The following is a 72,089-nucleotide window of genomic DNA, read 5'->3' on the forward strand; positions in this document are numbered from 1 at the left end:
CATAATTAGTTATATCTCAATTATTTATTCATATTCTAATTCATCTATCTGTTCTTTCTCCATCAAAGTTCATCTGCTGATAACACAGTTCCAAAGCCCTCCATTCTATTTTGTAGTAAATTACCTTGATCAACATCTTTTGCTCCATTACTACAAAAGATTGTGCCCTCTGTTCTCCATCCAACTTTAATCGCCCCTTTCACCCTCTGGCTCCTTCCTTGCTTGTTCTTTGGCTCTGTGCTCAGCGGATAAAAGAAAATACTTGCTGAAGGTCTGGGCCTAGTCTTATTGAATTTCGTTATGCCCTGTTTGGTTGATGTCCCTGGGAGGCCTGCCTTTTTCTGAAGGGAAGCCAAGGACGAGTGGGTCTGGGGGAGACAGTGGGTAGGGATCAGAAGTAGGAGGGAAAACTGCTGCAGAGATGTAATGTATGAGAGAAAAATAAGTGAATACATAAAATAAATGAATAAATAACAGGAGCTAGGACCCTATGTTTCGGTCTCTACTTTGAATTTGCGGATGCCTGATTGCCATCCAAAGAAACTAACTTAGTTTGACATGGCTGTCTGAGAACTGGAAGCTGTAAAAGCTTTTTAGGAGATTTTAATGTATAGTTTAAAGCGAGCATCACTGAACTATACAGGACCGCATGACAGTGCTCAGAACAGGTTTGATGGAACTTGTACTCCACAGAATCCGGTGTCCATGGCTGAAGGAGATTAGATGGAGTGCAAACACTGGAAAGGTTTTCTAATCTTAAACTGTGGGAGAGATTACATATTTCTGACACTTGCAACAATACCAGGAAGAATGGGTTCCAGAATCAGAAGTTCTGGTTGTTTTGTCACTCTGGAAATTTTTCAGAAAAACAAACAAACAAACAAACAGATATGTATTTATGAAAATTATTTCCATTTATTACAGAAATAAAAAAAAATTTGCATCTAATTAGTCTTGGGAAGAGATTGAAAGCTATGCTCCAAGGTGAACAGACTGAGCAGCACTGTGCAGCCAGCCCTGTACAAAGCCTGAGTCTCTTACTTTAGGGAGACTGGGGCTGAGTTAAGCCTGTCCACTGTTTGAATTACTCAGAAAAGCATAACTTTTCCCTTTTCTTCTTGTAGATAATTGCTGAAACTTGGGCATACTTTACCAGGTATTCTGGGCTTTCTCTGCGGCTGTCTGCCTTTTGCCACGCCTAACTCAAAAGCTACAGCTTTCTCTCTGTCTGCTCCATCTCCTTCCTCCAGACAGCTGCAGAATTTACTCCTTTCCTGTTCCCCTTTCCCTTTTAAATGCTAATAAACCTGCCCTTGATTTGCGCTTTGAGTTTGTTCTTAAATTCTTTTATTAAAAAAGATTGAGAACCCAAGAGAGGACCCAATTTCCCAGTGGCACCCCAAATAGGAATTCTCAAAATTTCTGGTAACAGCATTTTCTTCTTCCTGGCATACTTTTAAACATACACATAAGATAGTCATTACTTAAATTTTCTTCCAAGAGAAGGAACACAGTGGCCATCAGTTTCAAGGACCAAAAAGATTGCAAAGGGAAAACGTTCTTGGAAAGCATACAGGACCTGGAAGGCAAACTCAATCACTGGAACATTAGTTCAGCCTCACGTACATCCTCTTCGACACTGACACCGTCAAGTTCATTCTTAAAGGTGGACTAACAAAATTTGAAAATTGATCTTGATATCTTTAGAGAGAAATCATATTTTCAAGGCTTTTACTAGGCTAAAATAATTTTTTTCCTATCATCTGTCTGTTCCTTATTTTTATTTTAGCCACTAATTAGATTTCTTTTGAACACTCTGTCTCCAGTCTAGCTGCTGTCTTGATTGCTGGCAGCAGGACTCAGAACATCAGCTGGCAAGTTTAGACTTGTTATTTGGAACGACAATGTAAGAAAAGGTAAGGGAATTTAGGTTCCACATAAGTCCTCTTGCTTTATGGGTCCTCATTGTGGGTGGATGAGTAGGTGATCTGGTTAATATTACACAAAAAAGTTCACAGGTTCCATTAGATACCTTTGTTATTTCAGAATTGTTTCAAACGTTATATGACAAAGCTTTTCCCGGAGAGATGTAGCACACACACCTACTTACCCATGTTAGACCAAAGTACTTATACCACAACATCCAACTTATTGTTGAACCAATAAGTTTTATTGAGTTTATTCACAGCAATACAGATAGATGAGTAGTTACTTGCAGGAGAAGAAATGACTCAAAGATACTGCACCACCAAAGGCCATTCCAGCATGAGTGACAGCTCAGAAGCTGGGAATCTGGAACAACTTGCATGCCCTGCAGGCACCTCAAAAGGTTGGAGAGTATCCAGGTGATTCCATTCAGTCCAGCTGGTTTCTGCTTCTTCCAGGTGGCTGTTGTGGTCTGAGTCTTTGGGGTTTTTCTCTTCTGAGAGTATTTTTTGTAGTTCAGCCTCACTTCATCTAGGAGGGACTCTCAGTTTTAATTGCTTACTCTGGCAAGGAGAGACAAGTGAATATGCTTGGTTTCAGGGACTTCCTGAAGCTGTTTTGAGCTATTTACCTTCCGCTTACGGAGCTTCCTACAAGATGGAATGTTTCAATCTTGGAGCAAACTGTTACACAATACCAAGGATATAGAATTTGCTTTCAACCCTATTCTACTGAAAGAGTGAAATAGACAGAGCAGTGTAAGTCCATTCCTCAAACTAAATTCTATTATTTGTTTGTTTATGCATTAGCTCTATTACTTGTCTCTACTGTATAGTAATTTAAGTATATTCTTTACAATACATTAATTTAATCTTTTGCGGTTCAGCAAACTCAGGGCAATGACAATAACACCTATTATTAGAAGTTTATCTATCAAATGAAAACAGTAAATACGATCTTGAATTACTGTAACTCAAACTCATGAGTGAATTTGCTTGTTGGATACTGATTTGTTGGAAATATTTACTGTGCAAGAGGTTTGGGCAGATCTGTGTGAGCCTCTGTAAAGTGGGAATCTATCCACAGACCCTCATGACTAGGTCCTTAATTCACATAAGTGGCTGTCAGGAGAAGTGAGAAAGAGTCAAAACCACGCAGGTGTCACCTTATCCTCCAGCTTACATACTTGGTCATCCAACAAACACGCCATTTACGTAGTGCCAGACAACAGTTATATAAGGGTTACCACACTGAACACCTTCCATGAACAGAACTTGTCATCTAGTAGAGAAGCCACATATTAAACAAATAATCTCATAAATAAATTTATGTTTAAAATGGATTTGCTCCTGTGAGGAAAAGTTCAGGCTGTTGTGAAGAGAAGAAGCAGATTTGATGAAACTGGGAAGCACTTCAGGAAGGCTGGGCAGGTGTCTTCCCCATGCCCAGATCAGAGAAACTGAAGTCTCAGATACTCTAAGTCTTTGAGCGTGCTGGAGTTTTCATGTGAGCCAAAAGGACAGGTGTGAGATATGTGGGCTCCTGAGGAACTGGAATGACTAACTGGAATGACTGTTCCTGCTATTTCATCTTAGTAAATGTACTGTGATTACGGCTTGGGCTAATGAGATGGCTCAGTGAGAAGGGACTGCTGTCAATCCTGGATATCATGAGTTTGAGATCCAGAACCCACATGGTGGAAGGAGAGAACCAACTCCCACAGTTGTCCTCTGGGGGTTCATGTATGTGCCTTGGTGTATGTGCATGCATGCATATGCATGTGGCCATACATTCACTCCCCCCAACACACACACACACACACACACACACACACACACACACACACACACACTGATTCTTAAAAACATATACTGTGCTTCTGAACGTTGTCACAGTCCTCTAATTAGCCTCTCTTCCTTATTGTCACTATTCTGCTTCTGGTGTTTGCTCATCCTGTTTTCTTCCTACTCTTGCATGTGGCATTTTCTCATCAGCATGCAGCATCACCAGAGAGGACGATCTAGTCATTTGCTAAGTTTCATATCTTCTTGTGGAACCCCTGAGTAGGACTTCTAATTTCAAAAATGCTTCCAAAACTGTGCTGAGGAGAAGAGCACATGCACCGTGTGGCCTGGGCTGATGGGTAAACACATCTGGGGAAGCAGGAGGAAGGCTCTGAAAACAGCTGGCTGCTGTGTATATGCAGTAAGCTTGTGCATGTCTTGGGACGTGGGAGGAGGGAAATGTTTTAAGTATGCTTTAAGTGAGGCGGAACATAATAATAATAGGCAATAGCATAATTTAGAATAATGAAAGAGAAATACAGTGGATAGTACAACACCCATATGTGCCCACACATACTTTGTAGAGTAATTCATTTTTACCAGGAAGTAACATCTAGAAAAATTTGTTTATTAAGCAATGCCATCCTAAGTTGGGCTAATGTCAAAATAGCTTTGTCATCCCTAGTTTTATGGCTAACTTACTTGTGTCTTTATGTTTAGCGTGAGCTATTTTTATAAATGGCTGTATTTTCTTGTGAAACTATTTGACTTTATTAGTTGGTTTGTGTGTGTGTGTGCTCAAGCCTAGGGACTTTGAAGACCCATTTTAGCTCTTCAGTTTCTTATCAGAGAGTTTGAAGTTAGTTATTAAATTTTCAACTAAGACTGTTGACTTGGAAGCTCTGGAGGCTTTCACGCTGGACAAGTGAGAAAGGAGGTTGCCAGGGGAAAGAAACGTAGTGGAATCTTTCTTCTTAGCCATCTGCTTCCATGTTTTCTTACCAATGTTGCCCTAGGTGTTCAGTAGCCTATTTTTTTCTCTACTAATCAAAGTGGATAGGTATAAAACACTTTGCCTTCTACAAAGCTTGTGTGATATAAACTGCATTTTTCTTCTCACAACCACTTAGCATAACACGTAACAGACAGGAACCAGGACTCATCAGGTCCCACATTGCCCCTCGTGTACTTTTCAGCCTTGGGACTCTATCCTTCAGAAATAGTGTTTTGGTTCTGTATCTCAGGCAAGACTTAAACCAGGACTCAAAAAAGTCCAAGCAGTGTATTGCCCAGAAAGGGAAACTTGCAGCCGGAGAATCTGTCCACTAGAGGGCAGAACTATGAGCTGCAGGCTTGATGCAGTGCAGCAAGATGATGCCATATGATCCTTGATATGAGGGTTTGTGCCCAGTCTTATTGTATCTTGTTATTATATCTATGTTGTGTGATGTCATAAGATTCTTGATATGAGGGTTTGTCCTTGGTCTTATTGTATCTTCTTATTATATCTATGTGTGTGATGTCATAAGATCCTTGATATGAGGGTTTGTACTTAGTCTTGTTGTATTGTTATTATATCTATGTTATGTTCAGTGGATATTCGTGGGAGGCCCACTCTTTTCTTAAGGGAAACCGAGGAGTGGTGGATCCGGGGAACAAGGGCGGTGGGAGAAGGGTAGGAGGAGCAGAGGGAAAGGATGTATGGAAAACAAACAAAAAAATATATGAATGAATAAAAACAAAGCAACCAAACAAAAGATTCTGTTCACTGCCTTCCAATGCCAAAGCTGTGGGCATAGAGTGCAGCCAAAGACCTGTTTAATCCCAGATGCACAGAATAAAAGTTTTGCTTTTTCCTTCTTGGCAATGTCTTTCTTCCTTGAGAAGTGCGTAGTAAATCTTGACACTCTTAGAACATGCTGTTCCACCAGCGAAGTCTTTCCTTGTCTCCAATATTAGTTGGAGCAGCAAAGAGAGCGGGAACGTTAGCTCTGTTTCCCAACCTTATTATGTTTGCTGACCTAACGTACTAGAGGTTATGAACCTACCTTGCTAGACTTGATGAAAATTAAAGCATAAAATAACAGTTCAGAGAAACTCTCTAAGGCTCAGAACATCAAACTTGGAAATGATTTTAGGGTGCCCATTCTTCATTTTATAGATAATAAAACCAAGTGTGAGACCACGAACTGACTTTCCATTAAGTACCCAGCTAATCTAGGCCAAAACCAGACCTAGAACCAAATTTCTTGTGTGCGTGGTCCCACCCTGCTCATCAACCTTAGAAGTGTTTGGGTGACCCTGGTCCACAGTCCTGCAGTGTCCTGATGAAGTACATAAAGATACAACTGAATCTTCATTAATAAATACTATGAATGTATCAAATCACTTCATCTTCTGTTAGGTGAAAACCAGTGAAGCTTTTGCATGATGATGATGCTCATTGTAGCCCATTTTAAAGACCATCTTAGAGATGCATTCTTTCTCACTGCTAGGTTTCAGAAGTAGAAAGTCCATAGTTTGGAGCTTGTCTAATCATACTGGTTGATGGATATTGATTAAGCAACCCCATTTTGATTTAGCTGAGGAAGAGATGTTCTCTTAGGGTCTGGAGTTGGGTTTGCCAGTAATAGTTTTATTGACCTTTCTTATCTGTTTATAAGGAAGCACTTATGGGCTATGTGATTCTGCCGAAGTCTAAAACTAGATGTTAGGATAAGAATTACAGCACACAATACAAGCTTCATTCAACTTGCAATGAAATAGCATAGGTAATGACTCCATGATCCAAATGACGCCTTAAGTTTGAGAGCAGGTCATTGTGGTTCTCACTCTGAACTCTCAGGGCAACTAAGCACTTCAAACCTCATTTTAATCCCTCCTCTGACGCAGGCTAAACAGTTCCTTAGTCATTTCCTCTAAACTCCCTCCCTCTAACCCTGTCATGCCCTTTTTCACAAAGATTACCCTTTACTTTCTGGGCATCTCTGGTATTATATGTAGGTAGAGAGACCCTTTCTCGAAGCCAGTTTGAGTCTGCCCCCTCCCTGGATTGAAATTCCTCATCAGCTCATCACTGTCCACACTGGCGTCTGTTCGTGCTGCAGAGGAGAGTTCCATATGTGGAGGCAGTGTGCCTTTCTGCTCTTCTCCTCTTCATTTGCTTCCTCACATGGGGAACTCCCTCTCTGACGTGTCTTCTCTTGCTAAAATTAGTCTTTGGTGGGAGAGACTGGACATTTTTTGGAATGGGCTACATTGCAGCATAAAAGTAGGTAGTTATTTTAAACTTCATGCAGCAAATTTAAATAGTGTAAAATATTCTGCCTCCAGGAAAGACATAATATACATACACAATACATACATACTTCCACACATATACATCCAAACATATATGTGTATATGTATATTAAGCTGAATAGTCAGCAGGCTCCTGATTTGGCTTGGCCCATATTCTGTGCTCCCTGGGGAACAATGGAAGCATTTTGCAACCTTTTCTCACACCTTGGCCTCCCATGACATTTGCCTCCAAACACTTTTATTCCACCTCCTTTTTAAAGGGTGGTAATTTTATACACTACAGCGACTAACATATGTGAGGGAGAAGTGATAGAGGGCCCTATTTAAATGACAAACGCAAGGCTGTTAGTGCAAATGTGTTCTTCATCAATAATGAGCCTTTGCCACGGAAACGTTAAAGCATGAGACATCCAGTAGCAAAGATTGCCTGTAAAGCATTAGAAATCTAGAATTCATCCCACATCAGATACCTCATGAATGACTTCATGAATGACCCTTGTAAGACTCTCCAGTTATATTTTTAGCCCATATTAAATTTGTGCCTCCACTAGCACGTGTTAAGTATGGAGAGGGGAATTTTTCTTAAAGTCCCACCCGAGACAGAACTCTTAAGCAAACCTGGTATATCATTCAACATGAATTCATTCTTTCACTCTAAGGCTCAGGTACCTTAAAATCTTATGAACAGAGGTACACAGATGGCGGAATCATGTCGACTGTCTAATTGCATGAACATTTTCCCAGGAAACTGACTTGGGAGTAGATAGATGTACACATGGATCTGTGTGTTGCTGTAGAAACATCCACATGCAAATGCCCTGGCTGAGGAGAGCAGAAGAAAACTGGGTATATCAGAACGACAATGGATGCTAACTCCCTGGTGAAGATACTACTGGACCTGATAGAGACTCTTTTCATGGGGAAAGCCTAGAATATGAAGTAGTTTAGAGTTACTGAAGTCCAGGGTTCCAGGGAACCCTGCTTTATATAAGAGGGTATTTTGGATCAGGAACTACTGATATACATGACAAATTTGACTGATCAGTTATGCAAAGATGAGCTTTTCTGCTACTGTCTGCATATGCTCTTTTAAATGTTATTTGTGAGAGTCTTTTAATTAAAACATTTATATAATTTTACTTTAATTCTAAATAACTTTGAAGTGCTAGGGGCTCCTTTACTGTTAGGCCAGGTACTATGCCATGGTAAATGTATCCATGATGTGGTTAGAAATGGTAAAACTAAGAGAAGTCTCCCTTGATAATCTTGATGAGATGCTGAATATTTCTTGTGTGATATCAGAAACAAATGAAAGAAGAAATGTAAAGGAAAAGAAAGCCCTGAAGCTTAGATTGATTTGTGTCCACCTTCACCTGCGGTGATGTGCCAAGCCAAAAAAGCTGCTTTGTGGTAGCGAACAATCTCCATCTCAGAATCCCAAGGGCAAGTAGCCAGAAGGTCAGTTCTGGAAGCATGCCAATGCTGAGGCTGCCCAAAGGCTGTGTGCTTCACATCCAAGCAGAGGACGACACACATGCTTTCAGAATTGTGGGAAAATATCACATCTTGAACCCCAATCTGCAAGTTTTCTACCCAGGAAAACAATAGAAATTTGTTTAGATGTCTGTCAAGGGAAATTGTGCTTATAATTTCTTTGGTTTTTTGCTATTTGCTTGACAAAGAGTGTTTACCATCACCTGGAGAGTTACTGTGACATCTAGGAATCACCATGCTTGGCCCTTGACCCAACCAGGTTGTTCAAGTAGACAATTACTATGACTGTAAGAATTGACACTGCTGACTGTCTAGCTTCTGTTTGAAAACATTTTGGGAACCCCAAAAGCATGTTTTCATGCTGGAAATGTTGGCTATGTTTGCTTAAATTTTGACAGATAATTGATTTTATTTTATTTTTTTTGCAAAATTTGCGGAAACAATGCCTGCCCACAGCAGATACGTTGGGCTCTGTGTATGTGGAACACTAAATCAACTCTTCTGTCATTGACTTCCATTTCAGATATCATGCTAGACGATGACCAAATAACAAAGCAGGTCACTTCCAAGTTGACTGAATCTATTTTTGCACGGACAGAAATAATTCTCTTGGCTATGTCATGATTTTGCTATTTCAGTAATCCCTCCAAGAACCCATCAAATCTGTATTTCAATCCAATCGATGCTGCAAGAATCAGTGGTTATTTCAGTTAAAAAATGAATTGAGCGTGACTCAGGATTGTCACTCTCTTCTTGCTGCTCCAGCATAACTAGGCTGCCCTTCTACGGACACCCATGGAATTCAAACGTAGATAAGAATACGTAAGATAACGTGTAAGCAACTTAAATAATGAATTCAATGCAGGTTTAATTGCCTCGAATCACATTGATGCCACTTGGCCCCTGGCTTGTAACTTGCTTCTCTAAGTATTCTGGGAATATCATTCTGAGTGATGGAATCTGGTAAATGCCAAGGAGGTACAGAGTCAGGTGCTCTGTGGGGTCACCTCACACACGCCCCTGACTCAGGCCTTTGAAGAATTTCAGAACCCTCCTGCCAAACTTATCCCTGTGAGCAACTTGGTGGCTGAGCAATGACATTTCTATTCAAACAAACTGTCAACAGAGCTAAAATAATTGAATGACCTTTGCTCTTTGGAATATGTAATGAAAAACAAGCAATCTAGAGATGTTTTCTCTCCCTGCCTTTTAGACTTGTAATTGTGCGGCACTAAGAAAGACATGGATTTGTTATCTCAGATGAGGGACTCCATTAGCATCTGAACTGAATTAATTGAGCAGTATGTTCACACATGCTTAGATACTGCATTCCTCGGAGAGGGCGCAGAAAAGGGAAGCACAGAAAATAACAAAGCAAAAAAGCCCCCAGTACCCCTATGTGTATCATTAGGGTAAGATTCCTACCTGCTTCTCTGTTAACTACCATCCTACGTTGTAATCTAATGACTCATAACTTACTTTCTCTAATTACAACTTGGCTTACTTCTTAACTGCTGACCGAAAGTAAAGAGGACAGGGGCATTGATGAAGATGGTGTCAGGCCATTTTGCTGTACAAATGCAAAGTAACTGCCTTTATAGCATTCTCTAGAGGGTAGTCTGGAAAAGGTAAACGTTTTGTGTTTCTCCATGAAAACAATCACTGCCCCTGGAAAGTAAGTTTGAATCAATGCCATGTCTAGGAAGAACAGGCATGCCTTAGTTGGAGATTGCTTTCACAAGATAGAGCCAAGATTTTCTTTCATGTACAGGATCATTAGTCACACACTCCACATATTGGGGTGCTGACTTACACACATCTTCTCTCAGAGTAGCTCCCTTTGTTCTCATAGAGCTACCCTTAATTTGGAGTCATGTCAACTGAAGTTGAATCTTGACAGGCACTGTGGCCCTACTGAAACTGATATGACTTTCAAATCAAACATATTCTACTGGCCACAAACCATGGCTATCCTGGACAAAGTTGGTATTCTGTATAGGAGTATTCTTGCAATAATTTTTTTGAATCTGAGAGAGTGTAAAGTGAATTTTTCTTGATAGAGTTGCAATGAATAATAAATATCAGAAGTTCTAGTAACCTTTCCTTGCTGGGTTCTATTGTCAGTGATACGATCACTTATCCTATGATTATAGGTTTTACGGTTCTCAAGTATTCTGACTATAGTTGACCTTTCTGATTCAAGCTGATATGTATAGTCTAAATTTGTGTGCATGCTTCTTCATAAATCAGAACATCCTTGTCTTAGGATCTTTGGATTGTTATTATAAAATATCAAAGTCTGGGCACATTATATGAGAAAGAGATTTATTAGTTCAAAATCTGGATATCTAAGAGCCTGAAACCAACGTTATTGTCTGGGGAGTCTCAGTAAGTATCCATGGCAGGAATATGCACAGCATGGAGAGGTCATATGGAGAGAGAGAAAAAACAAGAGACAAGGGAGGGAGCAGGCTCCTTATAACAATTTACTCCCATGTGAACTTATTCACCTCTACAGAACTTAACCAACTATGAAAGACGAGCGTTAATCAGTTCAGAAGATCAGTCCCGACCTAGTCTCTAGGTTCTCTATGTTTTGCAAGTCTTATCATTATAGGTGTATCTGAGTCCAGCAGAAACCCATTGCTATTTCCAGATTATTGCTTCCCAGATGTTGAAATGGATGACGAGTAGATGGACAGGGGTAGAATCAGAGATAATTTCTTGGAAAGGAAAGAAAGGTCTTCCAAGAGAGGAAGGGGCTCAAAGCCGGGAGCAAGTTCGGAAACTCAGCGCCCTGGGTACTCGGACCATTATAGCTCGTTTGTGTAGTGTGCCCTTTTTGGTAGTTCCTCCATTTCATGCTGTCTATTATGGATGCAATTTCTAGGTTTTCTGTTCACCAAATGATTTTCTTCATATACTCATCTGAGCTCATTTTCCAGTATGTTCTTCTACCACACCACCACTTCTGAGAAGCATTATACCAAGGTCCAATTTTCAGCACATGGACATTGAGACAAAGAGCATCAAAATACCAGCATCCATCTCCTGCAGATCATAAGTCCCCTTGGAGCTCTCATCAACTCTTCCTCTTCTTGGGCAGAAAAACCTCCCGACATACACAGTCTCTATAAGTTAATTTTCTTACTGTCCTATTTTATATGCCCTCACTCTGTTTTCTCTAGCGACACACAGAGGAAATGTTTCTCCATTTCTGCCCCCTGCAAATAACTCAATATTTTGCTGCGTAGACTCTGTAGAAAAACAGTTCCTAGATTGTTCTTGGTTATTTTCCTTCTGCTTCCCCTGAACACCGGGTGTTTACAGGAGCAGGGTCTTCCTTCCTTATTTGCTCTGCCTTTGGGATCCTCTCATCATCTGGATAACGGGGCCAATAGTGTCCTGGTTATGCGGCAGCTTGCGCATTCTGCTCTTTGTCTGTCACTTTGCCCCAAAATAAACCACTGTCATTTGAAATTTATGACACTTTTTTATGCCCACTGTCCATCACTCTTTGGATTCTTTATTGAAATTATAATAGGACTTACTATTTCTTCTGAGTCACTCGGCAGGCATTGCCATGCATGAGGGTGACACATACCATTACCCAGCTTCAAAGATATTAGACTTCTTAATGCTAACAACCTTGACTTCATTCTGCCTCAGCCATCTGCTTGTATGGTTGCTGATTCCCTTAGGGAATATTATTAGTGTCTGCTACATCAAATTGTTTAGCTGATCACAGTATAAACTCAGAATTCATAAAGTTAAAGGCTATCTTTATGGACTAGAAAGTGAAAACATTCATATAATCCAACCCAGACATATTTAACAACAAAAATGGCCTTCCAGAAATTTCCATAAGTACAATTCGTCTTAAATTGACACATGCTAAATCTTTAATCTGTCATAGAATTGTCTATATACATCCCTATCTTATTTTATTTAATACAATACTGTGACACATATTAACATATAACAGGTTCATCTTTTCAAATAGTTACCTAACATTCTACTTTATATGTGACTTATGATTTATTTGATTCCTTCATTCATTATTAGAAGACATTTAAATTGTCTTCAGTATTGGAAGATACTCTTGTTCCTCAAACATTTTGTGTTGATTCTCTCCTACTTTCCCCTTATTTACTACAGAATATCTTCCTAGAAGTTAAGGATAGGATCAAAATATGTATGATGTACTAGATTAAATTTTTTGAAAGTTGGAACACTCAGTTCTCTCACAATATGGCCATTTTGCTAGCCACTCCATTACCAATAAAATGCATTTATCATGTCAAATTTAGAAATATGTTGAATAGATCAGAATTCAGTTTTATTTGAATTCATTTAAATGCTGATGAAATTTTAAATATATTTTCACACATAGAGATATTTGAACAAGACATCAATGTTTACCTAAATAATAATGGGAAAATGTTTGAATTTTGTTTCTTCTGCCTCAGGCTTTAGGAATTTAATTTCTTTGGCAGGTAATTCCAGCTGCTAGAAGTTTTAATGCATAAGAAATAATCTGTAGGCTACAATAAAACTGTCATAACTGTTGCTTTTATGACATAGCTGACTCATAAAGACATTTTGGAGCCAAATTTCTCCATATACATTTTACATAAAAATATCTCTATATTGCTTCAAATATACAAGTCTAATAAGTTTCTTTTCACTCTCTGATTCTCTCCAACACTGCACTGAGAATCATACTTTAATTAGACTGAGTCAACATTTAATTTTTGCTTGTTTTCAACTACTGTGTTCAACGAAGCAGAGACTCCATTCTTCTCAAAAACCACAAGGAAATACAAAGACAGCAATACATGTTCCTCAGAAGCTTGTGTGGTTCTCTTGGGATGCACTAGCTTGCAGCCTACAGCACATGGCCTGGACTAGCTGGACCCAGAGAGTCTCGTGAACACCCTACTTTTCTCCATGTACTCTTTCTCTTTTCTTTTTCTCCCCTGATTGCCTACACTGATGTTGTTCATATATACTTCTCTTTCTTGTGAAGCTGCCACTTTGTGTCCTGTTAGTCACAGAGATCATGTGAGGCTTTGGACTTGACAATAGCCCTCTATTTTGAGTCTTTGCTTCCCTCACCTCAATACTCTTCACTTCCCCCCTTTTAATTCTTTACAGATGTGATCTACCCTCTGAATCTCAAAAGCAAACTGCAGGGCTGCCTCCCTTAAATTACCTCCTTTGTTAGGGACATGAATGGGGAAGCCAGACATTCTACAGGGAGAAACATTTGAAAGGGTTGCCCTCCAAAGCTGGCTCATTATCGCCAACTATTGAAGCTCCTGTTTTAATGTCAAGGTCCTTCTTATTTTTTTCTGGGTTAATTTCTATGCTTTTTTCTTAACGTATCTTAGTCACCTTGATTTCTGAGGGTCTCGAGACTACCCAGCTACTTCTGACTTTCACATCACTGTTTCATTTTATGGCCAGGGCTTCTCTCACATCATCCACTTCTCTCCTAACCCTACCGTCTTCTTCAAATATTTTCCACCAATAGTGTTGGGTCAAATTTCATTTTCTCAAATCTCTAAAGAGTGATATCGACTTCTACTTCCCTGGAGACATCTGTACAGTTTATTCACTTAATGACTTCCAGTGACAGGCCACCTGGAGCAGCAAGAGATAATTCAGACCAAATGAACTAGCCAAGAAATAGACTTCTGTATCTTGAGGTATTTATGCCTCTTTACAACAAACACACATCAATAATAATTTTCAATACAGCATGTGCCTGCTTCTAGTTTTCTCATGTGTTGTGATGCCTCAAGGATCTGGAAAGTTCTGTGAGGATTGTTAGTATAATGATTCAATGCTTTGGGGGAAATCCCTTGTGTCTCCTTTCCAAGCATTCCCTGTTTCACTCATCCTTCATAATTGAACCCGACATTTCTGATGTGGTCTAACTGGTTCAGAGCATCATGATGCTGTTACAAAGTTCTGAAATTCTTCTCTTTGTGTAATTGAAGTTGGGTGGAACTTCAGCAATCATTTCATGATCTTGTTTGCTCACTCAATAGATTATACATGTTTGTCACTTCAAATGTTCTCAAATAAATCATTTTCAGTCATGAAGCCCTCTGCCCCGACCCCAGGCAAGCAATGATGAATCTGCTTTATGTCACTATTGATCAACATTCTTTTTATAGTTTTATATCAATGAAATTATGAATGTTTATCGTCTATCACAGGGGTTTTCTCCTTCAGCAGATGTTTGTTTCTTAAAGGAAGCCAGATGACACCAAGACTATGCTTGTACAATTGACTTCTTAAGCCTAAATTTAAGAGATTTGTCCTTTTCAACTCACCTTGTGTTCAGTCCAGTGTTCCTGAGTGCCAGAATGGTTTGCAATCCCGAATCTGACACCCACAGCATGAGTTTGCTGTACTTCAGAGCTGAGAGCTTTCTAAATGTCTGATAAACACATCTCAATGCATTATTTCTGAACATGATGTTATTCTTTTGGTCTCTGGTCCCTTTAAGGGGCAAGCCACGCCCACTCCCAGCGCGACTTCTGACCTCTCGTTGCCATCTTTCCTTCTTTCTGTTTCCTCTCTCGGCGTGTGCATACGTGTTTTTGTCTTTCTCTCTCCCTTTTCCTATTTCTGTCTTTCTTTCTCTTTTTAAGTAATAAATGTTCAGCCTTATGTCTATTTACTATGTCCTGTAAGCCTTTTATCTGCCATCTCCACCCTCCCGCTTGGGTGGCTCATCCCGGACCAGCCTATCCGGGATGAGTCACCGCTCTGCTGCTGGTTGCTGGGAATCTGCACCACCATAGCCGTCTCTGCCTGGACTAGCGGCAGTGGTCACACCAGCATTATTTTTTAAGGAATAAAACATGGAATCATAAAGCATTAAATTTTAAAAGCTTAAGTTGTGGACAAAATAGCTGATTAGAAGAGCCAAGGATGATAACATGTATCAGTGCTGGTGATGTTGGCACAACAGCTAAGAGCCTGCTTTTCCCTCCTCTAAACTGCAGCCCTTTAGCATGCTATGACTAGTTTTATTCCTGGCACTAACTCTTGTATGTCTTCTTGTAGTACCCATATAAATCGATTTTTTTAAATAATTCTTGCACCATTTTTCTCTGGCACCCTCTCTGTGTGTACATACATTATTAATATTTTTTAGATATAATTCACATGGAAAAATGTACACACTGTAAGTAAGATAGGATTGAAAGAATTTAAACTTTGATGTAGTGACTTGCTTGACAGGATGAATACATTCATCGCAATCAGACGTCCTATGTCCTTTTCAGTCAATGCCCCCAGATTCAATTCCCAGGCAGCCATTCATCTACTTGTACTTTCACAATTTAGTATGGATTTTTAGAGTTTTGTATCAACAGAATCACGCAGAATTTATTCTTCACTATTAAATATTTACTTTTAAATATGTCTATGTGTAGGTAAGTGTATGTGAGTGCAGGTGCCCACAAAGGCCAGAGGACTTAGATTTCTCTATAGTTAGAGTTGCAGGTGCCTGTGACCCATGTATTCTTTAATATCTGCTTCCAGAATGCTTTTGAGATGTGTGCCAATGATTCTTTCACTTTTCTTATTCTTTATTACTGATACACTGCATGAATTTAGTTTTCACTTGTTCATGCTGATTTGACTTCTTCCCAGTTCTAAGCACTCGTGAGTCAAGTGTCTCTGAGTATTGTTGTACGTCACAGCCAGATTCTTGAATGATACCCAGAGTTTTATGTATTATAACCTGGTCTCCAGCCTGGGTCACTCTTGTGAGGTTGTGGAATCTTTAGGAGTGAGGTTCTAGTAGAATGAGGTTTGGTTGTTAGAATCTTCTTCATGTCTTTTGCTCTTTAGCTGTAACCTATTGTTCTGTTGTTGGGAAGAGGCATCATGACTGTGACAACTAATAAGAAAAGTCATTCAATTGGACTTACTTACATTTCAGAGGTTTAGTCCATTATCCTCATGGCAGGGAATGTGGTGGCATTCAGACAAACATGGTAGCTGAGAGTTCTACATCCAGATCAGAAGACAGCAGGAAGGGAGAGACACTGGGACTGGCTTGGGCTTTTGAAACCCCAAAGTCTATCCTCAGTGATTCTATCTTACTCCAATAAAAAAAGTTATCATCAAGATATGAGCTGTAAGAAATGCTGGTGAGGATAATAGAGAATCACATTATTGGAAGAGATGTAGCTTAATTCAGTCGCTATCAAAACCAGCATGGAGGTTCCAGTAAAACCAGTAGTAGTCCTATTATAGGATCTAGCTATAGTACTCCTGAACATCCCTCGATGGAGATGAGTAAGCCTACTTCAAAGTCGCCTGTATATTTTTGTATGTTGTGGTACTATTCTTAGTAGCCAGTATATAATTTCAGTGTAAGTGTCCCCTTATGTCAATGAGGCCATACCTACTCCAACAAGGCCACACCTCCTAAACTCTACCAATTAGTGCCACTCCCTAATGATGGAGCATCATTATATATTTGGAGCATCCAAATATATAAGCCCATGGGAGCCATTTGCATTTAAACCAACACATTAGCCTTCACAAAATGAATAGAATTCTGTGCTGTGTGCTTCCACTCAGACCAAAAGCAGCAGGGACAAGAATCAAGGACCAAAGCCTCCAAACTCATGAACTACAACAAGCAACTGCTTCTTACTTATTGATTACCTTATGATTTTGTCACAGTGACAGAATGTTGACTGAAATGGAGCACCTGCTCCATGGATGCAGATTTCTTCTCTTTCAGATATGGACCTGTAGAGGGAGAACCGAGTGATATGTCTTCATTTTTTAACAAGCTCCAAGGGTGTCTTCCTAAGTGATCCTATCATGTTGCCATCCTACCGGAAGTGTGTGATTTCCACATGGCTGTTCTATGGATGCATGGCAGCTCCTGGGAACTCCTTCTTTCTTTCTCCATTTCTCTTTTTATCTTCTCCCAATGGCTTTTCTTTCTCCCTTTTTCCTCTCAATCTTGCTTTTGTGTCTAGAATTCTCTCTCCTGTATCACTTAGCCCCCTCTCTGCAGTCGGAGGCTGCTCGTTCATTTCCCAGTCACCCAGACCCAAAATAATCACACAGAAACTGTATGATTACAACACTGCTTGGCCTAGTAACTCACACTTCTCTTTGTCTACCTCTTATATCTTAAATTAACCCACTCCTATTATTTTATATTTTACCATAAGGCTTGTGGTTTATCAGTACCTGCATGAGTGTCTTTCTCCTCCAGTGGCTACATGGCTTCTCCCTGACTCCACCTAAACTCTCCTCCTCTATCTGCTTGGAATTCTTGCCTTGCCATTTTCTGCACTGCAATGGCCCAATGCGGATTCTTTATTAACCAATAGTATTCACAGCATACAGAGGGAATCCCACACCACTGCCCCTTTTAGTTCATGGAATACTCTGTAGATCCTATCCACTCAGAAAATGTCTTCTCTGGTGGTCTCAGTTAGCTTTTGGAGATAATATTTCTAGTCTAAGGAGTTTTGGATACGTGGTCAAATGTGTTTAGAATTGAGAAAGAAGGCATGCTACCCAAAAATGTGTTGAAAATGCTGTTCAAGTATCTCCATGACACACTCTCTCATGTGGTGCAAAGCAGTGCATTTAATGCTTCACTTTGACATTTTCACACATGGATGGTTATGTACTTTGATGATGGTCACTCTTCCTATCTCCTTTCTTTTCCTAAACTCTTTCCAATCTACTCACATGACTTTAAGAAAAATCTAGATTCTACATATGAGAGCCAACATGTGATATTTGTCTTTTTGAGTCTGGCTTATTTTGTTTAACACGAGGATCTCCAGTTTCTTACATTCTTATGAAAATGACATAAATTTCTTATTCTTTATTGATGTAGGAGGATCTTCCATCTATGTGTTAAATAAAGAGACTGCCTTGGCCTTTTGATAGAACAGAGCTTAGATAGGCAGAGTAGACAGAACAGAATGCAGGGAGAAAGGAGGCAGAGGCAGAGAGCCACCTGCCATGAAGCTGCCAGGTCAGACATGCTGAATCTTTCCCAGTAAGCCATGACCTCGTGGTGACATACAGAGTATTAGAAATGGGTTGGGTCAAGATGTGAGAGTTAGCCAATAAGAGGCTAGAACTAATGGGCCACACAGTGTGTAAATGAATACAATTTGTGTGTTGTTATTTCGGGGTATAAGCTAGCCTGACGGCAGTCTGCACTCCACCACTTCTCATTATATCACTTTATGATTGACTAGAACATCACTGACACACACACACACACACACACACACACACACACACACACAAATATCTCCCATTCTATTTATTAGTATATAAATGAACACTTACGCTGATACCATACCTTGGCTAATGAGAATGGTGCCAGTACATATAAGAATATGCAGGTGACTATGAAGTAGGTTTAATCGTCTCTATTGAGGGATGATCAGGAGTACCATACCAGATCCTATAATAGGTCTACTATTGGCTTTACTGGAACCCCCATGCTGGTTTTGACAGTGGCTGAACTAAGTTATATCTCTTATAGTAGTGTGATCTCTCTATTATCCTCACCAGCATTTGTTGTAACTTGTTATCTTGATGATAACCAGGTTTTACTGGAATGAGACAGAATATCAATGCAGTTTTGATTTACATTTCCCTGATGACAACAGATGCTGAACATTTTAAGAAATCAATTTTTAAGAGACAACAAGAAAAAAAGTCTCTCCTCCATAAATATTCTTGTGTTGAGTCAGAGGAAGTCAACAAAGTTTGGTTTAGAAAAATCTCTCCTGTGGTTTCATGGGTCTGTTGTGTTGAAGTTGCTGATAAAATGCAGTATTCTGTGGAGATATTTTGGCATCTCTTTATGAATCCTAATTTTAGTGAAAGTAGTAATTCATCTTGACAGTAAGGTGTTTAAATATTTCATTTGATCAAATATAAAAATATTAGTTTTTACTGGGAGGTGGTGGCACACACCTTTAATATCAGCACTCAGGAGGCAGAGGCAGGTGAATCTCTGTGAGATCGAGGCCAGCCTGATCTATAAGAGCTAGTTCAAGGACAGGCTCCAAAGCTACAAAGGAACCCTTTCTCAAAAAAACCAAAACAAACAAATAAACAAAAATCTTAGTTCCCTAAACATTTGTTTTACTATTTCAAATATTTGAAATGATTTGAGATTTATCATGTTGTGGGGTGGGGAGTTCAATATTAGAGAAGAGAAGAAAAATGAGAAGACTGAAGAGTCAGGACAATGGAACTGGGTAAGAGCCATGACATCACTTTCCTCATCTAAATGTTAGTGATATCATAGGATTAGAGTATGATCATAACATGCAATGTAACATACCATTATTGCACACTACCTTAGTTTGTAGAAAGCATGGCTTTCACACCTCCAGCCCCCCTCCCTGGCCCATCACCAGTCTGGAGTCCTACACCTTGCCTTAATATTTCACCTTTGCTATTTAGGATCTTTAAAATGTGATTCCCACCCATGACCACCTAATCAATGTTTAAATAACCACATGTTTATTTTGTAAGGGTGATAACTTCATTCAGCATTGATTTTTATTATTCTATTATATATTTCATTATTATATTATTATTATATGTGTAATCATTATTATTATATATCACATTCAGTATTATATAATCTTCATTCAGTAGATTTCATGGGCACTCTGTACACATCATAATCTCAGGCAGTTGGTTCTCATTGGAATTTTAAACATAAACAAATGATGGTCCTTTTAATTCCCTGCATTACTTTATATATCGAGTTTTAGCAGATTTGAAATATGCAAAATCATGAAGACTATTACTAGTAAATATTTCTTCATATATAGGACATGGGAAAAAGAAAGGTCGGTAAATAGATCAGAACTCACTGAAATACATTTGTATTTTTAGATTTTTATAATTTATCTTTCAATATGTCAACTTACTTTGTGCCAACAGGTCTGCTGAACTCTGGCAACTGTGGTGCCCCAGTCTAGGGTGGACCATGCACCATTCCACTGTGAACTTCCTCTAGTGCCATAAAGTGGCCTTTGTACTGGTGAAAAATGGTAATAATAGAAATATTTTAAAAGAAAATCATCTTTACCAGTATCTTCAAATTCTGGTCTGCACAATGATAAATACATTGATAATTACTATTTTGTTTTTAGTTTATGGATGACATAAATCAGTGGTTTCATAAGTTGATTCCATTTCTGAAACTATAGATAAATATGAGGGCTTGGTAATATCCCTAGCTCCTATAATATGATGAGATCACAGCTTCAAAGAAAGGCATTCAAAAACTTTTGACAAACTACTTCTAATTATTACTTTGTTCTCTTTAGTATGTTAGCTTTAGATACACAGCATTTTAAAGAAAGTGACTAGGTTCACGCACAGGATATATTTCTCTTCCTTTGGGTGCCATTTGCCTGTTCTCTAGGATGAGAAATCAAACACTAGCTTGTCACCCAACCCTCTGGGCATGTCTTGTCCAGCTGGGATCTTCACTGCTGTCCTGATTGCAGGGTTGTTTTAGGCTGATACATAAAGCTTTAGTGCATTCTTTCCCTTTATCTGCTATATTTCATTGTATAGTAACACATTTAATTGTGTTCCTGTTGAAAGAAAAGTTGTTCCAAATTTTTACTATTTAATATTTTGTAGGTTGGATAATGCTGGTGTACTCAAGCTTCACATATTTCCCCAGACACCCAGGCTATAAAACCTTTCCATAATAATAGTTACATTTATGTACTTTCAATTTCATAGAACATCATTTTTACCACTCATCTGAAATATTAGCTCCATCTCATATTTGAGTTTCTATTTCATCTGGAATTATCTTTCCTATCATGGGAGACTTGATCCAATCTCATCTTTTCCAAGTACATAAGCATTGTGTCAGCATCATGGATTGAATTAGCTCTCACCTCTGTACTGATTCACAATGTCCATATGTTTCTAAACTGTTAGCTCTTTTTCCTTCATCTATTTTCAATAACTTTCATACTGATGCCAAATTGTTATTATTTAACTAGAATTTCTCTTACTTAATAGATTTATTTGAAAAAAATGTGTTTAAAATATTAAATTTTTCTAGCTTTGAATTTAGCATTTCATTTTTTAAGGTTATTAATTAATTAATTAATCAATCAATTAATTTGTGTGTGTGTGTACCACATGGGTGTGATTATTCAGGAGTCCAGAGAGGACACTGAATACCTTGAAGCTAAAATTATAGGTGTTTGTAAGCCAACCAACATGGGTGCTGGGCACTGAACTCGTGTCCTTTGGAAGGGTAGTAAGTGTTCTTAACTGTTAAGTCGTTTCTCTAGCTCCCAAATTGAACATTAGGAACTTTAACACTGGGATTGGGAATTTTATTAGGTGGTATATGACTTGGGGACATCACTGTCAGTCTGTTGAAAAATTTCATTCAACCTGTATGTATAAGTATACACATATATGTATTATATATAATCTTGGTAAATAAAAAAAACATTATTGCTTTTTTAAGATTTCCTTTCTGTTATTTTACCCTCTTCTGTCCCTCACCTTCTGTGATGACCGCCTTTCCCCCTCTAGTACTGAAGACATCCCTTGAATCACTGTATCCTCCTAGTCCCTTCCGGAATGCCCCCTTCCATGTTCCTTTTTAAATTTTCTGGTTTCTGCAATTGTTTCAGGTTATAATAGTCTTCTCTGGAGACTTGAAGCTGGTGGCCACAGACAAGAGAGAAGCTCTGCTATTTGTCTTTCTGGGTCTGAGTTACCACACACAATAGGATCTTTTCTAGTTCCATCCACATACCTAAAAATTTTATTGTTTTCCTTTTTGTAGTTGAATAGTGTCCCACATTTTCATTGTCTGTTTGTCAACTGAAGGATGTTTAGGCTGTTTTCTTTTTCCAGCTATTGTCAATAGAGTAGCAATGGACTTGCCTGAGAAAATACCTGTGGAGTAGGATGCTGGGCCCCTTGGGGATATGCCAAGGAGTGGTAGAGCTGGGCCATGTGGTAGTTTTGTTTTTGACTTTTTGAGAATTGGCCACACTGATTTTGTGAGTGACTGGACCAATTTGCAGTCTCACCAACAATGAATGAGAATTTGCAGTCCTCACAGTCCTCCCAGCAACTGTTAAACGTTTTGTTGATCTTCACATTCTGCGTATGGTAAGATGAAACCTCAGAATTGTTTGCTTTGCTTTTCCAAAACTGATAAGAATGAACATTCTTTTTGAACTGTATTTCTTCTTTTAGAGAACTTTCTGTTTACAGTTGTAGCCATTTTTGAATAGGTTATTTGTCTTTCTGACTCTTTATATATTAGGGGTATTAATCTTCTGTCAGATGTTTAGCTGGAAAATATTCTCTTCCATTCTTTGGGCTTTCTCCTCATCTGATTGAGTATTAATTTAGTGCAGACACTTTTTAGTTTTATGAGGTTTCACTGGGCAATGATTGACCCTAATTCCTGAGCAAATCAAGTTCTGATCAGAAAGTTCTTTTCTATACCTGTATTGTGGTGGATACCACCTATGTTTTCTTTTTGCAGTCTTAGTGATTCAGATTTTACATAGATGTCTTGGAGAGATTTGTAGTTAGTTTTTGTATAAAATGATAGATAATGAGTCTAATTTCATTCTTCTAGGCGTAGAAATTGGGTTTTCCCAGCACTATTTGTTGAAGATGCTATCTCTTTTCTAGAGTAGGCTTTTAGCATCTTTGTTAGTTATTAGATGACTACAGTTACGTGGACTAATGTTTGGAATTTCTACTTTGTTCAGTTGGTTTATATATACTTTTTAAGTCATTACCACACTGTTTTTATCACTATAGTTCTATACTATATCTTAAGATCTATAATTGTAATCCCGTCGACATTATTCTTTGTGCTCAGCGTCTCTCTTTTTGGCAATCTTATTTTTTATTTGTTTGTTTCATATGAATTTTACGATAGTTTTTTCTATTTCTGCAAAGAATGCGATAGGGATATTTATTCGGATTGTCTTGAATCTGTAAATTATTCTTGGTAAAATGAACATTTTCACAATATTATGATTCATTAATATAGAGTAGCTTCCTATTTTCCAATCTCTTTTCAATCTTTCTCTAGAGATTTGAAGTTTTCATTGTAAAAGTCTTTCATATCCTGCATTAGGTTCATTTCTACATATTCTATTTTTTAAATATTTATTTATTTATTTATTATGTATACAATATTCTATCTGTGTGTATGCCTGCGGGCCAGAAGAGGGCACCAGACCCCATTACAGATTGTTGTGAGCCACCATGTGGTTGCTGGGAATTGAACTTCAGACCTTTGGAAAAGCAGGCAATGCTCTTAACCTCTGAGCCATCTTTCCAGCCCTTAAAATGTGTAGCCCAGGCTGGCCTCGAACTCATGATCCTCCTGCCTCTGCCTCCTTCAGCAAATCCTACCGGCGTGCGCCACCACAACCGGCCATATTTTATTTTCTTAAGGCTATGATAAATGGAAGAGTGTCCACAATATCCCTTCTGGGTATTTGATTTTGGTGTATAGAAAGGCATGGTTTTTGTGAGTTGTTTCTGTATCCCAGTAGTTCCCTATAATTGGTGATTATTTGTAGAAGTTTTCAGGTAGAATTTTGGGGATCTCTTATGTATAATATCATGTTTGACTTTATCTTTCCCTACTAGCATACCTTTAATTTCCTTTACTTACTTTATTGTTACAACTGGTGCTTTGAAAGCAGTATTGAAAGGGAGTAGGGAAAATGGAAGATAAAAATGATAATGTCTAATTTCTGCTATCAGTGATATTGCTTCAAGCTTTTATCCATTTAAGATGATGTTGGCTATGGGTTTGTCATATACAGATTTACCATGATAAGGTATATTTTCTCATGTCTTTCTTTGTCAAGGATTTTTATCAGAAGGACATGTTGGATTTTGTCAAAGACTTCCTCTGCATCTATTGAGATGTTCATGTGATTTTTGTTTGTAAGACAATTTATACAAATTATCATATTTATTAAATTGTACTTGTTGAACCATTCCTGAATGTTTGGAATAAAGATGACTTGCTTATGGTAGGTAATCTTTTAGGTATATTTCTGTATTCTGTTTGAACATGTTTTATTGAGGTTCTTGAATTTATGTTCATTAGGGTTATTGACCTATTGTTTTATTATTGTTGTTGTTGTGTCGTTGCATGTTTTGACTGTTAAAGTAATAATGAATTACTAGAAGGAATGTGAAAGTGTTCCTTCCATTTCTAGCTTTTGAATGTTTTAAGAATGATTGGCTTCCAATCTTTCTTGAAAGTCTGGTAGAATTCTTGTCTGAATCCATCTGGGTCTGGGCTTTTTTTTTTTAATTTTTTTTTTTGAAAGTAATTTTATTAAATTATAAAAGTTTCCATTTACGCCCCTCTTCCAAACACCCTCCCACTCCCCCCCTCCCTCTCCTCCTCCCTCTTTGTCCCTAAGGGCAGTCAGGGTTTCCTGCCCTGTGGGAAGTTCAAGTTCCTCCCCCGTCTCTCCAGGTCCAGGAAGGTGAGTATCCAAACAGACTGGATCCCAAAAATCCAGTATATGCAGAGGAAACTAGTCCCAGTGTCATTGTCAATGGCTTCTCAGAAAGACTCCAGGCCAGCCACATTCAGAGAATCCGGCCACATTCAGAGAATCTGGTTGGATCACGTGCTCGTTCAGTCGCAGTCCAACTGCCCTTGGTAAACTCTCATTAGATCCGACCCCTTGTATCAGTGGGTGATAGCATCCCTCGCAGTCCTTCGTCATTTTCTTCGTCCTTCTGCTCCTCATTTGGATCTTGAGGGGCTCAGTCCGGTGTTCCAATGTGGGTCTCCGTCTGTATCACCATCCAACGCCAGATGAAGGATCTATGGTGATAAGCAAAATATTCATCAGTATGGTTATGGGCCAAGGCCGGTTCAGGCACCCTCTCCTCTGTCCAGAGAACAAACTGGGGATCTCTCCTTGGACCTGGGATCCCATATATAATCAAGTTTCCTGTAAACCCTAAAATGATTTTTTTTTAATACGGAGACTTTTTATTTCTGTTTCAACTTCCTCATATATTATGGGTCACTATTGGTTGTTGATTTTTTGGTTTTGGTTGAATTTTGGTGGTTAGGGGGCAGTCTCTTGTAGATTTTCCAACTTAGTAGAGTAAAATTTTTTAAGTATTCCCTCATGACATTCTGCATTTCTTTGATTTCTGTTGTAATGTTTACCTGTTCATTTCTGATTTTGCTAATTTAAGCATATCTCTCTTTGATTTTGGTAGGTTGGCCATGGGTTTGCTAATCATGCTAATCTCAAAGAGCTAGCTCTTAGATTCATTGTTTTATTATTTTTTTGCTTCTATTTCATTAATTTCTTCTTTTTTATTTTAAGTAATTTTATTAAATTATAAAAGTTTCCATTTACGCCCCTCCTCCCACCACCCTCCCACCCCCCCCCACTCCCTCTCCTCCTCCCTCTCCATCCCTAAGAGCAGTCAGGGTTTCCTGCCCAGTGGGAAGTTCAAGTTCCTCCCGCCTCCCTCCAGGTCCAGGAAGGTGAGTGTCCAGATAGACTGGATCCGCAAAATCCAATATATGCAGAGGAAACAAGTTCCAGTGCCATTGTCAATGGCTTTTCAGAAAGACTCCGGGCCAGCCACATTCAGAGAATCCGGCCACATTCAGAGAATCTGGTTGGATTGTGTCCTCCATTAATTTCTTCTTTAACTTTTATTATTTCCCACTGTCTATTAGATTTGGGTTTGTGTCTATTAGATTTGGGTTTGGTTCATTCTTTTTTTTAATTTTTTTTAACAAGAATTTTAGTATCATTAAGTCAATTTGTTCTTTTTCTGATTTTCTTAACATGGTAACTGAGAACTATAATTTTCTCTTGTAGAACTGCTTTTAATGTGTCCCAGAAGTTTTGATGTATTGTTTTAATTTTAATTTAATTCCAGAAAAAATTTCTGTTTCTTTCTTGATTTATTCTTTGATACATTCATTATTCAATAATGAGATTTAATCTATACAACTTTGTATAATTGCAGAAATTTGTTTGCTTTCCATTTTTGTTTTCTTTCATTATGCATATAGGATGCACAGAGTTATTTAAAACTTTCTTAATCTGTTGATATTTATTTTGTGTCTCAAGAAGTGGTCTGTTTTAGAAAGGCTTCCATGTCTGCAAAATAAAACGTATATTTGTTGGTTTTTTGGGTGATATATTTACTTAATGTATGATAGATATCATTTAACTTTATTTTTGTTCAGATAAATCAATCTATTGGAGAAACTGTGGTATTTAAATCACCTCCTATTAATGGGTTGATGTCAACTTATGATTTTAATTTTAGTAGTGTAGTTTTGACTAAATCTGGTATCCCCAAGTTTATTGCACATATGTTTAGTATAATAATCTTGTTTTCTCATTCTTTTATTCATATTCTTGAGAAAGTTCTCACTGTGTAGTCCTGACTGGTCTTCTAATTCAGAGAAACCCACCTGCCTCTACCTCCCAAGTGCTGGGATTGAATGAGGGTATTCTCCCATGCCTCCAGTAATGTCTTATTGGTTAATTGTTGCCTTGGTTAGAATAAAGTGTCTTTCTTTATCTGTTTTGATTAGTTTTAGTTGAAGTCAGTTTTGTCAGATATTAGAAAAGCTTTACTTTACTTGCTTATTTCCTGGTCCCACTTGATTGGGACCATTTTTATATTAAGAATTTTTTTTAAAATAAAGATTTTTCCCCTCTTGTACCTTTCAATATTTCTATCCTCTTTACACCTAATATTTTAACTATGATGTGCCGTGGGGTGTTTCTTTTCTGGTCTTGTCTAGCTGGACTTTTGTGTGCTTCTTATATCTGTATTGATATATAATTTCTTAGTTTTGGGAAGTTTTCTTCTATGATCTTACAGTCTCAACATAAAATATTTCTTACCAGCATAGAGGTGTGGAAATATTAAAGATAAAATTCACATGACAGTATCGGGAAGGAGTTTCAGAGATCATTCAAATCTTGAAATCACCCTCGTTTATTTTGCAAACAGCTTTTATATCAATGGAAACTGATGGAGAAGGTAACAAAAGCTTCATTTGCATTCTGTTTCCTAGGTAGCGGGAATGACTTCAGTCATGTAGTGCTTATTCCATTTATCACCTAGGTTGAAATACCTCTTCCCCAGGTGACCTCATGTTTACCACAGAAAGAGCAGAACGACATTAGCATATCCTGACCACTTTCAGGATGGCGCTGGCTTTGCTTTACTATCAAAGGAGCTAGGCAACCACCTCCTGTGCCAGAAGGAGCTAGATACACCAGTTATCTCACAGCTACTCCGACCATCAGACAAATGTGGGAAATGGCCTGCATTCTTGATTCCCACACTGGTCTACATCATTCATATGTTTTTTTTTCTTCCCTTGTCCTATGTTTGGTCTTTTTATGGTGTCCCACATTTTATGCATGTTCATTTTGTACAGTTTTATTTTATTTTTATTTATTTATTTTTTGTTCTTTGCTTGTTTGGTAAAGTTGCCCTACCTTATCTTTGAGTCTGGTATTTTATCTTCTTTTTCATCTATTCTATTTGTAAGGTTTTCTCTAGAGTTTTAAAGTTGGGTTGTTGAGTTTTTCAATTCTTCTTGATGTTTTATCTCCTTATTAATTTTTGTTTTCAACTCATGGATTTGTCTTTGCTATTTTACTTTTGTCCCTTAAGGTTGGATATGTTTTAGATAAAAAGAAGCTAAGTGGTCACAGGAAGCTAGAAAAACATGCAGAATGTCAATCCTGGTCCAAGCCTGGAGTTTGGGAGTAGTGTCATCAGGGTTATCCAGACCTGGCTGGGTCACAGGATGTGAGACATGAGGTAGATATGGTGTTTGTGTAGGATGCACAAATGGGATGATAGGGTAGACTCACCCAGATAGACTGTGGAGCGAGAAGAGTAGGACCAGACAGTACAGACTGTTTTGATTCAGCATGTCAGGGACCTATATGGTGTAGGGATGTGGGAAGAGTCCAGGCAGGAGCCAGATTGGGTATAGAAAAGGGAGTTCTGACTAGATTAGGGCAGGGCACTAGATACGGAGCTAGAGCTAGATCTGCAGAGGGTTTGGAGATTGCATGAAGGGGAAGATCAGGTGAGCTCACTGTGCTTGACCCTGGCATAAGATGGCCAAGATGTGGCTGTGATGAGGTTGGACGTTATATAGGTTACATATGGTTGTATAGGTCTAGGAGGTTGAGGCAGATCTATGTTGGGAGTCTGTATATGAGGCCCATTCTAGATGGGAGGATTGGAGAAGGTACATGAAGAGAGAATGGGCTAAACTCTGGTGTAGCATGATTAGTAAAAATCCAGAGACAGAAATTGGGGTTCAACATGAAGGTTAGAAAAACAAAACAACCAGTCACTGGCTCTTACCTCTACCTCAGTCCAAAATGGCAATCTTGCCTCCAAGAATCTGAGAATGAGACTCTGAGTGAGAGATGTCTCCTCCTGTTTTATATTCCTCTCTAGTGCTGGGATTAAAGACTTGCACCACTGCTGCCCAGTTCCTATGGCAAACTAGTGTGGCTACTAAGATTAAAGGTGTGTGTCACCACTGCCTGGTCTGTAAGGCAGATCAATGTGACTGTTTTACTCTCCGAACTTCAGGCAAGCTTTATTTATTAAAATATAAATGAAATATCACTACATTCTTGCACCAGATACGTAGGACTCGGTTGGGAGAAAAGTTTGGATAAGAGAATAAGGGGCCAGCCTAGTGTTTTTTTCTGCTTTAAAGTAATTGCATTATGCTTATATAACATGTTCTATGCTTTTTTACACTTTATTTTGTTTTCTGAGTATGCATGTATATATGCATGTGTGTGATTTATTTCATAGCTTATTATATAACAACTTTTAAGAGTATACACTTATGTGAAAAACGAGTGTATTCTTAATATTAGGTGCTTTGGTTGATATCCCTTTAGATCAAATAATTATATTAATTGTGCAGTTCAAATATTTTTATTTAGATGAGGTATTTTTATTGATAGTGGGTATGGCTCATTCACAATGGTAGTGATTTTATAACTTTATAATTTTTCAAATTTTTTTGTGAATGTTGAAGTTATATTATTTTGCTGGCAACAGTTCAAGTGGATAACCCTTAATATTGCCTTTGCCTTAGTTTTAATTGCCCAAAAGAAATATCAACTTTGGTTAGTATTACCTCATAACTACTTTCTGATTCTTTTTCATTAGCTTTAAAAATATCTTTCATAAGTAATACAGAAACACATCTAAAACATTTGGAATCTGTTTTCTCTTGAATAAACAAGTTTAAACAGTGAAAAATATTTGGACTGTCCTAATCTTGTTTTATCCAGTTCATTTGTTTAGCCTGTCTCTAGGTAGTGCGGTTGATCTCCATTTTCCCTCTCGTTTATTTAATTTAAGATTAAATAATAGTTTTACTGTCAATTTTTCTACTTATTTGAAAGTTACATTCTCTATTTGATGTAATTGATTGCTGCTGTAGTAATTTTAAAAAGCACACTTCATTCTAAAACTAATCAATAGCCTTATTCTCCTTCCTGTCAAATGAACAGCCTGGTTAGAAAACTTTAATTAAGTAATGCATTTCACAAATGCTTTATGGTGTTGTCTGGTGTTTCAATAGACTTTTATTTTCATATTTCCATAAATGCATGCTACTATTTTCTTCATATTCATACTTGCCCATATAGGTTCACAATGGTTACTTTTTAACCTTCCGTGTTCATATTAGGCTTTTCTCAGCAAATATTTTCTCTCTTCAAACATGTATCTTTTAGATTCTCATTCTTCTCAGAGGTCTGTTGGTGATGAAATTCCAAAGGAATGCTTCCAAATAAAATATTTTTATTTTCTTTCTTTATGCAATGTTAGCTTTTTGTTGTATTTTGAGTGTTTAATTTTAGCTTGTTTTGTCAGTTTGTAATATGTTGTTTCACTTGGCTCCTGGGTTTTGCTGTTGTACCCGGGAAAGATGGTGTCAGATGTGTTTGTTTGTCTTCCAGTCTCCTTTCAGGTCCTCCTGTTGTCATTGTGTACCCTCTTATGTGCTTAGTAAGAATTTCAATTTACATTTTAGTTTAACCATGTGGCATTTGCTTATTCACTTTGATGATTTAGGTTTCCATAAGTTTTGAATACTCACAACAATCAATTCTTCAAAGAGTGCTTTTGCCAGGATTCATATTACTTCTGATGTTCCCATCACTATTGCCTGAAACTTTTCTGTTTATTCTATGCCTTCATTTTTCCTTCCATTGTTCTCAATTCTTTGGCTCTTTGCTTAATTGTGGGTAAACTTACGTCACAATTTACACATTCTGCCTTCAGAAATATTTGCCTTCTTTTGTATATTTCATATTTTAATTGATATATATTTACATTCATTTCTATAAATGCTATTTTATTCCTTTTTTTCAAGATTTATTTATTTATTATGTATATAACGTTCTGCCTCCGTGTATGCCCGCACACCAGAAGAGGGCACTAGATCTCATTACAGACGGTTGTGAGCCACCATGTGGTTGCTGGGAATTGAATTCAGGACCTCTGGAAGAGCAGCCAGTGCTCTTAACCCCTGAGCCATATCTCCAGCCCCTAAATGCTATTTTATTCTTTACCAAGATAAACTTGCCAAGATATGGGAACATCACATACAAAAGTCCTTTGGTTAAGTATGATTGTTATCACAAAAGGAACAGATCAGTCCATCCATCAGGAACTCTTTGTGTTGCATAGCAGATCTATACTGGAATTCTGTCCAGCTATATACAGGAATGGTGACTGTTCCTGTATATTGTTGTAACAATCATAAATTTAAAAATATGTAGTTAAAAGTGAGTGTAAAATATTGAGAATTAAATATAGTGCTTCATAAATTACATCTCCAAGTGTAGATCTGCAAGCCATCAGATCTCGTAGGTTTTTCTTGACTGTGTGGTTGGATAGGTTTTTGAAGTTCACGGAAGGAGAACTTAAATTTTAGTTGACTGTACTTTCTTTCGTGTTTGACTACTAATAATTCATCTAATTATAATAGAAAGTTTAAGTTCAAAGAATCAAGTGAATGAAATTGTCAGCACTAAACTGGTGTATAACCACATAGAAATGGCCTATGCTAGTGACCCAAGTGCAGTTTATCTGTCTGTCCCATGATGATCTATCCCAAGGACAAAACTGCTGATGGAGACACAGTAAGAATCATACTTACTTAACAATCATACTTTTATTAATTGTAATATTCTTATTTTATTTATTTCTATAATGGTATTGTATGATTTATATGTTATATATATGTATATATATTACATACCATATCAATATCTATATCTACCAATATTGGGGGAGAGAGAGAGAGAGAAAGAGAGAGAGAGAGAGAGAGAGAGAGAGAGAGAGAGAGAGATTGAGCAGGTGCAAACTTGCCATGTTTGAGGTGCAGAGGCTAGAGGACAGCTTTCTGGAATTGGTTCTCTCCTTCCACTGTGGGTTCCGGGCACCACACTTAGGTCATTAGATTTGTACAATAAACACTTCACCAGCTGAGACATCCCATAGTCCTGTGCATTATTATGCAGAAGCACCACTTATATACATACTTTAAGAGAAATAAAATTAAGTACCAAAGAGACAACTCACTGGTTAAGAACACTGAATACTTTTCTGGAGGATTCAGGTTCTAATCCTAGCAACCACATTGTGCCTCCCAAGCATCACCACCTCAAGTTCCAGGGGATCCTCTTTTGTGGGTATCAAGCATGCATGTAGGCAAAACACATAGAATAAAAATAAATTTAGTAAAGTTAAATAAAATTAGTAAGTTTATTGACATTGTTGCAGATTAAGATTTTCAGAGTGAGATAAAGAAGATGTAGAGGAAAATAAATGGAATCCAACAGTGTAAACAAGAAGTGGTAGAGTCATGGGACATGATGCAGCTTTGTTCTCCAAAACAAAAACAAAGTCACTTCATAGATTTATACACCAAAAACATACACAAGAACAAATAGAACCAAGGATCACAAACAAGAGAAGTATGTAAAGTTGGAGTTGGAGGATGCTCGTTCATTTCCCAGGTGCCCAGACCTGAAATAATTACACAGAAACTTTATTAATAGCAATACTGTTTGGCCAATAGCTTAAGTGTTTTTCTAGCTATATCTTACATCTTAAATTAACCCATCTCTATTATTTTATATTTTACCACAGGGCTCATGGCCTACTGGTAAGGTTCTGGCTGGTTGTCTCCTTCTGCAGAAGCAAGGCATCTCTCTGACTGACTCTGCCTGCTCTCTCTGTACATCTCTGGATTTTCCTCTTGGCTTTACTCTGCTAAGAAATTGGCTAAAAGCAGCTTCTTTATTAACCAATGGCGATAAAATGTATTAACAGCCTATAGAGGGGGAAATCCCACATCATAAAGTAAACCATAATCTAGAAGCATCTTTTCTAGCATGAATTTAAGTTCTTAACAAAAGAAAACAAGCACAGCAGACTGAATTGCATCAAAAATGCTTAAATGTATGCATTTGCACTTATATTATGATGATCCTGGATGCCTATGTAGAGTTGTGGCAGATATCTTGACCATCGTGTTGAAAACTGACAAGCAGAAGAACAGATCAAGTGTGTATTCTGCGTATTCATGAATCGTGTCTGCAGATAATGTTGATGAGAGAAAGGTCTCATTACAGCTATATTTGACTGCATGGAACAAGAATGGAAGAGTTGAAACATTACCAATTTTGAAACCTTTGAGAAAATGATGGCTGTAGGCATCGTTCATAAATTATAACTAACTTCAAAGAACAAGACAGACAATTATTGCCTTTAAATAGATCAATGAGAAATACATTCAATATTCAATACTATCTATAAGACATGAATACCAGGGAAAAAATCCAACTAACACCCTTTTAAGCCTTTATGCCTAATTGGCAGTTTAAAATAATTGCAGTAGTCAGAGGCGCAGGTTACAAGCAACACAGAGTCAGTCAATAATGTGTAGTCTGAGGCAAGCCATGTGGAATGCATGACCCAGTGACTCTTTCAAATAGATCACTGTAAAAGGAGGGCAAAGTTCTATTGATTAAGACATAATAAAAACAGACCTGGGGATATAGCTCAGTTGTCAGGGTGCTTGCTTAGCATGCCCAAGTCCCAGGGTTCAATTTTAGTGTAATAAAACAACAACGACAAACAATTACAATGTATGAATGTTATTTGTGTCCTAATGAAAACATTATAAAATAGAGGTATGAGACATTTTTAAGAAACAGGAATTGTTTGTAAGTTTGAGGATTAGAGTGCTTATACATGTTTACATAGGGCCTTTTAGAGGTGACTGTCAAAGTATGTATAGAGCAAACAAATTATAAGTACCTATAATTACTTCAAAATAGTTTTTCAGGGAAGGAGTGGACATTAGAAGAGCTATTAATGGGCAAGAATGACACAAGTTGATAACTGTTGAATATTGTTGGAGGTTAGAATCATATAGTTCATAGGTTTTCCAATTGTTTTCTTTTGTATTATAGCCTGACAGCCTATTTATTCTTAACATTAATTAATATTTTATTGTCCAGGTGTACCACAATTTATGTGTCTACACATCTTTTTTTTTTCAGGATATCTTGGCTGCTTGCTAGTTTGAACTATTATGGGTAGTTCTTAAAAATAAAATATAAGTGTATAAATTGCATGTACATATAATTGTTCCTTTGGGTGAATACCAGGTAGTATGACTGTTGAATTTTATGATTTGATTTTGAAGATATTTCTACTACATCTCCAAAGTGAAATAATTTTGCATTTCCATCAACAACGAATAAGACCTCCTGTTGTCCCACTTTCTGTTAATGTTCAATATTGTCACAGTTTTGGATTTTGGTCATTCACATTGTGTTGTAGATTCATGTCATTCTAAGTTACATTTTTGTATAGCCAAAATTCGTCATCTATCTACACAATGAACTTGTAATTAGTACTTCAGTAAATTCCTGTGAAAACTGATGAATGAAGAAAAATGTGAAAAACAGTACAACATCTCTCATGTTTTAGCTTTCTGAACTGGCAGCTTTGTGTACAATTATAATTCCTGAGTTGAGGAAAATGTATCTAGATATATACATAGTAGTTATTTAGACATAAGATGTTTGTGTGACTTTCCCTTTCTTTATTAGCCTGTTTGTTAAGAATCAGATATATAAGTAAGAGTGCTAGCCAAAAATCTTGGCTTGAACTTGACAGGTAGCAACTACTACTGTGTAAGAAGTTAACAATTTGAATAAATAGTGATGATTATTAGAAATAAAATAGACTCACTCCTCTCATTAACATTTTTGAGTATATTACTTTTTTGTTTTGTTTTGACAAAGAAATGTAGCCTAATTTGTATTGCGTGGTTTGGTTTTAACTATAGGTGACCAAATTCAAAGCATAAGTGAGCATTGCACTGTTAGATTCTAAGAAGTGATCTCAGTTACAGTCAAATCATCAATGGAATTAAATTATTTTGTAGTATTTTTCTACTATATGTTATTTTAAATAGTTCGCCTCAAGTTTCATACAATATATTTTGATTATATTCACCCCTCGCTTCTTCCAAGACCTGTTCTGTTTCCTTACCCACCCAACTTTGTGTCTGACCTTTAATTTAATCCTTCAAGACAAATTCTGCCCAATTATTCTTGGATATGTGGTCTTCCACTCGAGGGTGGTAAACTTAACCAGGAACTATACTATTAAAAAGAAAACCTGTCTTTTCCTCTCTCAGCAACTAACAATTGCCAGTATGTTACTATGCCAATAACACGAGCCGCAATAGCTCTATGTTTAACTGTGAGACAGTGTGCCCAGATCCACTCTCCATGCTGGAGTTTGGTCTGTCTTGGGATTACACAGGTTTTGTGCATGCTGTTGGAACTTTGTGAACACAGCTGTCCTACTCTGTCCAGAAGATGATCATTTCCTTGTAGTTACCCACTGCCTCTGGCTTTTACTCTTACGGTGCTCTCTTCTGCAAGGATTCCTGAGCCTTAAAAGCACAGTGCAGACACCTGGTCTGTTTAGGACTGAGTCCTGTTCTCTTCAACTTCACCAGTTGTCGGTTGCTCTGTTAAGCAATACCTACTACAAATAGAAGCTTCTCAGTTGAGGATTAAAAAATATGTTGATCTATAGGTGTATTAATAAGTCATTAGGAATCTATCTAATACTATGTCAACAATAGCCCATGACTGTCTAGTCTAATGTTCTAAGTCTAAAAATGGTGACACATACGGTTTTCATTTTGTGGAGCAGGCCTCAAATCCATTCAGAAAGTAACTGCTACTCCCACAATTTTCAAGACACTAATTGCACCAGTGGGCGTGTCTTGCAGGAAAGACATTATTACAGTTTGCTGGGCTCACAACTGAATCAGATTGGTGACAATTTTTCTCTTTCAGAAGCCTTCATAGCACCATTCTGGGAAAGATGATGTTTCCAGGGCTGTACATGTTCTGTGACTCCATATTCTATTGCCCTCAGCAATAGAAAAATCTAAAAAACGAAACAAGCCCTGACACAGAACATCTGGGAAATATGGGTCACTATGACTATGAAAGGATCGAGTTTAAGAATAATAGACATAGAGGAAGGAGAAGAAATCAGGGTCAAAGGCACAGAAAAATACTATCAACACAATCATTGAGGGAATTTTTTTTTAACCTAAAGAAGGATGTGACTGCCAACATACAAGAAGCATACAGAATATTAAATATATGAAACCAGAAAAGAGAGTCCTCCTTAGTGCACAATAATCAAAACACTAAACCTATAAAACAAAGATAAAATGTTAAAAGCTGCAAGGGGAAAGACCAAGTAATGTATAAAAGCAGACATATTAGAAAAACACCAGACTTTACAATGGGAGACCCTAAAAGGCAGAAGAGCCTGGACAGATGTTGTACAGACTCTAAGAGACTACAGATGCCAACCCAAACTATTATACCTTGAATAAGTTTCAATCATATTATATGGAGAAGATTGGACATTTCATGTTAAAACCAATTTAAGTAATATCTATTCACAAATTCAATCTGGCAGAAGTTGTTAGAAAGATAACCCCAACCTAAAGAAATTAACTATACCTAAGAGGAATAAATAATCCTAGATTAACAAATCTAAAGGAGTGAAACACACACACTCCAAAATAAAAACTAACAGGAAACAATACTGTTCGTTGATAACTTTCAATACCAATGGTCTCAATTTCCCAATAAAAAGACACAGAATAACAGGATGGTTGTGAAAACAGGATCCATCCTTATGTTACAGCCAAGAAACACACTGTCACATCAAAATTAGAAATTGTCTCAAGATAAAAGGATGAAAAAATATTTCAAGCAAATGAACCTAAGAAACAAGCTGGTTGTAGACATTTAAATATCTGACAAAATAGACTTCAAATCAAATTTAAATTAGTATAGGAAAGGACACCACATAATAAAGAGAAAAATTCACCAAGAGGTGGGTGCACCAAACACAAGGGTACCCAAATTGGTAAAAGAAATAATATTGTAACTTAAACAACATATTGATCCTCACACCTTGAGAGTGGGAGACTTCAGTACTCCACTCAATGACAGACAGATCATCAAGACAAAGACTAAACAAATGCTGGAGCTAACTGATGTCTTAAACCAAATGAACCTAGTCAATATTTGTGGAACAATATACACAAATAAAAAGGAATATGCCTTCTATCAGCTCATGGAACTTTCTCCTATATTGACCATAGATTCAGACACAGAGGACATCTCAATAGATAGAAGAAAATTGAAATAACATCTTATATACTATCTGACCACTGTAGATCAAAGCTAGATATCAACAACAACAGAACAAAACAGAAACCTCACAAACTCATGGAAACTGAACAGCTCACTACTGAATGATAAGTGGGTCAAGACAGAAATTAAGTATCAAGATTTACTATAATTGAGTGAAAATAAGTATACAACATACCCAAACTTTTGGGATACAGTGATGTCAGTTCATAGAGGCAAGTTCATAGCTCTAAGCACCTATGTACAAATAACGTTGGAATGATCCCATTCTAGTAACTTAACATCCCACTTAAAAGCTCTAAAATAAAAGAAAAAATCATACTCAAAAGGCATAGATGGCAAGAAATAAATAAAATAGAAACAAACAAACAAAGCAATACAAAGAATCACTGAAGCAAAGAGTTGGTTCTTCAAGAAAAATCAGTAAGATTGACAAACCCTTATCCACATTAACTAAAAGGAAGAAGATGCAAATTATCAAGTTCAGAGATAAAAAGAGAAACAAAACAGCTATGGAAAATAAGGACATACTTTTAAAACCTCTACTCAAATTGGAAGCTCTAAAAGAAACAGATAAATTTCTTGATATATATAACTCGCCAACATTAAATCAAGATCCAAGAATCAAGTTAAACAGACCCATAACATCTTGTAATATATAAACCGTAATTAAAAGTCTGCAAAACAAAACAAAAACCAGTGGCCAGGAGGTTTTAACACAGAATTTTACCTAACTTTAAAAGAAGAATTAATGCCAACACTCCTCAAGTTATTCCACAAAACAAAAGCAGAAGTAACATTGCATAATTTGTTTTATGAAGCACAGTTACCCTGATTTCCAAACCACATGAAGACTGAACAAATCATATTACGAACCAATTTCTCTAATAAACATAGAGGGGAACCTATTATGTGAAAAAATATATCTTAAATAAAAATGGAAAAAGAAAAAAAGAAGAAAATGCCCTGTGTCTTTAGTGAAATTCTCGTAAAAATATTAGAAAAGGTATGTTGTAAAAAAGGAGCCGTGGGCTGCGTTCCTGCCTGGATCCCAGCTAGCTTACCCCCGAAATAATCACCAAAACAGTATTCATTTAAACACCGCCTGGCCCATAGTTCTAGCCTCTTATTGGCTAACTCTCACCTATTGATTCAACCAATTTCTAATAATCTGTATGTCACCACGAGCTCGTGGCTTACTGGGAAAGATTAAGCATGTCTGACCTGGCAGCTTCATGGCAGGTGGCTCTCTGCCTCTGCCTCCTTTCTCCCAGCATTCTGTTCTGTCTACTCCGCTTATCTAAGCTGCTGTCTTATTGAAAGGTCAAGACAGTCTCTTTATTTAACCAATAAAAACAACAGATAGAGAAAAGACCCTCCTACACCAGGTCTAAAGTAAAGTATATCTGAAATCAGAGGACACTTCGCTTACGTTGTTTCTATTGGTATTTTTATGAATACTCAGACGACCCCTGGTTATGTGGAACTTTCCAATAGTTTTTGCAAAGCCGTGTTTTTGATAATACTGACTTTAGTATTAAACTACAGTATCTAGTAGGGTTTATTCCTGGAAACTAAGACAAAAACAGGTCTTCAAAATCTTCATGTGCACGTGTAGATATGCACATGTAGTATCTTCCACTAAAGCTGATCAGTCAATTAAAATAATAACTTGACCTAAACTAGAGTCATTCTTAAAAGTTTTATTTTGTCATTAGTGGATTTTTACCTCCTTCTGAGAGATGAATTGGGAATATCACAACATTTGGGGAACTCTCAGCTTGGGGAATGGGTGTTCACAGAAAAGTCTTTTATTGTCTAAAATGTCTTTGATATTTGAGGATACAGGAACAGGTGTGTGTGTGTGTGTGTGTGTGTGTGTGTGTGTGTGTGTGTGTGTGTGTGTTAGGGAGCAGGATAGTTATCTTGTTCTGTATCTCAGCAAGAAATGCAACTAGCTCACTGACCTCCCTAACAGCACACCACACTCTGGACTGCTTCCCTTTATGGCCTTTCTCCTTTTCAAAGCAATCCTTTTGGAAACCTGGAAGCATACCTATCCCTTGTTACAGCAAAAGAGAGAACACTGTGCTTTGTTCTGGGCCTTGCATCTATTAAAGAACATGTGTGAAAATGGATTTTTGAGCCCCCATTGAGAAAATGAAATGGATTGGGACATTTGCTAGGAAGTCATAGAATCATTTTCAGAGCTGTGTTAGCAGGAGTAGCCTTCTGAGACTATTGATTCTGTCCCAAGTACTCCAGTCTGTCCCTAGTGAGGTGGAACACTGTAGCTGCTTTAGTAAAGACAGTCACTTTCTAGGATGCTGAGTTTAGAAACAACACTAAATTTTATTCTTGGGAACTAAGAGATAACAAGCCTCCAATACTAGGAACTCACTGTGATAACTCACCTGCAAAGTTCAAAGCAAAAACAAGAGTACAGGGAACATGGGTTTCCTCTGAGTCATTCTGGCCAACAAGCTATTTGGACTGAAAAATAAGATTGAGCAGGGAAGAATGAACTACATCTGACCAAGGAACAATTTGATGAAATGTTTCATTGATTCAACCTTGGATGTGGATCAAGACTTTTGTCTATGTGAATTTCCCTCCTCAAAATACTTCCTGTCCACTGGATAGGATTATTTTAATATGTTTGAATCTTCTCCTTGGGGGATATAATTTCATATATTGAACTAAATTTAGCCATGGAGTGTTGATAGTATATAAAAAGAAATAAGGATAAAACAATAAAATAGAGTGAAATATGATCCTTATTAGATTATATCACACACATTTGCTGAATTACTAAGAGGGAAGAAGGCATATACCCTGGCTTGCAGCCTCTCAAGCAAAATGGTCTCTTTATTGGCATCAGAAGGTGCAATCAGAGACCAGCTGTCTTGATAAGCTACGGTGAGCTCAACACATGTTGCTAAATTGAATCGTAGATATTAGAAAGATCACTAAACCACTTCAGCTTTAGGTTCTTGGGAGAGGTCTAGTAAGGTAGAGCATTGTCCACACATTTCTAAAATGTCACTTTACTATAACAGGTGCCGAGAACAATAGCAAAAGGGTTGTCGTGGAGATCACACTCCACGTTTCATTCATTTTGACTGAACATTGTAAAGAATCTAGGAATGGGAAAAGCAATACATCTATCACCTTGTTCTCACAAGGCCATTCCTGCTTGAAAAATAAACATATTATATGACACTGAAAGTTAAGTAATTGGAACAGGCAAGGCTGCCTTATGGGTAAAGAAGCTTGCTGCTAAGCCTGATTATTTGAGTTTGATCCCTAGAACTCACATAGTGGAAGGAAAGTAACCAATCCTTCAATTTATCCTCTGATAAAATGTGTTCTATGATATGTATGCATACACAGACACACCGACACACAGACACACACAGAGACACACATATATACACACACACAATAGTCAAATATAAGTATCCCAAAGTTTATGTTCCATGACTTTATGTAGATCTCTTATTTGCCCAGTTTTTGAGCATCAACCTTTGATTCTTCAGAGGATGCAAATTAGTACCTGTTTAAAAAGCACCTATCAGCCTTGGGTCCTTGTGGAACATAGATAACCATGAATTCCCTTTTTATTATGCTAAAGATAGTAGAACTTGATAGCAGAATTGCTTATAATAAAAGACTGAGTGTAAGCAAACTGCCCAAAAATACATTATTATAAAAGTCGTTGAACAATGACCTGAAAAAATACTGTATAGATACCAAGATTATTTTGTAACTGTAGGCTGTTGATATGAAACAAGTTAAGATATCAATTGAAAACAGGTGTAATCCTCTTTGTAAATTGAATGTCAGTACACAATGTATATTATTATGGATTTCCATCGAGGCTTCACTAGAATACATATTATAACCGTGATATGACCTTATAAACTTGAGGTATGTGCTTGTCATAGAACTTTGGTGCAAAGGTCATTGTCACCGTTTTCGGTTTCTCCAAGCCTTGGGCTCTACTGCCAGTGGGACTTTTTCACAGGGTCTGTAAGTGATTTTCCCTTTTGCTGTCAAGGAACGTTTCTGTCCTGGGTTGTGGCAAAAGGGCAACTTCAGGTAAGACAATTTGCTCTCATGAAATCTAACACCCTGTTTTCTTTGGAGAGCAGATGAGAGACCACTGCATTTCATTCTTTCTCCTCTGTCTGTCTGTCTCTTTGTCTGTCTGTCTGTCTGTCTCTAGTTCCCCCATCTCCCACTGCCCCACTGGGTATGTGTGGGGGGGGAGGGAACATGCACATGTCTATTCTTGCACATGCAAAGGCCAACGCGAGACCTCAGGGGTCTTTGAAGCACGATTAATAAAAACTCAGAGAGAGAAGTTGGGGTTCAACTTGAAGGTCAGAAAAGTAGAACAGCTAGCAGCTGGCTTTTACCTCTACCTTAGTTCAAAAATAGTGATCCTGCTTCCATGAATCTCAGAATGAGACTATCTGGGAGCTTTCTCCTCCTGTTTCATAATCCTCTCTAGTTCTGGGATTAAAGGCATGCACCACTGTGATTAAAGGCATGCACTGCCCGGTTTCTATGGCAACTAGTATGGTTCCTGGGATTAAAGGTGTGTGTAACCACTGCCTGGTCTGTAAAGATGACCAGTGGGGCTGTTCTGCACTCTGATCCTCAGGCAAGCTTTATTTATTAAAATACAAATGAAATGCCGCTACAGGTCTTTATCAATTTCCACCATTTTTCTTTGAGACAAGGTTACTCACTGAATCGAAAGCTCATCACACCATTTGGGCCAGGCTTGCTGGCTTGTCCTTCACCATAATGCTTGGGTTACAGGAACCTGTTGAAGTACCCGCTTTTTGTTTTGTTTCAAGGTTGGCTCAATTATTATTTTTTTAAAGCAATCTTTTTTTTTAATTTTACTTACCTTTCCCAGTTCCCCCTCCATAACCTCCTCCTGGCCTCCTACATTCTCCCCACTCCACCCCCATCTACTGCTCAGAGAGAGTAAGGCCTCCCATGGGATATCAACAAAGTCTGTCACATCACAAAGAGGCAGATCCAAGCCTCCCCCCGCCAAATCTAGGCTGAGCAAGGTACCCCTCCACAGCAAATGGGCTCCAAAAAAGTCAGATTGGTTGTTTTTCTTTTTCTTTCTTTTTTTTTTAATGTGGGTACCTGGGATTTGATCTCAAATCTTCATGTGTATATGGGAAGTGCTCTTACCTACTAAACCCCTCCCCTCTGAGCTCCTGTCATGGTGAGAATCAGGAGGAGAGCAGCAGGATTCCTTCCTTCAGGCTGCACATGCACAGTGTTGATCAGACGAGTATCACAGAAATGCAATTGTGTAGATAACTAGATACACCCCCAACTAAACAAGAATTAGGAGAGACTGTCAAATTATGCTGTTTTGTTTTTAAGATTTGCCCTAATTGGTGTTTCTTTCATTTGTTTTTATTTAAAAAAATGTCGGTTTCCTTCAATGTGACAAAATGATGAATTTAGCTAATAAAGTATTATCCTTGAGTATCTTTAAAATATCTTCAAAACATTTTATAAACATGGGGTTTATATTACAAAACACTTTTGGTGCTTGCGGTGAAGATGAATTTCCTCATTTATAAATAGAGACCATGAAAACGTGAGAGAGGCTGGAAACAGGAGATGTAAGAAAGAACCAATTCCAAATCATATAAACCAGTAAACCAACAGAATGAGAATTTCGTTCTAGGCAATCTTCAACACAAATACATACTCATTTCTAAAAAAACAAAAACAAAAACAAAAACCAGACAAAGTTTTAAACAGATAGTTCTGAGGGTTAGGCACTTGCCTGCAAATGTGACCACATGAGTTCAATTCCTAGATTCAACATGGTGGAGGGACCCCGGGGAAAGGGTCCTCTGACAGCCACAGGTGCAACATTGCATGTGTCTGCCGGAAAGTGCGGGGGGCATTAAAACCTTTAAAAATTTTACTTTTAGGGAAATACTAAGCTGATTTTTACTTGGCTAAGTCAAATCTTTAAGGTATGTTTGCAAAGCCTAGGATGCTCCCTGCCCTCCTCCCCTACCTCATGGAACTGATGAAAGTAACTTCCGCTGGTACAGCAGGGATGGGGTAGAAGGGGTCTTTGGTAAGGACTTTTTTTTTTTTATGTACTGGATTAGTGTTCTTGCTGCCCTAACAAATGATCACAAATTAAGCAGCTTAAAACCACATGGATTTATTATCTCACAGTTCTGTATGCCAGACATCTGCGGTCTTGGCTGAACACAGTTCCAGACCTTTCCCACAAGGACAAATTCAAGGCTCTAGTTGGCCTGGGCTTTTGCCAGGAGGATTTGGGACAGGCTGCTTCCGACAATCAGAATGCTGGCAGATTTAACTTTAAGCAGTTGTCCAGCAGGGGTCTTGGTTTGCCTTCTTGCCTGTCACCTGGGGGTCATACTTATGTTTTATAGAGTACAATGTCTTCTCTCTTCTAATCTATCACTTGTTAATTCTGCCACAGTTCTCCTTAGTCTTCAGCTAGACAATTTTTTTTTAAGTAGTCAAACAATTAGATTGGATTCAGCCGGATGATGCCAAACATTTTCCCTCTTTTATGGTTGCTATAACAATGACATCTCAAAACAATCTCTGATATACATGCATATTGCTTGACTAAATAATCACACAATAGACTCTTCAGGGAATACCTTGAAAATCCAGTTTACCGAAAGTGTCCTCCCTCAAAACTTGGAAACAGAAATATCCATACTCCTCGATTTTCAAAGATTAATAATATATCAATAACCTTCAGTGTTTATATTTAAACATCCTATACATTTCACATATATGGAGACCTTTACCCCAACCCCTGAGTCTTGAATGCATTTGTTTGCAGATATTTCAAAGTGAATTGTTAAAATCTTGTCTAAGGTAAATACGCGTTTAATGTGTAGGCTACTCAGCCATAGGTTGCAAGGCCATAGGATAGCCAATACTACGCAGAGCTTGTAAAGCCATAGTCTGGTTTCTAGAGCGCAGTACAGCTGGGCAGCTGTGTCTTAATATAAATGCCCTCCACTGCCATTGCCCTGGCTGTTCTCACTGACTTTTCTTTTTATGGGTGTGAACTAGGTTTGAACATATAAGCTCCAGGACGAGAAAATTATTAACTCCCCTAGACCTCCTCCTAGCTGAATAAGAGGGCGTTTTCTTAAAAAAAAAGAAAGAAAGAAAGAAAAAGGAGAAAAAGAAAAAAGAAAAGAAAACTAAGTTTTCTTACCATTCAGTACAATTATTTATTTTGACTTCCTTATTCTGACCGCCGCAGACTACTCTGGAAGAGTATCACCATGTTTAAAGGACTGTGTAGATCCTGTAAAAGGTATATGAAAAATCATCTCAATAAATATAAATCAGATGTGGTTCTCTAACAAATCATCTATTCCCAATAATACAATTTCAATTTCCACACAATAGATGGATGATAGACAGATGATAGATAGATAGATAGCACATGGGATGATACACTTTGACAAGTGAGGGTAGAATAATTTGTAAATGAAGATAAAAGATGTGCGCCTTATGAAGAGGGATAGTCTAAGGGAACTGGTGAGAACAGACTATGCTTTTGGGGACTGTTGATGGGAGTAATTGATTTTGACTCTAGAAATCAAGGTAAGCAGGTAGAGTTTGCTCAACCCTTTATTCATTGGCGAGTTTTGCACCAGTATGTCAGGTGGGAGCAATGCTTGATACCATAGAGCAGTGGCTCCCAACATTCCTAATGCTATGACCTTTTAATGCAGCTCCTCATATTGTGATGAACCCCAACCACAAAATTATTTTCATTGCTGCTTCTTAACGGTCATTTTGTTACTGTTGTGAGTTGTAGTGTAAATATCTGCTTTTACCTTGGTCTTAGGTGACTCTTGTGAAAGGGTTGTTCAACTCCCAAAGAGGTCTCAAACCACCGGTTGAGAACCACGGTCGTAGAGGGTCAGGAGGCTAAGAATACATATCAGGTGCTACCGTGATAGACTCTACAATATACTGTTTTAGCCTGAAGATGTGTATTGCTCAGGTTATACATAAAAATTAGACCAAACAGGATATGTATATAAAGAGAAAGAAACGTAGAATAACAGTGAATTGGTTCACTTCACAGGCTCATAGCAACTGTCAAATTCAAAATCTGCAAGGTGGGCATGTTAGCTGGAGAACCACAGAAGAGCCTTGGGTGTGGTTCAAGGCCAAAGACTCTCAAGCCGAGGACACAAGAGGGAATCAGCATTGCAGATGAGGTCTGCAGCCTGTCTTCTGCCTGGATTCCTCCTGCCCAGGGAGGTCTGGATTTTATTTTAGCTGGGCCTTTGGTGAATTGAATAAGTTCATCCACACTACTGAGGGCAACCTGCTCTTTTCAAGGTTGACTTATCTAAACACTAACCTCATCTAAATATATCACGACAGAAACATCCAGAATAACCCAGACTGTAGCTCATAGGGGCCTAGGAGTGGTTATGAATGCAGGACACTAACCAACACAAGAAACTTATCTTTTGGGCTTTATGGTTTATTCTCAAATCCATTAAAAACATTTAATTTATATGGTTATAGCAACAACAGTAATGTGACCTGCGTATTTAGGTTCAGATTCCCTTGTCTAACAGCAACAAGGATATAAGTTGTAAATCCTTTGCTTCCATATATCTGTATATGTGGCCATCATCACCAAATGCTCGCTTCCTGCCAGGCACTGCACAGGTGTTTCTTGCAGCAAGCCTTCAGTGTAGATGTTACCGCTCGTATATCATGGAGAAGTAAGCAGTGTGAGGGTAATAGATTGTCTTGCAAGAAAGTCAAGTGAAGCGGCGAAGTAGGAACTCATTCTACAGAAGGAAATAGCTGGGAACTCAGTCCTTTCTCCGACTCAGCATCCCATAAGCATGCTCTGATTTGTCACAGCTGAAATAGCGGGAAGGTGATAAAACTTAAAATTAATTAGTAAGGTTTGTAGACTTTGGAATGTTTGAGGAAAATGTTTTGATGGCCTGCTAATGATGAAATAGTCCTCTATGTGAGCTGAGCATGGTGTTTATCTTAGCATTCTTACGTGGCTCTCATCTAATTAATATGAATACCATGGCTAACATTTCTGAATAGCTGTGTCTATTCGTCTAGTCTACATAAATGGTTGCAGTAAAAGGACTGTCAAAAAAAAAAAAAAAGCAAAACAATTCTCTCATGTTGGCAGAACAGATCTAATTCAGAACTCCACACAGGCTGCCCAGATAACATCTTGCTGAAACTGTATTAAAATCAGTGCTCTCTCTCTCTCTCTCTCTCTGTCCCTTTGCACTTGTTGGCAAGGGGCGTGTGACAGTTTCCAAGGAGTGATATTGGAGTAGTCCTGTGATTTATTTGTTCCTTTCATCCATTTCTGAAAGGAAACCAGAGCACTAACCATTTGGGGAAGGGATTTACATAATTGAATTAAATGATTTCTGTGTTCTTATCCCAGCATGCAGATGCAATATAATATTCCAGATGTCTTTTATTGACTGTTTCCTGTCTACCTAGAAATCTCTAGGTACGTTTTAGAAAGGAGAGAGACATTTGATGGGTATGAGAAGCGAGACTATGGTTTACTATGAAGAAAATATTCTTGTGTTAGGCACTAATTACTGTGTAGTGGACAGACACTAAGGTGACTGATGCCTAATAGACAGGCTTTGTTCTTTCCATGTTGTTTGAACCCCGATTCCCCATTGCGCTCCTATGAAAACCCAGTTATTGTAGGCAAGTCAGGTTCATCCTATTGCCCATTCATGCCTAGGTTTCCAGGAGGGAAATGGGCTGACTTCTGAGATGTAAGAAGTCCCCAGAAGGACTTTGCGTGTTGCACTTTATATCCTTATGAAAGAACCCAGAGAAATAACATGTCCATCTTCTCTGACCTGACCCTGTCTTGCCTGAGTGGAGAAGATAGCCAGAGCTATGCTTGTTGCCTTCCGATCACACAGGAATAATTGCTGTTCGAGAAAACAGTTACTTTGTTTGTGACATGTCAATAAACTCCTTCATTAAATTAACCCTGGAATTTTTTGTTGCTTCCCGATGAATCAGAGAGTGCTATTATTTTAGGCTGAGTGCCTCCATGTTGATATGACTGAGTCTTTTGAATTCATTCTGATGTCTGCTTCCTTTCTTTGAAGGGTATGCGGTTTATTTAGTTGTTTTGTTTTGCAGCCCGTGACCTTATCTTTGAATATTGGTGAGTCACATCTAGTCTCTTATCGGCGCAGAAGCATGTGTTGTGGAGGATGTGATGCATGAGAGTCAGACTCGTGCCTCACTGGGTCTTGAGCACTGGAGACTGTATGTGGAATGCTAGGCATGTGTGGATTCCTTTACGGAGAAACCACCATCACCAGGTTCCCTTCTAGCACCACACACACACACACACACACACACACACACACACACACACACACACACATTATAAGGAAGCAACATACCCTCTAAGACTATAAATGCTTTGCTCAGCTAGAATTTATGACTGAGAAATTCATAGTATGTGCTGGGAGGGAATGAGTACCGGTGGATCCTGGTTTTACTATATAAAAATGCAATAAGCTCCAAGTATTACTTAGATTGATATAAATACCATGATGAAGGGTCTGACTTTAGCTTTATATAGAACAAAACAAAATGGCAAATACCATACCAGGAAAATTAACCTATCATCTCAGTAAGGTTTACAGCATATTTAGTATGGGAGAATGCATATTTTTGGTAGATTCATACTCAGATAAATGGGGTGATGTAACCTGATAACAGTGCCTGGGACTCCACTGTAGGCCCCACTGCTGCTAAGTTCATGCATGGAAGCTTTAAACCTCTGGTGTGGTGGGAGTTGAAGGCAAGACTTTTGGAAAGTATTTAGACTAAGATGAGCTCTTTGTGCTAGGGTGTGTACCCTTAAGTGAGGAGACAAGGGAAATTTATTTCCTTTCTTTTCTACCATGTAAGAATGCAGAAGCAGTGTCTACGCATCAGGAAGAAGATCACAAAACCAATGTGCCTTCCGTATTGGACTCCCATGCATCAGAACTACGAGAAATCAATGTCTGTTTATAAAGCCACTCTCAGTGATGTTCTACAGTAGTGGTTGAAGAAGGATAACATACATACCCAGTTATTCTTCTCGGCTTACTGATGCTATAAGGATTTCACTAGTGAGTAAAGAGGTAGAAAGTTATCAGCACCTACATTATCTTTTTTTTTTTATTGAGCTCTATATTTTTCTCTGTTCCCCTCCCTGCCTAGCACCTGCATTATTTTGACTACTGTCACAAGAGGAGACTTTAGGAATGGAAAATATGGATTCAGCATTAAACTTACCTTAATTCCATCTCTTCAGGGACCATTTTTTTTTTTTGTGGGAACAAGTTCTGTAGTTAGTGGTGAGTGAGGTGAGAATGGTCTCCCTTCTAAAGTTAGTATTTACTCTGCACATTTTTTTCCATGGGTTGTTTGTTCTTCTGACCTAGAAAGAGTCCAGTTGCTAAACAGCAGAAAGTGGTGATGACTGCCTGATAGCTTCCTGCAGAAGAGGAAAAAGGGTGAGGAGGGCCATGACCTTATGAACTCCCACCACGATTTGGTACTTAGCAGGTACTTGAGATGTCATAGTGTACTAGCTCAGGTTAAATATAGAATAGATGCTCTAGGGCATCTACTTCTGGAACTCAAAATGTGTTCTCCAACTTGAATACAACAGGCTTAGGTTTCGTGCTTATCTTTTGAACTTTCTGACTATACCGACTTACAGAAACAAAATTTACTATGGAAGGAACTCATTGCTTTTCCTCGTATGACTTAATTGCTAAGTGTCTCTTAACCTTTAATTAAAAACTTAATGTGAACATTTAGTGTTTACAAATGATTTATATAAGAAAGGACTCAGTATCTCTGCTTTAAAATTTGTCTGTATTCCTAAAGAACAGTTAAGAAATTTATTTACAGAATATCTTTCTATGAAAGATAGAGAAACCACATATATGTTTCCACATTAACATGTTTTACAAATGTAATTGGAAAAGATTTGGGTGAACATGGAGATTGGTCCAGTCCACCATTCTGTTTTAGAAAGTTATTGGTTTTTAAGGAAATTCCTCATTCAAGGAAAACTTTGAAAGTCGAAAACAAACAAATCAAGATTTGGGGTTTTATTCTGACCTTTATTGTTTGTAAAAGTTCTGAAAATTGCCAGGCAGTGCTGGCACACACCTTTAGTCCCAGCACTTGGGAGGCAGAGGCAGGCAGATCTTTGTGAGTTCAAGGCCAGCCTGGTCTACAAGAGCTAGTTCCAGGACAGGCACTAAAGCCACAGAGAAACCCTGACTCAAAAAAAAGTGATGACTTAATTTTTTATGTTTTCTCATCCTTAAAGGAAAAGCAGTAATGACATATGAGAGACCTTTTTAGTTATGAGAGAGAGAGAGAAAGAGAGAGAGAGAGAGAGAGAGAGAGAGAGAGAGAGAGAGACAAAGAGAGAGAGAGAGACAAAGAGAGAGAGAGACATGGGAGAAGAGAGACAGAGACAGACAGAAGCAGAGAGGAACAAACCAGAACTGAAGTGAAGCTATAAAACATCAAAGTTTGCTTCCAGTGAGGTACTTCCTACAACAAGTTTCCACCTCCTAAAGATTCCATAGCCCCCTCAAACAATGGCATCAGCTAGGGACCAAATGCATGAACATATGGAGGACATTTCTCATTCACACAACCACAAGATCCAAGAACACACGTGGCCTGATCGGTTCTGGAGAGGACATATTAACTGCATCCTAACATCCTGGGGAAGAGATGGAGAAGAACCATGTTTGCTCTTTCATAAACACCATGCTGCTGTGGAAACTAATCCAGATCCATGAGATGGGACCCAATCTGAGAAGTCAGCATCACTGCGGGAGTGATAGTGGAGCCCTATGGAGAGTTTCCATTAAGTGTCTTCTTTTGACGGTTCCTTCATCTTCACACTGCAAAACTAGAAATGAAGCAGAAGGACCTTCAAGGAACTCCCAAACTGTATCATTGTATGTGCTCATTAGTGAAATGCTAATAATAACCTTAAGCCAGTTATTCACTACCATATGGAGAAGGTGGATGGTATGTATATATCCCCATATGCCTGGAGCAGTCTCGATTTACCCAAGCATCCTCCTATAATTGCAACTAGCTCTCATATTCATTCTCAAATCACTTGAAGTGAATGATAAATGATTTAGTCACTCTAGAATAAACCTTGTTTAGGAGTGAGGTTTTATTGCAAAGCCCGCAGGAAGAAACACAGAGAAGTTTATGCCCCAAAGGTCATGCGGTGCCTGATATTTTCACAAACGCTGACCATGTGCATGGGGAAATTGTGTTCATATGCTTCAAAAGGAGAAGGTATTGTGAGCCTAGCTGGGAACAGAAGTAGTTTCAGTCTAAGGTAGCATTGAAGGATGGATTTGGTGGTGAAAAGGGACAGGTATAAAATCAGGTATAAAATGAAGCCACCCCACAGCTGAGCTTTTGCCTCATTCCGCTCTGGTTTGTTTGGTTTTTAAACCTGTGTACTGACAAATCTGAAACCGCCTGATCATTCCTACAAATTCAGCTAAATTGGACTCATGAGCTAATACAGTGTTATTATTAGGGACTGAATCACTCACTCTGAAACCATTATCTGATGCATCTCAGAAACAAACATTGGGAAGATGTGCCACTTTTCCTACTTGTGCTTGCTGAGTGGGATACAAACATCACAAGGACATAGGGGACACAAGCTCATATGCAGGTTAGCTCTCATGCCCATAGATAAGTATGGGAAGAGAACCAGGTGAATATTTACCTAGAGGCAGTTCCAGCTGCAGGTTACTGATTCAGAGTGGGGAGTATTGAAAGTAGGGATGCCTCAGGCACACACTATGCATTCATCCATGGAGAAGTGCAAAACCAAATCAGATTCATTTCCTCCAGTTGTTCTGAATCATGGCCTGCATCTGTGTAGTACCTGGGAAGCTTATGGCGTGCATGCCAGAGCCCAGAGTTTCAGGTTTCAGATTGGGGTATTTAGAGCCAAAACTGAGAAGAGTAGTAGTAATTATGTTCAGGTGATGCTGATCACACTATCTGTCCACATTTGGAGAGTCCCTTTCTCTCTCTCTCTCTCTTTCTTCCTTCCTTCCTTCCTTCCTTCCTTCCTTCCTTCCTTCCTTCCTTCCTTTTTTCCTTCCTTCCTTCCATTATTTCTTGGTAGGGGTAGTATTTCCTGCCCTGTTTCATATCTGGAACCATATTTGATCATATTCTCTCTCTCTCTCTCTCTCTCTCTCTCTCTCTCTCTCTCTCTCTCTCAGGGTTGTGTATGTGGGTATGTGAATGTGTGTATACATGTAGTGTGTATGCATTCTGATTATTTTTATTCAACTTTTTTCGTATATTTTTGAAGCTGCAGGGCAATTGGTAATGAAAAGTCCCCAAACTATCTTAATACAAAATATACAGCTTTAATAAACAGAAGTAAGACTTACAACAGCTTACACCAGAATGTAAACGATCCGTCCGGACGCAGGAGCCAGGCAAAAGAGAGCTAGTGGGAACGCGCTTGCACGTTTATAGGCAAGCTTTAGCCTAAGGGCGACACGCCTCCCAAACAGAATGTGATTGGCTGAACTCCCCTATCATATTTTAATCATTTCCTCCTCCCCAAACTCTTCATAGAACCTTCCCACCTCACTACCCACCCAAGTTTATATTCTTTCACTCTCTACGCTATCTTCCAAGAAGGGAAAATACAAAAGTCAAAATCAAAACAACAAGCAAAAGATCAATAAGGCAAGAAAACAAACAAAATAAACAAGCAAATAAAACTCCATAAAAGTCATTTTGTCTGGTCAACTACACTGGGCATGGGGCCTTGCCTGGAGAATCACTTCTTTAGACTACACTCTTCTTGACTTTCTATTCTCACTACTTTAATTTGGTAGGTTTTAATCATTTCTTGTATTCACTCTTACTGTGGGTTCCCTCTTTGTGTTGTTACCTTCTGTCCCAACTATTGCTAATATGATTTTTCTAAAATAAAAACTTGACTAAAATCACTCAGTTCCTTAAAATGTTTCATTTTAAGTCTTCTTGCTTGACCTAAGTTGAAAGTAAATGAACAGGTATGGATCCTGTTACTACAACAGCCCCATCTCTCACTCCTCAGCTAGGCTGGGATGCACAAAACCTGTACTCAGAAGAGTCCACATCCTTCCGGGCAAGGTGCTCTCATTCCTGCAGCTACAAAACAGTGGTGAGCACACCCTTCCAGGGTTCATAGTCACAGGTCTCCCAGTGCAGCTGTCCTTTCAGACCGGGAAATTTATTTTACCCTTTGCTCGTTCCTTATCTGTGGAGTAGAACTGACAGCATAGATTTTACAGCTTAAGACTATCAAGATGTAAGCGTTTAGAGCGTGTACTCTGATGACAGGCATGGCAAGTGGCAGACATTTAAATGTCAGTTGCTGGTGGACAATTTCTTTAAAGGAATTTCTCAGCTATCTGAATACCAGTTTAGACAACATGTCCTTCCAGGAGACAGCTTTTTTATGCTCTTCATCAGATCTTTCTCTGATAACTTATGATATTTTATGTTTCTGTGTCATACCACACGTTTATCTTCATCCATTTATTTTATTGCCTTTATTCGTTGATCATATTGACATTATGGAAGCCTGTCTGCAGTTCTCTAAAGTGTTGATTTGATTGACTTTATTGAAAAGTCAACTGGTAGACCTTAGACACTGGGTTACCTGTCCTCTAGAAGGTGAGTATGTGACATTGTGAAACAAGAAAAAAAATGCCTGAATAAGACAACATAAGGGGATCACGGGGATTCGAATTGGAAAGGATGAAGTTAAACTTTCGTTATTTGCTGATGATATGATAGTGTACATAAGCGACCCCAAAAACTCAACCAAAGAACTCCTACAGCTGATAAACACCTTTAGTAATGTGGCAGGATACAAGATCAACTCCAAAAAATCAGTGGCCCTCCTATACATAAAGGATAAAGAAGCAGAGAGGGAAATCAGAGAAGCATCACCTTTCATGATAGCCACAAATAGCATAAAATATCTTGGGGTTACTCTAACCAAGGAAGTGAAAGACCTATTTGACAAAAACTTTAAGTCTTTGAAGAAAGAAATTGAGGAGGATACCAGAAAATGGAAAGACCTCCCCTGCTTTTGGATTGGGAGAATCAACATAGTAAAAATGGCAATTCTACCAAAAGCAATTTATAGATTCAATGCAATCCCCATCAAAATCCCATCAAACTTCTTCACAGACCTTGAGAGAACAATAATCAAGTTTATATGGCAAAACAAAAAACCCAGGATAGCCAAAACAATCTTATACAATAAAAGAACTTCTGGAGGCATTACCATCCCTGACTTCAAACTCTATTATAGAGCTACAGTATTGAAAACAGCTTGGTATTGGCATAAGAACAGAGAAGTCGACCTATGGAATCGAATAGAAGACCCAGATATTAACCCACAAACTTATGAACACCTAATTTTCGACAAGGGAGCTAAAGGTATACAATGGAAGAAGGAAAGCATCTTTAACAAATGGTGCTGGCATAACTGGATGTCAACCTGTAAAAAAATGAAAGTAGATCCATATCTATCACCATGCACAAAAATCAAGTCCAAATGGATTAAAGACATCAACATTAATCCGTCCACTTTGAACCTGATAGAAGAGAAAGTGGGAAGTAGTCTACAAGATTTAGGCACAGGAGGCCTCTTCCTAAGTAGGACCCCAGCAGCACAGACAATAAGAGAAACAATGAATAAATGGGATCTACTGAAACTGAGAAGCTTCTGTAAAGCAAAGGACACTGTCAGTAGGACAAAAAGGCTGCCTTCTGACTGGGAGAAGATCTTCACCAACCCCTCATCAGACAAAGGTCTGATCTCCAAAATATACAAAGAACTCAAGAAACTAGGCACTAAAACTCTAATTAACCCAATTAAAAAATGGGGTACTGAACTTAACAGAGAATTCACAACAGATGAACTTCGAATGGCCAGAAGACACTTAAGGTCATGCTCAACCTCCTTAGCGATCAGGGAAATGCAAATCAAAACCACTTTGAGATACCATCTTACACCTGTCAGAATAGCTAAAGTCAAAAACACCAACGATAGCCTATGCTGGAGAGGATGTGGGGTGAGGGGAACACTCATCCATTGTTGGTGGGAATGCAAACTTGTGCAGCCACTGTGGAAATCAGTGTGGCGGTTTCTCAGGAAACTGGGAGTCAACCTCCCTCAGGACCCAGCAATACCACTCTTGGGAATATACCCTAAAGATTCCCTAACATACTACAAAAGCATTTGTTCAACTATGTTCATAGCTGCACTATTTGTAATAGCCAGAACATGGAAACAACCTAGGTGCCCCTCAATAGAAGAATGGTTAAAAAAGGTGTGGAACATATATACATTAGAGTTTTACTCGGCGGTTAAAAACAATGACATCTTGAATTTTGCATGCAAATGGATGGAAATAGAAAACGCTTTACTGAGTGAGGTAAGCCAGACCCAAAAAGAGGAACACGGTATGTATTCACTCATAAGTGGATTCTAACCATAATTAAAGGTCTTTGAGCCTATTATTCGTGATCCTAGAGAAGCTAAATAAGAAGATGAACCTGATGAAGATTATTTAGCTATCCACCAGGAGGTAGGAAATAGACAAGAGTCCCAGGTAACCTCGGGTGCATGGTGGGGTGGGAGGGTCGATGGAGGGGGAGAGGGCTAGAGAGAAGGGAGTAGGGGAGGAACGGGGAAAGCTTGGTGGCCGGGGATGGGGGGGGGAGGGAGGTAGGATGAATATGGGATCAGGGAACAATATATTTCAACTAAGGGAGCCATTTTAGGGTTTACAGGAGACTTGATTATATATGGGATCCCAGGTCCAAGGAGAAATCCCCCAGATTGCTCTCTGGACAGAGGAGAGGGTGCCTGAATCGGCCGTGGCCCATGACCATACTGATGTATATTTTGCTTATCACCATAGATCCTTTGTCTGGCGAAGGACGGCTATGCAGTCGGAGGCCCACATTGGAGCAACGGATTGAGCCCCCCGAGGTCCGGAGGGGGAGCGGAAGGAGGAGGAACATGAAAGACGAAATCAGTACTGCGAGGGATGCTATCACCCACTGATACAAGGGAACGGATCTGATGAGAATTTACCAGGGCCAGTCGGACTGGGACTGAACGAGGACGTGATCTAGCCAGATTCTCGGAATTTGGCCGGATTCTCTGACTGTGGCTGGCCCGGGGTCTTTCTGAAAAGCCATTGACTATGACACTGGGACCTGTTTCCTCTGCATATGCTGGTTTTTGGGGATCCAGTCTGTTTGGATGCTCGCCTTCCTGGACCTGGAGGGAGGGGGGAGGGAGCTGGAGCTTCCCACAGGGCAGGAAACCCTGACTGCCCTGGGGGACGGAGGGGAAGGAGGGGGGGAGTGGGGGGAGTGGGAGGGTGATGGGAGGGGGGGGCGGAAATGGAAACTTTTATAATTTAATAAAATTTACTAAAAAAAAAAAAAAAAGAAAAAAAATGCCTGGAGACCAAGGCTGCTTTGGGAAGCTTTTAGCCAGGAGTTCTCTCCTCTTTGTATTTTTCCAACCACAGGTTGACCATTACAAAATTTATCACTTTTTGCCTGCAAAAATCAAATATGTGCAGGACACATAGAACCAGGACTGATTGATGCTTTCTGTCATTGATCAAAATAATTTTGAAAGATTTGAAATTTTTTTAGAGAGGTCATGTAGTAAAATGCAGAAACCCAAACACGCAGCTTGATAGCATCCATGTATGAAAGACCATGTAACTGAGATCGAATTAAAACATTCCTCTACTTAATATGATGGCCTGTGAAATCAGGAACAAGACAAGGTTGTCCATATCTATTCAGTACATTTCTTGAGGTCTTAACTAGAGCAATAAGTCAACAAAGGAGATCAAGGGGGGGTACAAATCATAAAAGAGTAAGTCAAACTCTCATTATTTGCTGATGATATGATAATTTACATAAGCAACCCCCAAAATTCTACCAAGGAATTTCTACAACTCATACACACTTTCAGTATCATAGCAGGATACAAGGTTAACTCAAAAAATCAGTAGCCCCCCTTTACACAGATGATAAATGGGCTGAGAAAGAAATCAGAGAAACATCACTCTTCACAATAGCCATAAATAGCATAAAATAACTTGGAGTAACTCTAACCAAACAAGTGGAAGACCTGTATGACAAGAGCTTTAAATCTTTGAAGAAAAAAAATTGAAGAAGACACCAGAAAGTGGGAAGATCTCCCATGCTCTTGGGTAGGTAGAATTAACATAGTAAAAATGGCAATCTTACCAAAAGCAATCTACAGATTCAATGTAATGCCCAGCAAAATTCTTCACAGATCTTGAAAGAACAGTTCTCAACTTTAAATATGGAAAAACAAAAAACCAAGGATAGCCAAAACAATCCTGTATAACAAAGGAACTTCTGGAAAAATCACAATCCCTGACTTCAAACTACTACAGAGCTTCAGTACTGAAAACAGCCTGGTATTGACATAAGAACAGACAGGAGGACAAATGGAACCAAATCAAAGACTCAGATATTAATCCATACACCTACAAACACCTGATTTTTGACAAAGAAACAAGAAATATCAAATAGAAAAAAGAAAGCATATTTAACAAATGATGCTGGCATAACTGGATATCAACATGTAGAAAAATAAAATAGATTCATATCTATCACCATGCACAAAACTCAAGTCCAAATGGATCAAAGACTTCAATATAAAGACAGCCACACTGACCCTCATAGAAGAGAATGTGGGAAGTACACTTGAATGCATTGGCACAGGAGACCACTTCCTAAATATAACCCCAGTAGCACAGACTCTGAGAGAAAAAAAATTAATAAATGGGACCTCCTGAACTGGAAAGCTTCGGTAAAGCAAAGGACATGGTCAATAAGACAAAACAACAGCCTACAGAATGGGAAAAGACTCCACTAACCCCAAATTAGACAGAGGTCTGATTTCCAAAATATACAAAGAACTCAAGAAATTGGCCGTCAAAAGAACAAATAATCCAATAAAAACGGAGTACAGACCTAAAAAGAGAACTCTCAACAAAGGAATCTAAAATGGCTGAAAGATGCTGAAGAAAATGCTCAACATCCTTAGCCATCAGAGAAATGCAAATCAAAACAACTGAGATTCCATCTTATACCTGTAAGAATGGTCAAGATCAAAAACACTGATGACAATTTTTGCTGGAGAAATTGTGGGGTAAAGGGAAAACTCCCGCATTGCTGATGGGAATGCAAGCTGGTACAGATGTCAGTGTGGCGATTTCTCAGAAAATTAGGAAACAACCTTCCTCAAAACCCAGCAATACCACTTTTGGGTATATACCCAAAGGATGCTCAATCATACCACAAGGACATGTGCTCAACTACGTTCATAGCAGCACTATTTGTCATAGCCAGAACCTGGAAACAACCTAAATGCCCCTCGACCAAAGAATGGATAAGGAAAACGTGGTACATTTACACAACGGAGTACTAACTATACAGCAGAAAAAAGTAATGACATCTTGAAATTTGCAGCAAATGGATGGACCTAGAAAACATCATATTGAGTGAAATAGCTCAGACCCAGAAAGACAAATATCATATGTACTCATTCATAAGTGGTTTTTGGACATAAAGCAAAGAAAACCAGTTTACAAATCACAATCCCAGAGAACCTAGACAACAAAGAGGACCCTAAGATAGACATACATGGATCTAATCCTCATGGGAAGTAGAAAAAGACAAAATCTCCTTAGTAAATTGGGAACATGGGGACCATGGGAGAGGGGTGGAAGGGATGGAAGAGAAAGGAAGGGGAGCACAGAAAAACATAGCTCAATAAAATAAAAAAAATTAAGATGACCTGTCTTGACCAATGCAATGTGTTATTATGAAAGGTATATTAGGCTTTCCTAGAGGAAGAGAACCAATAGAACTAGCACTTTAAATCGCTATAAACACATAATACACAGTCAGAGGATATAATTAGATTGATTCATAAGCAATGAGTTCCACAATAACCTATAGTCTACAAATCTGGAAAAGCATTGTCTGCCAATCCAAGAAGCAGAAAGCCTTAAAACAAAAGAGCAGTGGTAGAGATCCAGGGTAAAGCTGAAGGCCTGAGAACTCGTTAGGGAGTTGCTCATTCATGGCTGAGTTAAAAGGCTGAATCTGGAGCCTGATGTCCTCAGGCAATAAAGCGACAAAAAATTACCAGCTCAAGACGTTGAACACACCCCTACTCCCATGTTTCCATTTCATTGGCATTCCCATATTATTTGGATGGAACAGTTCATAATCAGAATCAGATTTATCCATTCAGTTACTGGTCCACAAACTTAATATAGCATTCATAAAAAACAGACTGCACAGGTCAAGAGACGAGGGTTCTGGAGTAGGGAAAATGTTTATATTTTGATTGGAGCATCAATTACATGGTTGTGTTATTCTTAGGAAATATTATCAAACTGTGTAACATTCTCAGAAATACTGAGAAGTGTGCCTAATCTAATGTCGAGGCATCTCTCAATCCAATCTAGTCAATACACAAGATTAGTCATCACAAAAGGTAACCACCGATTTTACTTCTAATATGACTTTGTCTCTTTTGAATCAAATTTGAGTAGAATAGAATTGTATTATAGATGACCTGAAAGCTTAATATCTTTGACTCATAATTTTCTGTAGCAGATTTATCTATCTCTGTGAAACATTTCATTTTGTGATTGCTGAATAGCTTCTGTATTCAAATACATTATGATTTATGTATTTCTCTTAATATTGATGGAGGGAAGCAATGAAATATTATATAAATATAATATATACATTTAAGCATGATAGCCTCTTTTGTTGTTTGTCGTGTCTAAGGTGATGATGGTGTTTTTACTTCAGATCTTTCTAAACCATGTTCTTCCTACCTGCATAGTATGGTGAGAGGGTTACATTTTAATCTGCTCTCAAAACAACTCTTTGGTATTGGTGACTTCTTTCGTTTTGCTTCTATTTCTTTGACATTTGCTCTTTACCAGTTTTATTTTCTCTTTTAGATTGTGTTTGTTCTTTTCATAGCTTCTTGATACAGAAACTTAAATGATTTCTTCTTCCCTAATGCATATTCACAATGCTACTCATTTTCTGCTGAGCACTGGTTTTCACAGGTTGTAGGTGGTTCTTTTCATGATCGTTTGCTTTCATTGTGTTTAGTTCTCTAACTAATGAGTTTCATATATGTGTGCAATGCATTTTGCTCACATTTACCTTCACCACCCTGACTACTCCCCAAACCCCTTCCTATTTCCCTACCTAACTTCCATTTTAATGCCCTCTGTTTTAGTTTGTTTAAATAATATACAGAGTCTAGCTTTTGTTGCACATATAACCCTTTTGGTGCAGGGTATTCACTGGAGCATGGTCAGTTTACCAGGGAGCATACCATTAGAGAAAACTGACTCTTATTTCCAGAAGGCATGTGACATGTGAATGTGATATCTAAGGCTTGTGAATCCTTCCCCTGGCCACTTTGAAGGTTGTATATATATAGTCACTAAATGTGCCATATCTATTTGGAAAAGATATAGCTGTACCTTTTGAGTGCCGTCAATAATGCACACACACACACACACACACACACACACACACACACACACACACACACTGCATTCATTTTTAAAGTATATTTATATATTTTATTGAGTTAATTTAAGTAATTGAAATTTGTCTGTGAAGGATATTTCTTTTTTTCTTTTTTAAAATTGCTTTATAAATAATACCATTCAAAAGTTCCATTTCCTCCCCTCCTCCCATTTCCCTCCCGTTCCCCTCTCACCCTCCTCCCCCCCATTCCTAAGAGATGGCAGGGTACCCTGCCCTGCGGGAAGTCTAAGGCCCTCCCCCTCCAGAAGGATATTTCTCCAGAAGGATATTACTTAGCGAAGTAATTTTCTTATTAGCTTAATTAAGTAATCTACCCTAAATCTATATCGTTTGATGTAGAAAGAAGGCCACACCTTCTGGAGTCAGCATGTATAAAGGACATGAAAGAAGGAAGCTGTTGTTCTTTGCTTTGCTCACACTCTCACTGGGAAGTCCATTCCATCACTGACATTGAAGACTGTTTCTCTAGGATGCTGCATATACTGAAGACCAGCTGAGATATTAGCTGTGGACTGAACAGCTATGTGACTCTTGGACTTTCCATCTGGAGGCAGCCATTGTTAAAATAGTTGGACCATAACCTGCAAGGCACTCTAATAAAATATATTAATTCAATAAAAATATATAAATTCAATAAAAATATATTAATTAATTCTAACAGCTCTGTTTCTCTGGAGAACCCTGACTAATACATTTATGGAACATGTTAAAATTCTCTGCTTAGAAAACAATTTTCCATATTATCATGGAATGGACTTGAGAAAAGAAATCATGTATTTGCTGTGTACTAGATGGGTGTACTGGGAAAGCTATTCAACTCATATTAATCTCAATCATCTCAGCTATAATACATCCCCTTAGGAACCCTTGGACAATAGTGAGAATTCAGTAGAATGTTCTATGAAAAGCAGTTTCTAGAGCCAGGATAATTTCAATAAGTTCAATATTGAACTATAGCTATTTTACTTTCTAGAAACATAGATGGTAATATACATGATATTTTAAAATGTTACATAGTTATTTCCATATACCCAGCTCACCATTATAATATCTGTTCCTGTCTGATGTCTTAACTGCAAATCTCTAGGTCAGTTTAAATGAATTATCACTGTTAAGAGAAATGGAAAATTTTTATTCTTATGAAAGTAAATTACTTTTGCCATCTATTTCGTTGCAACCATGTAAGAAAGTTGTCCAAAACATAGTAGCCTAAAGGAACAAACCATGATTATTTCACCATTTCAATTAGTTGGGAAGGAGAGGTCAGTTGAGTTGAGGTCTATGGCTTAGGTTTTCTATTATGTTTGCAATCAAGAGCATCAGCTGTGGCCACACTTATTTCCACCCCCAGTCAAGGCTGGATCACCCTATCCAAGTTTAGCATCATGTCTACAGGCAGCCCTCATGTCATTGCTGATAATGTTCAGAGACATCTCAACTTTTACATAGGATTTTGAAGTAGAAATTTGCTTCTCTCAGAGGAGGGAGAGAGAGAGAGAGAGAGAGAGAGAGAGAGAGAGAGAGAGAGAGAGAGAGAGAGAGAGAGAGAAGAGGAGGGGAAAATGAGAGAAGAGGAAAAAGGGAAGAGGGGAGAGCAGGAGAGAGAGTTTTACTGATTTAAATATTCTGTTCACTAAAAGAAGTCATTAGATTGAACCAAGTGACTAGGTTTAGCTTAAGTGGTAGGAATAGACAATGACATAGGTATCATGAGACAGCTCCTTCGGGGTCACCATAGAAGCTATCTTATATGAAATTCAGATCGTTCTATTTGTTTAACCTTCCGTTTCAGCTTGGTCAAGGGAAAAAAGAAGCATCAACTACACACTGAATGTTTTACATACTGTTCGTCAACTTCATGAATTAATTATCTGTCATATTTAATGCCATGGAATAAGCTGAAAGGTTTTAGTTAAAAAAAAACTTAACAAATGACTAACAGAATGAATAAACAAACTCTTATTTTTATCCAAAAAGTTAAAGGGTTATGTGATGATAAGAGTCTTATTCAAAAACAAAAAGAAAAACAAAAATATCGTGTGTTTCAGGTGATTTTGCATCACATCCTGGATGTAGATTCTGGGCTTTAGATTTCCCAGGGTTAGGAGGTTAAAGATATCTTTGCACACCTGGACAATTCAACATTTCCAATGTCCTTATTAATTCAAGAAACAGAATTGTCTTAAAAAAAAAACCAAGAACCAAAACAGAAGAACTGATTAAAATTTCTGTCTCTGTGATTACCAGCAACATCTGCCTTGTGCCCTGGGGTCCTCTTTTATCCTTAGTATGTTTAGATTTTCAAAGATTTCCTTCTGCACCTGCTTTCTGATGAATCCATGACTCTCATCAGAGAAGATGTTAGAGTTAATTTATTCAAAAGTAAAGCAAAGACACCTATGCTTCTCAGAGCTGTCACGCGTGGAAGCAGAGAACAGACCCTTCTGCTCCTTTGTTCTCTGTGTGTACAAGGCAAATGGCTTAGGGAGTTTAGTATGCAGGCATATTTAATTCCAATTAGTCAAAGTCTGCTTAATAATAAAGAATGGGCATGTAGACAAATAAGGCCATTTAAGGAAAGTTTCACTGTTAAGCCTTGTATTTTGCTACGTTTTAGTCACTTGAAGGAACTGTTGAAGACAAATGTGTGATCCTGAATGGATGGTAAGTTCTAATTTCAATTCCAGTCAAGACTGGGTTACATTCTCCTATGGGAATTCTGAAATCTATGAATCATCTCTCTAGAAAAATATGCATATTCATATGCATTCAAATTGTAAAGGGTTTTGGAGATTTCACAGACTCCTTTTATATGAGGAAATTGCTGGGTGGGAAGTGGGGATTTTTAAGATCAGAAGATGCTAGCTGCAAGGGTTTGTGTATTTGGGGCTTTTGAATCTCCCCTGAGAGATCTCAAATGGCCTTATGTGAGAGCAGTGATAGCACTGGGGAGTGAAGAAAATGTTTCTATTTCAGTAGTTATCAAACTTTTTACCATTTCCTGAGAAACCTGGTAAAACACATAGGTTTCTGGGCTCCACAAGGAATCTTCCTTCAGGAGGCCCTGGGAGATGCTGAAACATTTGCTTTAGATGTGCCCAGAAGACACTCGCTCATGTGGCCAAGGAGCCCAGCATGCAGAGGTGCCTGGGAGCTGGTTCCATTTTTCTCACTTTGATGAGCTTTGCTCAGGATACTCGTCGGTTTCATAACCTCCTGTGAGGTGTCTATACTTGGGACAAAGTTATCTCCAAATGGCCCGATGTGTTACTTCAAACAAGAAAGGGAATAAATGAAAATATAAGTTATCATTTACTAGATACTTACTTCATGCCAAATAGTCTCTCCTAAAACCACCAATTTAATTCCTAAGAACTCAGCAAACAGATGCTTACTCCACAAACAGGATAAATGATCTTATTTAGTAGTAAACATTTTTTTTCTTGGTTATAAAGCTGGACAGTAGCCAAAGACTTCAGAGGGTGTGCTCTGTCCCAAGCATTTCTTGTCAGCACAGTGTTCTTTCTCCTACACCTTTATTAATCCTAAATATGGAGACATCATCTACACTGTGCACACCTTTGCTACCTCGGATCTTTTGTTAAATGTCAGTGCTATTGGTAGAGGGGAAAGAACTAACTTGGTAACCTGAGGTCCAGACTTGAACCTGACTGTGTTATCTAAGTAAAGGGGCCATAACGAATGATATCATGGTGAAGAGAAGAATTCAGTCTGGAGTTAGAGTGGATGCACCTGATTTTACCCTTTCAACTAAGAACTCGTTTGGAATGCCCCCACTTAATGCTGGTGTTTATCGTGTCTTCATGATTCAGGAGCCCAGCAGAGATTTGCAAACATTAGACCCTCTCAGGACCTAGGCACGAGTGTTTCAGTGATACTCCCCTTCTGAAGGAAAAACAGAAGTTATGAAATCAGAGTGTGAATATGCTCTACCGGCTTGTGAGCTAGACACTTCATCCCCAGCTGGTTGTATTTTTTTTTTTTTTTTTTTTTGGAGGTGGTAGAATCTTCAAGGGAGTGAACTCTACCAAGAGAAAGTAGGTGACTGGGGAAAGTGCTTGCAGGTATTTTGTGCTGGGTTTTTCCTACCTCCTACCCTTTCTTTGTCTCTTGTCCATCAGGCATTAGAGACAGGCCTCTGTCACAAACCTTGGGGCCATGACATTCTCCTAAGCACATAGGCCAAGTACCCACTTACAGAACTGTCTAAACCATAAGCCAAGAAAATAATTTCTCCTTTAAACTATTTCTCGCATGTATTTTGTCATTTTGATGAGACAAGTCACTAATGCTTACATATGAATATCTGGAGCTAGAAAGATGAGAAAAATCAAGCCTACGAAACTGTTAGGGACAGTAGAACCTTTGGCAAAGTTTTAAAAATGGACCGTGCTTAGCTTCCCCTGGTAATTCAAGGTACGTGAACAATCTCCAGCAATAATGTTGGGCTTGTACTGATGTATCATCTCCAATGTGGGAGAAGAAAGGCCAATGAAGAGCTAACAGAAATTCACTGTATTAGTTAACATTCCATCACTATGACAATTACATGTGATAGCTAGTTTATTAGGAGAAAAATATTTTAACTCATAATTTCGGAGGTCTGAGTTGATATTGGTTAGCACTACTGCTTTAGGACTGAGAGACATGCGGGAGGAAATAGAGCAACAGTGTTCCCATTCAGGCTGTGGCGAGGAAAAACTAAAGAGTCACACTTCTAATGAGTAAGACCCCACTAGAACCTGCCTCCTAAATGTTCTGCCTTCTTTTAATTGTGCTACTCTGTGGACCAAGGTTGATAACGTGTGAACCTTTGGGGGAAATTTAAGATTGAAAACAACACAGCCATCTATAAAAATATACAAGACCTCAACAGTCCCGACTGGGTCTCCATGACCCAGGCTGACTGAGGACATCCATAGGCCTTCTTGCCAGGGTAGGTAGGTGCTATTATTATGAACAAATATATGACAGAGAAAGAAAAGCAGCCTGGGTCATGTACTGTGGAGAGAGGCGGAGCTGTGGAAGCAAAGGTGATTAGGAACAGGCTGATGTGTATCGGTAGCTCCACCACAGTCACGGGCTGGGTTGATGCCCATGGTTTCTGTTACCACTGCGGGCCATACAGATGCCCTGCAGTCTGAACAGCCACCTGAGTCCATTTAGTGTACGAAAGTCATGCTGTTATTTGGGCCATATTGCTCTGGGTGGCTTGTGCTGCCACCAGGACCATGGTGATGTCCAGGCCTGAGCTGCTGCCAATGACCATGGCTAGTTCCATGGTCTTTCTGCAACTGGTATCTGTATTGAAGTCCTTCGCCTGTGTTACAATAAGAACCATGCATGTTGAAGTCTGAGAGCTGTGTTGAGTAAATGGGCCCTGAAAGAGCTGGTCCTTCCACTCACTGGCCACTGCAACAGACCCTGCCCCTCGCCCTGCATTGGAGATCTGGCCCTGATGGTATAGGTGTAGAAGAGTTGGCTCTGCCCCTCACCCGAGGGGGAGGGTCATCCCAGCAGCACAGACTGACCAAATCAGTTACCATTCAGATCTGTATCCAGGGTTTTGAGCGGACACTCCCTAACTTCTACCCCATCTACCTGCTGGAGTGTGTGAAGGGACCGGTCCTGGAGAACCATGGTTGCATGATCTCCAAGACTCACGGAAACAGCAGGATATGTGAAAGGAGTTTCTAAGAGCATCTGGTGATGATGGTGTATCAGAAGTGAGAGACCCTGAACCATACCAAGTCCCCATGACAACGAGCATTTACAAGGAAAACTGAGTGAACAAAGAGGTGTACTGTGAGATACACTGCAGTCCCCAATGACACCAAGATGAATAAAAAGATGCTGGAGAAACAGGAAAGACAGAGGAATGGAATGATTTTTTTTTGTTTTGCTTTGTTTTGTTTTTTTAAATTTTCTTTTGTGGGTGATGGGCGAATACTAAGGGACTGGGAAATGAGCAGGACTGGGGTGCATGATGTGAAATTCTCAAAGAATCAATACAAACTTGTGTTAAAAATACACAGGCAGAGACATTTGAGGAGCTCTGAATTACAAGCTGTGACTGCACAGACTGGACCAACAGAGCAGACCACAAGAGACCTCAGTGGCTCCCTGAGACACAGACAGTGACAGTGCAGAGCAGACCAAGAACAGTTCCCAATGACACAGACAGCAACTGCAAGGATTGGACAAAGAGACTTTGGACACTGTCGGCACAAATGCCGACATTTTAGAGGAAGAAATGGGTAGACCCCAATGCAAGAATTTATTCAGCAACCTAAAAAAACAACATGGTAACACCAGAACCCAGTGATCATACAACAGGAAGACTTGATCATCCTAATCCAGAGGAAGCCTAAGAAAATTATTTTAAATGTAACTTTAAGAGGATGATGGAGACCTTCACAGAGGAAATGAAAATTTCCTTAAAGAAATGGAGAAAAAGACAAATGAAAAATTGGAATAAGTCCAAAAATCTCTTAAAGAAACTCAAGAAAAAACAATCAAACAAGTGAAGCAAACAGTTCAAACAGTTCAAGACTTGAAAACTGAAATATAGGCAATAAAGAAAACACAAACTGAGAGAATTCTGGAAATGGAAAATCTAGGTAAATGAATGGGAACTACAGATGCAAGCATAATCAACAGAATACAAGAGACAGAAGAGAGAATCTCAGCTGTTGAAGAAACTATAGAGGAAATAAATTCATCAATGAAAGAAAATGTTAAATCCAATAAATTCTTAACAGAAAACATCTAGGAAATATGGGACACCTTGAAAAGACCAAAGTTAAGAATAATAGGGATAGAAGAAGAAGAAGAACTCCAATTCAAAGGCACAGAAAATATATTCAACAAACCGATACAGGAAAACTTTCCCAACCTAAAGAAGGATAGATATCCTTATGAAGGTACAAGGAGCTTACAGGACACCAAATAGACTAGACCAAAAAAAAATGTTTCCTTGCCAAATAATATTCAAAACACAAAACATACAAAATAAAGAAAAAATATTAAGACCTGCAAAGGAAAAAGGCCAAGTAACTTAAAGACAGATCTAACAGAATTACACTTGACTTCTTATTAGAAACCATAAAATCCAGAAGGTCCTGGGCAGATGTGCTGCAGACACTAAGGGATCACGGATTCAAGCCCAGAGTACTATACCCAGCAAAGCTTTCAATTATCATTGATGGAGAAAACAAGATAGTCCATGACAAAACCAAATTTAAGCTATACCTATTCACAAACCCCACCCTACAGAAAGCACTAGAAGGAAAAACCCAACCAAAACAAGCTAACTTCACCCACAAAAATACAGGAAACAGATAACCTCCCACCAGCAAACACACAAACAGTATCACCAAAAGTTAATAGCAATCAACAATCACTGGTCATTAATATCACTTAATATAAATGGACTGGACTTAATTCACCTATGTTTTTTATAGGCGCTTTCAGGTGTGTTATTAAGTCACTAGTGTGAGATTTCTCCACTTTCTTTACGTAGGCACTTAGTGCTATGAACTTTCTTCTTAACACTGCTTTCTTAGTGTCCAACAAGTTTGGGTATGTTATGATTTCATTTTCATTAAATTCTCGAAGGTCTTTAATTTCTTTTTCTTTTTTTTGTTTCTTCCTTTTCTCATGGGTGATTCAACTGAGCACTGTTCAATGTCCATGAGTTTGTAGGCTTTCTGCAATTAGTGTTGTTGTTGTGTTCTAACTTTAAACCTTGGCAATCCGATAAGATACATGAGGTTATTCCATTTCTTTTGTATCTGTTGGGATTTGCTTTGTTACCGAGTATGTGATCAATTTTAGAGAAGGTTCCATGAGGTGCTGAGACGAAGGTATATTATTTTGTGTTTGGGTGAAATGTTCTATAGATGTCTGTTAAGTTCATTTGTGTCATGATGTCTGTTAGTTTTCCTATTTCTCTGTTAAGTTTCTGTCTGGTTGACCTGACCATTGGGGAGAGTGGGGTGCTGAAGTCTCCTACTATTAGTGTGTTGGGTTTGTTGTATGGTTTAAGTTTTAGCAATGATTCTTTTACATATGTGGGTGCTCTTGTATTGGGGAATAGAAGTTCATAATTTAAACTTGATCTCGATGGATTTTTCCTGTGATGAGTACGAAGTGTCCCTCTCCATCTCTTCTGATTGATTTTAGTTTGAAGTCTGTTTGGTTAGATATTAAGATAGCTACACCAGCTTTCTTAGGTTCATTTGATTGGAAAATCTTTTCCCAACCTTTTATTCCGAGGTAATGTCTGTCTTTGAGTTTGAGGTGTGTTTCTTGTATACAACAGAAGGATGGATTCTGCTTTCATATCCATTCTCTGCTATTTGCAGATGATATGATAGTATACATAAGTGAATGTGAAAACCCTCCTAGGGAACTCCTATAGCTGATAAATTCCTTCAGTAATGTGGCAGGATACAAGATTAACACAAAAAATTAGTATATACAAATGATAAAGAAACTGAGAAAGAAATCAGAGGAACATATCCCTTCACAATAGCCACAAATAACATAAAATATCTTGCGGCATTAATAACCAAGCAAGCGAAAGACCTTTTCAACACAACCAACAAAATTCTTCACAGACCTTGAAAGAATAATACTCAACTTCATATGGAAAAACAAACAACCCAGGATATGCAAAACAATCCTGTACAATAAAAGAATTCCCAGAGGCATCACCATCTTTGACATCAAGCTCTATTACAGGGCTACAATGGTGAAAGCAGCCTGGTATTAGCATAAAAACAGACAGGTTGACCAATGGAATCAAATCAAAGGCCCAGATATCCACACACCTATGAACATCTGATTTTCGACAAAGAAGCTTAAATTATACAATGGAAAAAGAAAGCATTTCAACAAATGGTGCTGGCATAACTGAATGTCAACATGTAGAAGAATGAAAATAGATTCATATCTATCCCCATGCACAAAACTCAAAGAACTCAATATAAATCCAACCACACTGAACTTGATGGAAGAGAAAGTGAGAAGTAGCCTTCAAAACATGGGAACAGGAGATCACTTCCTAAATACCATACCAGTAGTACAGACACTGAGAGCAACAATAAATAAATGAGACCTTCTAAAATTGAGAAGCTTCTGTAAAGCAAAGGACATAGCCAAAAAGACAAAATGGCAGCCTACTGAATGGGAAAATATCTTCACAAATCCCACATCAGAGTACTGATCTCCAAAATATCTAAAGAACTCAAGAAGTTAGACATCAAAATTCCAAATAATCCAATTAAAAAATGGGGTACAGATCTAAACAGAGAATTCTCAATAGAAGAATCTCAAATGGCCAAAAAACACTTAAGGAAATGTCCAGAATCCTTAGCCATCAGGGAAATGCAAATCAAAACAACTCTGAGATTCCATTTTACAACTGTCAGAATGGCCAAGATCAAAAACACCAATGATAGCTTATGTTGGAGAGGATGTTGGAGATGATTCAGAATAAGAGGAACACTCCTTCATTGGTGATGGGAATGCAAATTTTACAACCATTATGGAAATCAGAATGGCAGTTTCTCTGAATATTGAGAATCAACCTACCTTAAGACCCAGCAATACCACTCTTGGGCATATACTCAAAGGATGCTCAATCATACTAAAAGGACATTTGTTCAACTATGTTCATAGCAGCATTATTTGTAATAGCCAAAACCGGGAAACAACCTACATGCCCCTCAGCCAAAGAATGGATACATTTACAGAATGCATTGTAGTAAAAATCAATAACATCTTGAAATTTTCATGCAAATGGATTGAACTAGAAATGACCATCCTGAGTGAGGCAACCCAGACCAAGAATGATGAGTATAGTATAATACTCACTCATAAGTAGATACTAGCTGTAAAGCAAAGGATAGCGAACCTATAATCCACTATCCCAGAGAGGCTAAGTAACAAGGAGAACCCTAAGAGAACATCCCCCTGGGAAAGGGGAAATAGATAAGATCTCCTAAAAAAATTGGGAGCATGGGGTGGGGCAAGAAGAAAGAACTGAAGGGGAGAAGGGGAGGAAGAAGTAAACTTGAGGGAATGGAATAGTTGAGACGGGAAAGGACAGAGACAGAGAGCAATTTGTTTTTCTAAATCCCTTGTCCTTATGAGTTTCTCAAAATCCTGATGGGGAGAAAAATCAGCACAGTTGCCAGTTAACTTCAGTAGCACAAGACCAGTTCCTAATTAAGTTCTTATGTCTTTGATTTAAAACTCCATTGAATTAAATTATTCACCAACTTAAGGCAGTCGTTGATTACAGGAAAAATGTACCTGGAATCTGTAGAGCGCATCCCCCCAGGGCCTCCCCGGCCTCCCTAGTCATACATCATGTGACTTCTTGAAGAGAGACTGAAAATCATTTCATCTGTGGATGCCTTCCTCTTTAAGGCTCTTTCTTAAATCATGGGGAAGATGGCTGGCTGAATTCCATGGAGCTTATCATTTTCTACCAAATTTCAGAGGCCACAGCCCTCCCAGGTGTTTTGAGGGCAGGTAGGGAGACTTTGACTCTGGGCTAGTAGAAGGGCAGATGTGGCAGTCAGGCAAGATATATTAGGGTACCAGATAAGGCTCAAATTAAAGCTGTGAATGCTTGGGCATTTCCTGTCTCTGATTAGGCTCCCAAGAAACTCACAAGTAGAAACTACCACTTGGCAGTCTTCTAGTGCCCTTTCTTTCTTTCTGGGAACGTTCGGGGGACCTTACTTGCCCGAGTCTTCTTCATTTGCACCCATTAACATCCTATGTCAGGAGAAGGATAATGGTAACTGTTCAGAGAGAGGGAGAATAGTTAGGAGAAGGACAGTTGATGGTGAGTGTTTATTATTTTAAATTGTGGGTTTGTATGTGAGTGTGTGTGTGTGTGTGTACTTTTGGGGGGAAAGCTTGCTCAGATTATCTGCCTGCCAGTTTTCTACAAATAATCAAGTCAGTTTCCCTTGGGGTTTTGTGCAAACATAACAGAAAATACATAATTGGCAATTAGCTGTTGATCTTGGTGCACTTTCGAGGTAAGAATGGCTTATTCTTCTGAAACAAATAACAGTGATTAAGGGGTTCAGAAAGCACAGTTTTTACCTGAGCAATGATACTAGATTTTCTGATCACACTACTATGGGCAGAAGGGCAAGAAACACCCAGGTCCGTATCTGGTTATTGTGATAAAAGCAGGGAGCGTGTCTTATATCCCATTCTCATGCTTTAAAGCACTTTAGTCTTCCCATAAGATCATTTCATTACCTGTAAGCTCACACCAGTGCATCAATAAAGTCTCCTTCCTGTCTGTTTCCTCAGTGTACAACCTCATTTCCTCCTTGTTTACCTCTGAGGACCTTGGTTTGGTTTGTGACCTTCTGAGGAAAAGAGACAAGCATAGTGTCCCTTCTGTGATGGAACCTTGACTCCCTCAGGTGTTCTGAAAGGGATGTGATGGTTGGATACAAATTTCCATGTGCAATTGTCTAAAATAAGATGGTTTTGTTTGTACTGTCAACCAGAGAAATCTATATCTCAGCTGCTGGGCTCAGTGTGATGTGAAATTTGCATTGACCATTGCTAGAGGTCAAAATTTGACCTCTCAACAATTTTTTTCATAGTAGAACCATAAGGTCATCTTAATACAAAAATATTAGGCTTTATTCAGGGTTATGGTTCAGCTTTTGGTTTAATTCACAAATAGATGCCTATGAACTAAAGCCATTTTGTATGTAGTGATATTCATTAAAGAATAGATAATATGTTG

The sequence above is a fragment of the Myodes glareolus genome, chromosome 25 (assembly GCF_982192425.1).
Source record: "Myodes glareolus chromosome 25, mMyoGla1.1, whole genome shotgun sequence".
Lineage (NCBI taxonomy): Eukaryota > Metazoa > Chordata > Mammalia > Rodentia > Cricetidae > Myodes > Myodes glareolus.